Here is a 72,089-nt window from a genome sequence, read left to right on the forward strand (position 1 = left end):
AGAGCATGTTAAAATGCATTTGGAGATGTCTCGTTGTATTTACTTCCATAGTTAAATCCTTTTTCATGTTTTTAGTGTCTCTTTTGATATGGCTGCTTAGATTAGTTTTTGGTTGATTAAAAGTAATAGTTTCTTGTGTTTTTATGTGTTATACGACCATAGGTTTTAATCTAACACTTGTCCATTTCACAGAGCATCAGGGATCATGGAGAAACTCAGTGTGTTACACCTACTAGAACTCAGACTGATGATCAGAAGAAAGAACAACAAGAAAATCATCAAGCATTGGAGGCTATTATCAGTTCCTTGTCTGATGATGAATATTTAGATGTTCATGGTCTTGAAACTGCATATGAATTATGGAAAAAACTTGAAGAGATTTATAGCAGTGATGAACATGTTAAACTTGTTAAATAGGAGAGCCTAAGAGGAAATGATACCAAATTTTTGCACATTCTAAATTTGGTGACCTAATGAAGCCTTTCATTCATTCATTTTGAAAAGGTCAAATCATGAACGAGAAATTAGAAATGCACTCTTTCTATCTAACTTGTTTGCTTCATGTGCAGATATAGGAAAGTAAGACAACATGTGGGTTAAAATGTGGCTCCCATGAGGGTTGAGCTCAACATGTTGTAGATCACAGAGATATTTATGCTCCATTCTAGATGAAATAGCATGGCCTATTAAAACCTTCAAGCAAATTCATATTGGCAAATGTATCGTTGAATCCGCTGCGTAGCTGATGTAAGGCCAAAAGAAACTCAGAGCAAATGCAATCGACCTATGTAAATTTTTTACTTGGGTGCCAAAGAGGGTTTTAAAAGGCCAGAGAGCTTCCACGTGGTTTCAATCACCAGGCAAGAAGACCATTTATCCCACATTGGCCGCACACAGGGAGTTTATCGCATTTAAATATAATAACATATAGAACTATAGTGTCAAAGCTTATGGTCTTTTGGCAGGAAGAGGCTCTCCACTGAGTGGACCATGCATGCGTACGCATCTCAAGGCTTCCTAATTTTGTGACCGGCTGGCGGGAAGAGGTTAAAGAGCGAGCAAGTAAGGAAGATTGGACGCAGATCATGGTGATCTAATGACTATCTCTATGTCGCGATGAATAGATGCTCACCGGATATCATTGTGACTTGGCGACTGATGATGTGGTGGAGGAGAGAGTATAAGACCAAAGATAGGTGGCAGTCTAGTGGCTAGTGACATGGCACAAATGGGTGACTTATAGAACAGAACTTGGCCGTGATGAATATCTAAAAGGTTTCACCGAAGGCTCAATTCCCTTGACAAAGAATAATATTGATGAAACTACAAGTTCGATGAGACTTGTAAATGGCTCGCCGAGGGACTAGTTTGGCCGAAAGTATCATATCCAAAAGAACAAGATGCATGGCAGGCCCAATAGATAGGTGGTTCCCAAGCGGATCTTAGGAGCCAATCAGAGGGTGACACATGTTGACATGCAGCACAAGAGAGAAAATTAGTCGAGGTTAAAGGTTGAGTAGTCGCTATACCGCTATAGAAAGAAGCTCTCAGTATCTCTACGACTTGGCAACAAAGAATGTATGGAAAAGGTGAGCGGCTAAGAGGTTAAAGATCAAGCAGCTTGAGGGCGGATCAACCATCATCGCTATAATGCATGATGAAGATGCTCACTGGTTATCTCACACAACATGGCGACTAATGATGTGGTAGTTGAGGTGGTTGTCCAAGTGGGATAAGAACGAATGAGGATGCACCATGGGATAAAAAGTAGATGAAGAACCAAGGCAGACTAAGGACAGGTGGTGGGTCTAAGTGGCGGGCCTTCTAATAGGGTGAGTGCCCAGGTGAGATAAGGATTGTGCAAGTCCGAAAGATTTGACGGCTGTTGCTAAGGCGCAAGGAAAAGTTGCATGCCCAGTTATTGCTGTGACTTAGAGACAAGGTGGGTGCTGGTCCAGTGGCAGTTAAGATGGCAATCCAGATGGTAGACAAGGTCAATCCATGAGTGAACCAGAGGTTGACACATGGCATAGACGAATAGAGAAACTCAGAAGAGATAAATACCGAATAGGTTCCTGAAGATCTAGCAGTGGTTGCTACACCGCAATCAAAAGATGCATAGTGTTTATTCATCGCAACTGGGCGACCAAGTAGTAGGGCCTGCTTAGGAAGAGATTCAGAGGAAGAAATAAAGGCCGAGCAGATCACAGTTGATTGATGACAATCAGAGAAGTTAACATGGTAGTTACCAAGTCACGGTGGGAAATTGCTTGCTAGGATTTCCATCGCGACCCAGTGACTAAGGATGGAACTTTCATCAGCCATCAGAATAAGTGTTTCAGTGCTAACCTGATGACCCGATGAAGAAAGAAATGCTAGTTATAGTCAGAAGCTGTAGTCGTCGCATGTAAGGTAGCATCCAGCGATCCATGAAAAATAAGAAGAAGTCATCAAGTAGTTTGCGATCCATGCGAATGAGAAGAAAAGCCATCAGGTAGTTTGAGGTCTGGTTACCCAGCTCAGAGAAAGTCTGCATGAGTCTTTCTCATGATCTTGAGGTGATAAGGATTGATTTTGAGCACCATATGGGTCAACTTTTATTTGACTAAGAGTTTGAACTAAATTGCATGAGTTCTTTTGCATGTTTTGAAGCCTTTTTTGGTGGCTTTTTATTTCTACGAGAGGTTTAGTTTTCAGAAGAGATATTTTCAGTGGGAGTTCATCTTCACTCATTTTGGAGTTATCTTTCCTCTACCTTTTGGAAGGTTTTTGTATAAAGTGAATTTTTTTTTTATCTTTCTTCACTAGTTCTTGATCATTCTCTTGTTGATTTTAGCAGAGAATACACTCTTGTAGCTCATATGCAGTTTTATGATAGAATTCTGAATAAAAATTATCAGCTTATGCCTTATGTCTTTGCAGTTCATTTTCTTATTCATGATTGAGAGCTAGTTTATTGTAGTATTATTTAAATAACCTTTAAATTTTCTGTCTCATTTATAAGTCACAGGTTGTGTATTGTGATAAATTGGCTCATTTGGTTGATTGTGAAAGTTCTCTTTTCTTTCAATTTCTTGAAGTTTAAATCCTTTGCATGAAATGTTTATGTGTTATGAACCAAAAGTCTATTTGTGCAGATTCTTATTTTTAGGAGTGTATCTCTGTCATTTTGAGATATCTTATTGATGCTTCACCTTGGTTTAGCATTTGCAAGTCATTCTATTTTCATTTTTAGTTTTCCTATCCCTTTTCTCAGTAAAGAATTTAAATTTATTCACATGGAACCAACCCTTCATCTAGAGGTTAATTCTCACTATAGGCAACCCACAGGCCTAAGAATTATCCCATGTGTCACCAAGTTGCTTGAGCTTTCAACATGTGCATTACGGGTGCAATTTGAGTGACAAAAGTTTTTGGCATGCCTAGTGGGACCCTGAACTAATCCTCAATTCAGGAGCAGACTTATTTCCTATTGTTGTTTTGGGTATTGAACAACAGTTTTCAGCCTTTCAAAGGTTTTTCAACACAAATACCAAGCAGCTTTGTGATCCTGTTTTCAAGATCTAATATTATCAGCACTAAAAAATGTACCAGTAGTACCAACACTAATTCAGATGGCTTAAAATACACCAAGGAATCAGCCATTCGTGTCATTTGATCAGGGTACTCCCTTGATTTTGACACAATATGATGATATACCTTCGATCGCATGGAAGAATTTAACTTATTTCACTGGTAAAGACCAAACAGTGGTGATAGATCACATCTAAGACATTGCATCACTATGTACAGTTCACCATATCAAACAAGAGAATGTCACCATCAGATTGCTTGCCATGTCATTTAAGGGGAAGGCACTGCAATGGTTCAGAGAGCTACCTGTAGCTTCTATCGAAACCTGGGATCAATTAGGAGTTGCCTTGAATGAATGCTTTGAGGATAGGTCAAACATTCTATAATTAATAAAACAACTATCTACAATAAAGAGAGCACAACATGAGATCATGTCTGATTTCAATGATAGATTCCAAAGAACATAGAATAGGATTCCAGTATCGGTAATACCCACTAATGACCATGCTTTCTTATATTATTTGAGATCTCTTAATATCAATATATCTCTAATGATTTAATCTATGGGAGGTTTTACCTTTCCAGATGCTTTTAATATAGCTATTAGAGTGGAGAATAGTTTAATTCTAGCTGGAAAGCTAGCTCCTAGAGCACTTATGCCAATTCTTCTAGAGATATAGCCAAATATGCTATTACTAGTCCCAATTATAGCTACTATTTCAAACTTAGAGTATCAAGAAACACCTCAGGATTTTGCTTTATCAACCCCTTCTCAAGAAATCCAAGAGTTAAAAGATATGTTACAAACTTATAGAGGGCAGTTAGTCCTTTGCCAACCTAAGATGCATATTCACTATAGTTACCCCAAAGAAATCCAAGGTCAAAGCCATCAAGGGCATCACAGTTGCACATTTTTTAAATATTCAGTGTAGGATTCATATGAGAAAAAAGGTCCACAAGTTGAGGAAAATATTCCTATTTGTGTATACATTAATTGGCAAGAAGATGATGAAGATCTACTACAAGGAGAAAATATAAAGGTTTTTGGACAGTGGGCTGATAGTGTCGAAGAGGATGAGCTAGCTTATCAGATTCATCTTTGCGAGTGGGAGATGGAGGATGGAAGAAGCCAATATGAAGAGCATCTTGTGAGGGTGATGGTAGCAAAGGATCAGAAAATGAAGACTTTGTTGGTTCAATTTCAGAAAGACCAGATTTTGTCAATGCCTAGTTTTAGCCAAGCACCTCCAGCCATGGTATCTTTGCATATGACAGAAAAGGTGACACATACAGATAATATTCAATATGAAAAGGTAGATCTATTGTTTGACGTAGAAATGATTAGCAATATAGAACAACAAACCCAAGAGAAAGGAATGGTTCATGTTGATCTATTTGCTGAGCTTCCTTTATTTGTTGATGATGATCAAGATATGCGTGAGCTAACCTCTACAACAGAGGATAAAACTAGAATAATTCATCAAGGACAGCGAGGTGTTACACAGAAGCCTATACTATGAAGAGGTTGTCCTATTAGGTACTTATCCAAAGAAAAGGACAGTAGAACATTGCAAACTATGCTTGCATTTAAACATGAAGGTTCAAAGACCAAAGATCCTCATGATGAACTTATAAAAGGGGTTTGAATCCCAATCATTTCTTCATTTACAGATGAAAGTGAGAAAGACCAACTGAAGGAGGTAGGAACTCTATTTTTCATCCTTTGTCTAAGGCATATATTTAGCCTAATTTTTCTTATAGCTGCCCAAACTCATGCATAACATGGCATATTGTCAAGAAAGGGTAGTTACTTTTCAGAACCAGTTAATGGTTTCGTTTGATCGAATGCTATTCCTGGTTAGCTTAGGGTAGATATATTTTTTTATTTTTTAGTTGTTTTTAATAAGTACGTTTTTCGCACATGTTTCCGTTCAGCTTTAGTCTAGTTTGTTACAAATAAGCAGTTGTTACATAGCTTGCAGGCTTTTTGTGAGCCTTGTTTGTTCTCTTTTTGTTTTGTTGTTGTTCCTTATCTTTAGTTGAGTTACAAGAGGTGAAGAGGCATGACTCTATACCCAATGGATGCAACAAAGGCTACTACTCTATAGTGTTTTGCAGGCAAACACTCTGCAGAGGTCGCCAAAAGTGTTACCAAATTTTTGCACATGCTAAATTTGGTGACCTAATGAAACCTTGCATTCATTCATTTTGGAAAGGTCAAATCATGAACGAGAAATCAGAAATGCACTCTTTCTGTCTAACTTGTTTGCTTCATGTGTAGATACAAGATGTAAGACAGTATGTGGGTTAAAATATGGCTCTCACGAGGGTTGAGCTCAGCATCTTGTAGATCACAGAGATATTTATTCTCCATTGCAGATGAAATAGCATGGCTTATTAAAACCTTCAACCATATTCATGTTGGCAAGTGTATCGCCGAATCCCCTGCGTAGCTGATGTAAGGCCAAAAGAAACTCAGAGCAAATGCAATTGGCTTGTGTAAAGTTTTTACTTGGGTGCCAAAGAGGTTTTTAAAAGGCCAGAGAACTTCCAAGCGGTTTCAGTCGCCAGGTAGGAAGACCATTTATCCCACATTGGTCGCACAGAGGGAGGTTATCGCATTTAAATATAAGAACACATATAACTATAGTGTCAAAGCTTATGGGATTTTGGCAAGAAGAGACTCATCACCCAGTGAACCCCGCATGCGCGCGCATCTCAAGGCATCCTAATTTTGTGATCGACTGGTGGGAAGAGGTTAAAGAGAGAGAAAGTAAGGAAGATCAGACATAGATCACGGTGATCCAATGACTGTCTCTATGTCACGATGGTTAGATGCTCACCGGATATCATCACGACTTGGCGATTGATGATGTGGCAAAGTAGAGAGTATAAGACCAAAGATAGGTGGTGGTCCAATGGTTGGTGACATGGCATAGATGGGTGACTTATCGAGCAGACCTTGGGAACAATGAATCTTTAAAAGGTTTCACCGAAGGCTCAGTTCCCTCGACAAAGAATAATATCGATGAAACTATAGGTTCGATGAGACTTGCAAACGGCTCGCCGAGGGACTAGTTTGGTCGAAAGAATGATATCCGACAGAACAAGATGCATGGCGGGCCCGACAGACAAGTGGTGCCCAGATGGATCTTTGAAGCCAATCAGAGGGTGACACATGTTTACACACGGAACAAGAGAGAAAATCAGCCAGGGTTAAAGGTCGAGCAATTGAAGAAAGATCAATGGTGATGCGAGAGATCTGATGGCGGTCGCTATACTACTATAGAAAGAATCTCATCGATTATCTCCATGACTTGGTGACAAAGAACATGCATAAAAGGTGAGCGGCTAAGAGGTTAAAGATCGAGTAATTTGAGGGTAGATCAATCGTCGTCGCTATACCATATGATGAAGATGGTCACTAGTTATCTCACGTGACATGATGACTAATGACATGGCAGTTGAGGTGGTCATCCAGGTGGGATAAGAATGAATGAGGATGCGCCATGGTATAAAAATTAGATGAAGAACCAAGGCAAACCAAGGATAGGTGTCAGGTCCAAGTGGCAGGCCCACTAGTAGGGTGAGTGCCCAGGTGAGATAAGGATCATGCAAGTCTGAAAGATCCGACAGCTGTCACTAAGGCGCAAGGAAAAGTTGCTTGCCCAGTTATCACTGTGACTTAGCGATAAGGTCAGTCCAGGTCCAGTGGCGGTTAAGATAGCAGTCTAGATGGTAGACAAGGTGGACCCACGAGCAAACTATAGCTTGACACATGGCATAGACGAAGAGAGAAACTCAGAAGAGATAAATACTAAACAGGTTCCCGAAGATCTAGCGGTGGTCGCTATACCGCGATTGGAAGCTGCGCGGTGTTTATTCACCACGACTGGGGGACCAAGTAGTAGGGCTCGCTAAGGAAGTAATTTAGAGAAAGAAATAAAGGTCGCGCAGATCACAGTTGATCGATGACAATCAGAGAAGTTAAGATGGTAGTTGCCAAGTCGTGGTGGGAAATTGCTTGCTATAATTTCCATCGCGACCCAGCAACTGAGGATGAAACTTTCATCGGCCATCAGAATAAGTGTTTTAGTGCTAACCCGAAGACCCAATGAAGAAAGCAATGCTAGTTATAGTCAGAAGTTGTAGTGGTGGCATGCAAGGTAGCGTCCAGCGATCCATGTAAAATAAGAAAAAGTCATCAGGTAGTTTGCGATCCATGCGAAATGAGAAGAAAAGCCATCAAGTAGTTTAAGGTCCGGCTACCCAGCTTAGAGCAAGTTTGCATGAGTCTTTCTCATGATCTTAAGGTGATAAGGATTGATTTTGAGTGCCATATGGGTCAACTTTTAGTTGAATAAGAGGTTGAATTGAATTGCATGAGTTCTTTTTGCACATTTTGAAGCCTTTTTTGGTGGATTTTTATTTCTACGAGAGGATCAATTTTCAGAAGAGATATTTTCAGTGAGAGTTCATCTTCACTCATTCTGGAGTTATCTTTCCTCTACCTTTTGGAAGGTTTTTGTATAAAGCGAATTTTTTTTATCTTTCTTCACTAGTTATTGATCATTCTCTTGCTGGTTTTAATAGAGAATACACTCTTGTAGCTCATATGTAGTTTTATGATAGAATTCTGAATAAAAATTATCAGCTTATGCCTTATGTCTTTGCAGTTCATTTTCTTATTCATGATTGAGAGCTAGTTTATTGTGTTATTGTTTAAATAACCTTTAAATTTTCTATCTCACTTATAAGTCACAGGTTGTGCATTGTGATAAATTGGCTCATTTGGTTGATTTTGAAAGTTCTCTTTCCTTTCAATTTCTTGAAGCTTAAATCCTTTGCATGAAATATTTGTGTTATGAACTGGAAGTCTATTTGTGCAGATTGATGTTTTTAAGAGTGTATCTCTAACATTTTAAGATATCTTATTGATGTTTCACCTTGGTTTAGTATTTGCAAGTCATTCGATTTTCATTTTTTAGTTTTCCTATCCCTTTTCTGAGTAAAGAATTTAAAGTTATTCATAAGGAACCAACCCTTCATCTAGAGGTTAATTCTCACTATAGGCAACCCACAGGCCTAAGAATTATCCCATGTGTCACGAAGTTGCTTGAGATTTCAGCTTGTGCATTATGGGTACAATTTGAGTGACAACAGGAAAGTTTGATGACATGAGAATGTCTGAAGGTGAGAATATCTAGCAGTATGGTCAAAGGATAAAAGAGATAGTTGGTGAAATAAAAAGTGCATGAGGGAATGTGGAAGATGCCATAGTGATCCGTAAGGTATTGAAAACCCTACTACCGGTCTATGCTATTCGAGTTGCAGCTATTCAGGAGCTGAAGTCCATTGACAAAACTAAGGTAACTCTTGACTCTATCATTGGCAAACTTACTGCTTTTGAATTAAACGATTATGATGGTACTGTACAGAAATCAGAATCTGTATTCAGAGCTTTTGTCTCTAACACATCCATGAGAAAAAGTAGAGATACTTGTCATGGTTATGAATCTAGATCTAATAGAGATGCTGATGATGAAGACAACTTAGTGGAGCTTGAAGCATTGTTGGAAAAATGACTGCCTAGAGGCACTGGTAAATATAGAGGTAAACTACCTTTAAAATGTTTTGCATGCAACAAGATTGGTCATATAGTAGCTAATTGTCCTAATGGTGAAAATGAATACAAGAGAGATAAATTAAAGAAGTATAAGGATGAAGGCAAGAGAGATTGTCTTATAGTAGTTGACATTGGTATCACTGATGAAGAATCTGATGATTATGCTAGTGAAGATATTGTATTTATATCTATTAAGGAACAAATATCAGATCAGAAGGCACTAGTTTCCAGGATGGATAACTCTGATGATTGGATCATAGATAGTGGTTATTCACATTCTATGACTGGTGATCAGAGGAAATTTCTCTCCTTGAAGGAATTTGATGGTGGTGTTGTTAGATTTGGCAATGACTCACCATGTATGGTTAAAGGTAAGGGAGTTATTTCTCTTAATTGGAAGATAAGTGATGATGGTGTCTATTGGGTTGAAGGTCTAAAGAACAATCTTCTGAGTGTGGCATAACTTAATGATAGAGGATACCCACTAGAGCTTAGAAATGGTATGCGCAAAATCTTTGACAACAAAGGTGAATTGATTGCAACCGGGAAACAAACCAGAGATAATATGTTTCATCTTAATCCTAAAGTTATCAATTGTTTGATTGCCAAGATAGATGATAGCTAGCTTTGGCATAGGATATTTTGTCATATAAACTTTGATAACATTGTCAAAGTGAGCAATTCCAAGATAGTAAGAGGTCTGCCTCAGCTAGACAAACCGGTTAATTCTCTTTGCAAAGAATGTCAATTAGGAAAGATGACTTCTTCAACTTTCAAGAGAAAGTCCTTCTTAGCAGAGAACTTGTTAGATTTGGTTCATACAAATCTAGAGAAAGTCCTTCTCAGTAGAGAACTTGTTAGATTTGGTTCATACAGATCTATGTGGACCAATAAGAACAAGAAGAATTCAAGGTGATGAATATTTCATGATCTTCATTGATGATTGTTCAAGAATGATGTGGGTCACATTCTTGAAGGATAAGAATGAAGCTTTTTGTAAGTTCAAGGAATTCAGGGCCTTAGCTAAGAAAGAGAGTGGCAAAAAGATAAAATGTCTCAGAACGGATCAAGGCGGTGAATTTACTTCTAAGCAATTCACTAAGTATTATGATGAGAATGGTTTCAAATGACAGCTTTCTACACCAAGGGCACCACAATAGAATGGTATCGTAGAGAGGAACAACCGGTCAATGGTTGAAGATGCAAGGACAATGTTGATACAAGGAGGTGTACTGAAAACATTTTGGAAAGAAGCTGTAAGTACAATTGTCTACAAAATGAACCAAGTTCTAGTGAAAAGAGGTAAGGACAAGACCCCTTATGAATATTGGTATGGAAGATCACCTGATGTTAGCTATTTTAAGATATTTGGTAGTAAATGTTTTATTAAAAGAGGTGATTACATTAGCAAGTTTGAAGCTAAGAGTGATGAAGGCATATTTCTTGGCTATTCCACCAAGAGCAAGGCCTATAAAGGCTTCAAGAATCAGACACAGAGAATTGTTGAGAGTGTTGATGTTCGAGTAGATGAATGTCCTGAAGTCTCAGAAGGAACTAGTTTAGAGAAAAAGGATGAAGATCCTTGCATTTTGCTTTTGGAACCTAAAAATGTTAAATCAGAAACTAGTAAAACAAATTCCGATCCACCTGTTCAACCAGAACAAATAAATTTAGAAGAAGATGATAATGAAGAAGCTGAACCTGAAGAGAATGATCATGATATTCTTAGGTATGTGAGACTAAACCACAGTCCTGAACAGATTATTGGGGATAAGGATGTTGGAAGAAGAATAAGAGAGAACTCTTGCATGATCTCCACCATTGAACCTAGAAGTGCTAAGGAGGCATTTGGTGATGATTATTGGGTTAAAGCTCTGGAGGAGGAATTGGATCAAATTGAGAAGAACAACACTTGGACCTTGGTACCCCGATCAGTAAATAAGAATGTTATAGGTACTAAATGGGTATTCAGAACTAAGTTAAATGACGATGGTGTTGCAGTTCACAACAAGGCAAGATTAGTCTGCAAGGGTTATGCGCAAGAAGAAGGAGAAGATTATGGAGAAAAATTTTCACCAGCAGCAAGACTAGAATGTGTCAGAACTTTACTTGCATTTGTAGCCCATAAGAAGTTCAAGGTATACTAGATGGATGTTAAGTCTGCATTTTTGAATGAGATATTGGACGAAGAGGTATACATAGAGAAACTAGATGGTTATGCTTTGATAGTTGAGAAAGACATGGTATGTAGATTGCATAAAGATTTGTATGGATTAAAGAAGGCACCCAGAGCATGGTATGAACAGCTTCATACACATCTGATGATGATAGGCTTTGCAAGAACCATTGATGATAGTAATATTTATCTCAAGTCTGAAGGAGATGAAATACTGGTCAGTGAGGTATTTGTTGATGATATTATTTTTGGAGGTAATGATATCACGAGCAATAGTTTTGCAGATGAAATGAAAAATGAATTTGAAATGTCTTTAGTAGGGGAAATAAAAAAATTCATAGGCTTGCAGATACAATAAATGAAGAATGGTATTTTCATTACATAATCTAAGTATGTGAAAGAGGTTTTGAAGAATTTTGGCATCAGTGACTATAAACCAGTTGGAACACCAATGGTTACAAGTTGTAAGTTGTCCAAGGAAGATGAATCTAAGCATGTTGATGAAAAGGAATATAGGTCAATGATTGGCAAATTACACTATGTTGTTCACAACAGACCGAATATAGCCCATGCGGTTGGTATAGTTGCAAGATTCCAAAAGAATCCAAAGGAGACATACCTGATAGCAACCAAGAGAAATTTTAGGTATATGAAAGGTACTGTTGACTATGGATTAGGGTATCCATATGGAGGAAACTTTGATTTGAAGGCATACACAGATGTTGATTGGGCAAAAAATGTTGATGTTCGGAAAAGCACTATCGGTGGAGCATTATTTCTAGGAGGAAGGGTTGCTTCATGGAGTAGTAAGAAGCAGAGTTGTACTTCACAATCTACTACTAAAGTTGAGTATGTTGTAGCTTATATGAATTGCACACAGGTGATTTGGATGAGGCACATTTTGGAAGGTTTTAAGATGAAGATCTCAGAACCTATAAGATTTTATGTTATAATAAAAGTGACATATGTTAGGATTCCCAAAGATACTGAGGGGGGGGGGGTGAATCAGTATCTGACCGGTATAATAATTTTCTTAACTTATAACATGAAAAGCATATCAAAACTATGTACCGGTAAACCAAAAATAATGCAGCAAATAAGAATAGCAACCACAACATAAGAAACACACCATAACAGAATATTTTAAAGAGGAAACCAGATGTGGGAAAAACCTCGGTGGGATTTGTGACGCATAATATTCACTTACTGGCCAATAAGAGAATATTACAACTTACAATAGGGGCCTGCACATGCAAGAAGGCCAAGTGCCTAGAGCTCACTTCTCAATTACAAAGAAGTCACACTGACTTACAAAAATGGATTATACAAATCCAATGTCTTGTACAGCTTCAGATTAGCATATACTATGCCAGATTCGGTACCGGTCTAAGGTCTGTTACATACATAAACCCTTATCCAATAATTCACATATTAGGTCTGCTATCATCTTTTCATACTTCACCTATTAAATGATCTACAATGATCTCATACATATATGAGTCATATTACAATTCGCCAAGTCGACTTTACAAAATATTTTACAATTAATTACAAAATATATATACACAAAATTCCTATCGGCCAGGGTGTCGGTAATCTTCCTTTTCGATGTCGGTGATCTGTATGTCGGTGTAGAGTCTGTTGGAGCCGATGCCTATGTCTGCCTGCCAGTATCACATGATTGTAAGGTTTCCATCAATGACAATACTTTCAATCACCTACAATTTCTCATTGGAGTGTGCATTTGCCAACAATCTCCCCCTTTGGCATTGATGGCAATACTCATGAGAAAAATCCAAAAATGTATAACCAAAAATGTTTTGCCAAAATTGTCTTACCAAAACTGTATGCTCAAAAAAACTGTTGTTTCAAAACTGAGTGCTCCCCTTGAGCAGATGATGTCATTTCTTCTGATCATTTTTCTCATTTCCATTACTCCCCCTTTGACGTCAGTGACAAAGGTTGTCATTCAATGTCAATGGAGTGTGTTTCCTGCCTAGATTCTTGTAATCGGTGGGTTACAATCTAGAAAATATCCGTCAAAACCAAATTTAAACTGTTGTTGAATGTTTTGCTATCTTGTAATGCCTCTTGTGTTCTTTGAACTATATCGGTGAGTATGTGCATTTTCTCTTCCGGTGTCTTAAGTCCAGGAACCAGAGCCTCAAAAATTTCTTTTCTCAAAGAAATAAGGTAATCTAGTTTAGGACCAAGTTTACATTTTAAACTCTTTGCCTTATCCTTTATTCTCTCTTTATCCTTTTCGAACTTCTCTATTTTCTCTTCAAGATTTGGAATTTTCTTTTCTATCTCCAAAAATGAATCTGATGTGCCTATCAGATTGTTAGCAATATTGTTAATCTCATCTTGTGTTTTGTTGAATTCCTTGTCTAGGTCTTTTGTCAGAATATTTGTTTTACAAGTATCTCTATACAATTTCTTGAAATCCAAAATTGTCTCTCTGTTCCGGTAATAAGGTGTCCATTTTCTCCTTGTTCTTCTTCACTATTTCCTCAAAGAATTTCTCTTTCTCCTTAATCATTCTCTCTTTGAATGTGTCTTCATTGATTTGATCAATTGTCAAAATGTTTCCAGTGATGAATTTAGACAATGTGTCTAGTTGTCCTAAAGAATCTTTATTGTCTACAATGCACTTTGGTGCTATCAATCTAAGAATAGGGATTGTGTCATCAATAGCCTTATAGTCTTGTGCATTACACTATGTGATTTTCTTTATTGAATTCAGTAGGACCTCACTCACATTTGTAGGCCAGTATTCAGTCATTGATGTACCAGATGTTTGCCCAACTGTTTTCACAATATCCATGTTGTCGGTTGTAGTAATAACCTTGCTTGTTTGGACCTCTGCTAGGTTAGTCTGTGTTTGCATTTCTTTTAGCAAAGGTTTATGCTTTTCAGTTTTTGACGGTGGCACTATCTCGGTCTGAACCTATTTCTCAACCTATTTCTGTTATGGTTTCTCCATCTGTGTCTCAGAAGGTTTTTCTGAGCTCTCAACTGTCGATTTCTCAGATGTAGTCTTTGTATGCACTTCTAGGTTCTCAGTTTGTACCTTTGCACTATCCATTGCTGGTTCTCCTGATGGTTTTTTAGTTTTATCTACCGATTCTTCTAATGGTTTACTAGTGGTGTCCTCTGCCGGTTGCTCTATCTGAGTAGGTTTTTTTGTGCTTATATTTACAGAATCATTGACTCTAATCTCAACATCTGCAGCCGGTGACTCAGTAGCCACATCTTTCTTCTTATCCTTAATGGTTTCTTTATCTACCACAATGTTCACCTCTTTTGTGTCAATATTCATAGTATACAAAACTTCAGAGTCAAGATTTGTATCCTCTAGAGGACTCTTCATACTCTCAATGGCCAGTTGATTTTTTGTAGTTTCTACCAGTGGAGTATCCAAAGGAGGTGGGGTTAAGTTATCAGTTATTTTTAGGCTTGGAGGTCCACCTACCTTACCTTTCCCCTTATCCCTATCCTTTTGATATACCCTAATGGTCTTAGGTCTTAGTAACTCTTCTTGTTTCTATTTTTCTACAAATAATATGTCCCATGCATCTGCTGTTTCTTCAGAGACTTCATTCACTCTACCTGCCATTAGTGCTACATGTCAGTGAGCGGTTGAAAACATTGTCCGGTTAGCCTCACTAATTAATTGTTCTATTTCATCAGGTGAGTTAACTAGATGCACTGCAAGTAATTTTTCAATTTTTATTTTCTCATCCAGCTCAACAATGGCTTCCCCTCTGGCTTCTAGTCTTCTATACAACTCATTGGGTATCTCATCAACAATTTCCATCAAAAATTTCTTGTAAATATCTAAGTGTAAAATTACACTATTTTCAATGCTTTCTTTGTCATCAGCACAAAGTGTGTTATACAGTTTGCTAATGTTTTTCAACTTTCCATCCTCTGTTATTTCGTTAAGGAGCTTATCTAGTGGAGCAATGTTTTGTTTTATCTTCTTCTTCTTTGGGTGTCATTTTCTTAATAGGAGGCCTAATTGCATGTTGCTTTTGTCTTGTTTTCCTGGCTGTGGGTGAGGGTGTCGGTGAGGGTTTTCTTTTCCTTTCTACCCTTTTGAATACCGCTGATATATCACTCTCAGAAGAAGTAGCAACCGGTGAAAGATGAGCTTCCAGTTGAAGTCCTTCTAGCTCACTTTCTTTTATACCAGTTTGTTTCAAAACATTTTCCTTAATTGCCTTTGCCTGACAGGTTCCTTTGGTGCTTCAAGGAGGGATTTTGCATAAGTTTATATGTTGTTATCATCTGTTTCATAGCCCATTTCTGTTACCCAAATAGTCCTAGGGAAAACTGCCTCCATCTAGATTTCATCCTTTTTAATTACAAAACATATTTCCTTCCGATATTTATCTACAATTGCCTATGACAGTCTTATTCTTGACCTCATTCGACCTTTTAGTTCTTGAAAATTTTCATTTAAGTTTTTCTCCCTGTTATCTCCCACGTTGTTTAATAGATCCAATAGTTGCTTTCCTACTGGTATATCAAAGCCAAAATCTTTCTTACCAATACCGGGTACTTGTTTATTAATATACAACATTAAACATACAAGTAAATTTCCAAATCTAAAGGTTCCTTTCTTATCTCCCTTTATTTTCTTCAGATTGTCTATTAATTCATCTTTGAGCCATTCACACACATCTATTCTATCATTGTTGTTAACCATATCATATGCACTTTTAATACATAGGATAGATACTGAGTTCAACCTATTTGCATGTGTAGCTTTGTAGCCTAAAATTGTAGACACTTAAAAATAATTATTTTTAATTATTTTTAATTCCTCACATAATTAATTAATTAATTATGTTAATTCAAATTATCCTCAATATTAATTAAATATAATTGATATTGTCACTATAGTATGTGACTGATTTATTTAATAAATCAATCCCTTTCTTTATTCTTCTAAAAATTGAATTCTCACAAATCTCCCTCTTAGCTAATTAATTTCAATTAATTAGTTAACCCACATGCTTCCTACAAACCATCTTCTTAATTCATCATTAACCTAATAAAGTCTTCTAGAAACTCCCTAAACTCACTTAACCTTATTCTTCTAATTTTTAATTCCCTCCACTCATTCTCTCTCCTAGTAAAATCCTCCTACAAATCCTAATCCCCCCTAACATTTCCTCTAATCCCCTTCTTAATGAGTTGCTAGTGACTAATCATCATGATTAGTCACAAAGTCAACCCCTTGTCCCTTCCATCCAACCACTAGCTTTAAATGCTCTTTTCCTAGGTGAATGTGAGATTTTCAAAATCTCACATTCCTCTAGGCATCCCCTCTCCCAATGAATTTTTAATTCCTTCTTATTCCTCCAATCCCTATGATTATCCCTTTTTGGAGACTTTTTAATTCCTCCTCTCCATTCTTCAAGGAATGTCACATCCCTTGCTCCTCTCAAGGCACATTGGGAAGCCTTCCCAATGCACCTTTCTCCTCTCAAGGCACATTGGAAAGCCTTCCGAATGCACCTTGCTCTTCTCAAGGTACCTTGGGAAATCTTCCCAATGCACCTTGAGGAGTGTGGAGACAAGAAATGCCTTTAAGACTTATCTCTTGGTCTCCACACCCACTCTTGGGCCTTGTGTGAGCTCACAAACAATCCTAGCCCTTCATCTTGAATCCATCCTAGCCATCCATTCTTCCTCTCCTCTTCCTATAAATTGAAGACTCCATCCCTCCATTCTTCATCTCCAAGTTTAGTAATCTTATGTTGTCCTTTTGAGCCTAGGAAATCATCTTGGCAACCTTATCATGTTCAAATCATATCTCATCCACACTTGATCATCTCATCCTTATCATCTTCCAAATCTATTCCATTTGTGCACAACATTGGAGATCCATCCATGTCAATCAAGCATGAGGAGCACATCAAGTGGAGCATCACCAAGGGGTGCCTTCACTTCATAAAGCTCAATCTGAGGGAGAGGTATAAGGTTTTGTGAGGTATATGCATCTTATTCATGTTTTCATGTGTTTTGGAGTTATGTCTTTGATTTCATTTGATTATATGTTTGACTTGCATGTTTCTAACTAAATCCACTTCACAAGTCTTTTCCCCTCTTCAAAAATCATACTAACAAATCTAACATTGATGTCCTTCACATCATTTACCCTTAGAGACCTTTTGTCAAATGTTGTGTTGGTTAGATCTATTACTATGTCATTTGAGACCCTTTTAGTTCTGTCAGGTCTGCTACCGGTGGAAGGTAACCCTGTTACTACTTTTACTGCTTCTTTGGTGATCTTATGGATTGAATCCAACCAAAAGAATTCACCATGGACTCTTCTTAGCACAATTCTTATAATATCCCCAGGAAAATCAGGAATGTTAAGAATATCCACAAAACCTAAGGTTTCTACTACCTTGTGTTCCAGCTTGATATTTCTAGATTCATCATAAATCATAGTCTTATACATTTTTTTGATCTCATCATCACCTAATTCCTCCATATGACAATGTATGTATATTCTAGGGTCTTTAGCATAGACTAATCCCTTGGGTATTTTAGAGAATGCACCTAGGGTATCTTCTTTCTTCGCAATTTTGGGAACCAGTTTGAATACGGGTCTAGGTTGCTTAATAACCTTAATCACAGTAGGGTTTGCAATAAATTCAGAAGCAGAGGAGGATGCCATGAATATAAATACCTCAATCTTCCTTAGGGATGAGTGTTTGTATGAACTGCTTCACTTCTTCGCTAAGGATGCCTTCGCTTGGAAATTTCCGCGCTCTCAAAGATTTGAATGATCGGTGAATGAAAAAGGAGCCAAAACACTTGTTTTATAATGTTATTTTCTCCAACTACCACATTTAATGCTTGCTAGTTAAGTCACAACTTAACTCATCTACTAGTATAGAAGTAATTTCAACTTCTCACCATCAACCGAGGGTATATTAGCATGTTTTTCAATTTGTTGCTAAACCCCCAAAGGATTTTCCTTCAGTTAGATGAAGAGTGTCCTGTCAGTGGAGTGATACTTTGTTCTTCCAGTGGAGGAGTATTCCCATCAAAATTCTGATCTGACTTTCTGATCCATTGTTTTGAGAAATCTTGTTTTACCCCTTCAACCTTTTCTTTACCTTTCAAACTAGGACCTTTGTTATTTGTCGGTGAAGTCTTGCTTCTACAAAATTTTGCAATATGTCCAATTTTGTTACAAGCATAACAAGTCACATTGTTTGTTCTGAATAGCTTTCCCATATCCTATGTCGGTATGTGTTCTGTATTGATTAGATAGGTGTCCAAATCTTCCACAAACATAACATCTTACATTCATTCTGCAGTTTTCTGAATTATGACCAATTTTGTTGCATTTAGAACATTGACCGGTGGGTGTATTAGTGTTCTGATAATTTCTAGATCTACACTTATTTTCTCTATGACCATACTTGTTACAATTAAAGCATTTCCCATTAAATTTTTAATCATTAGTTTGTCTTACCGGTTTACTATGATCATGATTGTTTGCAGTACTGGATCTTTCACCAATTTCAAAGCCAAGGCCATTTGTATCACCATTAGGTTTCTGATTCTTCAGCATGTCAACAAGTTCTTCTGAACTTTTCTTGAATTTCTCCTTGTGTTGATTTCCAGCAATTAGTTCATTCTCCAAGATTCCTTTCTATCTCATGAGTTTAGTTCTGTCATTTTGTGTATGCATCAGATCTGTCTTCAACATATCATTTTTATGAATGAGTCTTGTGTTTTCATTTCCAGCATCATTCAGTCTTCTAACTAAGTCTTCTTCATTCTTCTTTCTATCTTCAATTTCTTTACAGAACTTCATAGTCATATCCTGCATCTCATTCTTCATTATACAGTTATCTTGTTTCAGTTGGTTCACCAGATCATTAAGAGTTTCCTTTTCATCTTCATCTTTCTGTATCTTTTCACAAAGTTCTCTTCTCTTGAAGTCCTTGAATGATATCCTGAGCAGCCTTTAGATCATCTTCAAGTTTGATATTTTTTACCTTTTCTGCATCATAGTCTGAAAGAGTTGTTTCCAATTGCTTTCTTAAATTTTCCATCTCTACCGGTGAAAGGATCGTCCTCAAGCTATTAGGCTTTTGAAAATAGAGGACCAAGCTCTGATACCAATTGTTAGGATTCCCAAAGATACTGAGAGGGGGGGTGAATCAGTATCTAACCGGTATAATAATTTTCTTAACTTATAACATGAAAAGCATATCAAAACTGTGTACTGATAAACCAAAAATAATGCAGCAAATAAGAATAGCAACCACAACATAAGAAATGCACCATAACACAATATTTTAACGAGGAAACCCGTTGTGGGAAAAACCTTGATGGCATTTGTGACCCACAATATTCACTTACTAGCCAATAAGAGAATATTACTGCTTACAATAGGGGCCTGCACATGCAGGAAGGCCAAGTGCCTAGAGCTCACTGCTCAATTATAAAGAAGTCACACTGACTTACAAAAATGGATTATACAAATCCAATGTCTTGTACAGCTTCAGATTAGCATCTATTATGCCAGATTTAGTACCGGTTTAAGCTCTGCTACATACATAAACCCTTATCCATTAATTTGCATATTAGGTCTCCTATCATGTTTTCATACTTCACCTATTAAATGATCTACAATGATCTCATACATATATGAGTCATATTACAATCTGCCAAGTCAGCTTTACAAAAGATTTTATAATTAATTACAAAATATATATACACAAAATTCCTGTCGGCCAGGGTGCCGGTAATCTTCCTTTTCAGTGCCGATGATCTGTATGCCGGTGTAGATTTTGTCGGAGCTGGTGCCTGTGTCTGCCTGCCGATATCACATGATTATAGGGTTACCATCAATGACAATACCTTCAATCACCTACAATTTCTCATTGGAGTGTGCATTTTCCAATACCATAAATATTTCTAAGAATCATGTTTTGCATGCACGAACCAAGCACATTGAATTGAAGTATCACTTTTTGAGGGAAAATGTTCAAAGTAAAGATGTTATCTTAGAGCATGTTTCTACCAAGGAACAACTTGCAGATATTTTTACCAAACTTTTGCCTAAGACCACTTTTGAGTATCTTAAAGTCAGTTGGAGGTTGTCCCTCTTCATGAAGTTAGTTGAGCATGATGTTGATTGCATCAATCCCTAAATCACTTGCAAAATATTAGAAGGATTGATGAAGAAGTGGACGTATTCCACAGGGGGAGCATCAAGTTATAGTATGTTGTTGATGCACATTGAAAATTTGCAATTACATGTTTTACTTTCATTTTTGGCATTGTTGTCAAAGGGGGAGAAGAATTATGTGATTGGCAAAGGGAAACCAGCGACAGATTGAAGACAGACAGAGCATGGCAAATATTTGGTAATGTAAATCAGGATTCCTATTCACCATTCACAGCAGTAATCAGAGGCGTTGATATTTGTATTGCCATCAATGCCAAAGGGGGAGATTATTGGCATTTGCATGAAGATTGCATTAATGATATGTTATGTTGGCATTGATGTCAATTGAACCGGTAATGGTATTTATGATATTGCTGATATTGTTGTGATTGATATTGTCTTGTAACCCCTAGGAAGAGCTTTGAGGAAGATGTTGTAAACTGGTATGTAAGTTTGTGAGTTGAACCGATGACCGGTGTATAAGGTTAAACCCTTTCTATGTTATGTAACTAGTAAACAGTACGAGTTGTTTTTGTTAAACCCTAACCAATTAAGTTTGTTGAATGGTTATGTTGGTTTACTATCTGTTGAGCGGTAATGATGGACACGTGTGATCATTGTAAGAAGATAAGTTTAGATTGTTTTGGCATGTTTGTTTAATTGTCTAGGGAATGAGAAAAGTGGACTGCATCTAATGTAAAGCATGTGATGAGTTACAAGTCCGATGAAGTGGTGATCATGGAGCGGTTGGAATTTTCTTGAAGAATGTGTATAGATTGCTATGTGAATCCAACGGTCACACTTGAACTGATTTGTTTGTAATCTCTATGAGAGAATTAGGTTTTTATTATGTTACCAACCTAATTGATTTCTATTTAAGGTCGATGAAGTTGTTTTGTTTAGTGTTGGCAAAGTGTTGCCTGAAATCAGTTGAGTGTGTGGTTGCCTAACTAGAGAATGGATCTGCAGTTTGAGTAAATGAAGATTGAAGCTTAAAAGGATCTGATCAAGCAAATGTAGTGTTATTCAAATAGATCAAGAAAAACCTGTTATTTTCTAACAATTACAACATAATTGAAATCCCCTAACCGGGTGTTGGGCCCATATAAAAATTTCCATTCCATATGTGTCCTTCTTTGAAGTAATGCCCGTCTAATCCATTGGTCAAGTCATTTGCTTAACCTTCCTTGTGTAACCCGACCATTGTTATATCGTTTAAGTTTCTTTGTGTTGAACTTGAACCTTGAACTTGAAACTTTTTGGTTCAAGGTTTAAAGTTCAATGGGCGTTGTTTTGAATGCTTTTTTCCTCCCACGCGATTTTAAGTCTTCAGTAGTCCTTGTCGGCATTTTAAATTCTTTGAACCTTGAACTTGAACCTTTTTGGTTCAAGGTTCAAAGTTCAATATTTGTCATGTTAATTTTGTGTCACGATTGTTTTGCAAGGTTTAGAGTTCGATGTATAGGCTTCTTGGAAGACATGTGACTTGGCACAAGGTGACGGCGTAGATTTTAAGATATGATTAACGGCCGTATAGAAGAGGAATCTTCTTTCTTTAATGATTTGAAATCTGTCATTTATAGCAAGTATGTGTGAGGAACCGTAGTGTCAGAAGTGAAGTGACTAAGCATTTAAGGCATGCTCTAGTACAATCATTTCAGAGTAAGGTCACACGAACGAAGACTAGTGGAGACAATTTATGGTAATAATGGGTAAGATTTTCTCAGCTTTAAAACTGAGTAGTTGTCACGTCGAGATTATTATTTTCTTAGCAAAATTTTTGAGAAGGAGTTTTTGGAGTGGGAGAAATAGACTGCGATAGGGGTTTGCAGATGACAGAGGAAGGTATGTCCAAGAACTTTCTAAATTGTTGCAGTTTGTTTTAAAAGATCTAGGTATTTTGTTAGCTGTTTGTTTCCATTTTCCCTTTCCTTCTTTGCCTTGGTTAATTAGAGAAAATAACAAGCTAAACATGAGGCCTACTTTGCCCAAATTAATGAACTCGTCTTCCCTTGTAAGCTCTTTATCGGAAGTAGGTGATACACCATTAGTCCAACTAGATTTAGATGATTTTCTAGAAAGAGTATGGAACCCGGCCATAGATCCTATGATGAGAGATATTGCACAGAGTGGATTATTAGAAGCGGTCACATTTCCCACAACTGCTTCTTGCCCTTAATTAGTTTTAGAATGTATGAATCACTATGACAAGGGTAATAGATGCATAAGGAAAAACAATGGTGAGGTTTTGTTATCCATCGATAGACAGACAGTAATGGCAGCCATGGGTATCCCACACCGAGAACCCTATGAAGATTGGATGATTGGAAAATCCTATGGAATTTTCTCTAAGAAAAAGCAATATTACAGAATTGTTATTGCATAGAATTGGCTTCTAAGATTCCAAAAAGGAGGCTCAAGGCTGCCGAGACCTCTAACCCATGAGAATTTAATTCCTTCAATCAGAGACTTGGTAATATTGTTGAGCAAAGTAAAGGGTAATTCCCACTCCTTCTATTGGGAGGACTGGATGTATTTCTTCATCCAGGTCACTCTAGATAAAAATCGGTTCATTGATTGGGGAACTATTATCGCAGAAAGGTTACATGAAGGTTTGAGTAATTACCCTGGGATGTCAAACTTTCATATGTCTTCGTACCTATTATATATGCTTGCTTGTGTGAGAGAATGGTTTGGATTGTCCCATGCAAAATGGGTTCAAGGCATAAAAAATTATGAGTATCATCCCAATTTGACTTTAAAAGGGCAAGTTGATGATTATCTCCACTGGAATGATATTTTTGATGGGAGGTTGACCTTAGAATTACAAGGTAACTTTCATAGGAGGATGTCCACAAAATCCGTTGAACTTGTTAACATCTATGGCAGTTTCTTTACACAGTTTAGTCACTTCACTTACCTAAGGGTTGGAGGATTTAAAGGTGAACCCTTTAGGCTACCCAGGTATGTTTCAGACTCTTGTATTTTGATCAAAGTTTCCAAGCAGCTTGCCTATGTCGCAAAGGATTATGGTGAGGACTCTGACACAAGTGGGATTTCCCCCATTGACTTAGTCCATTACAGTTGTAGGTCTGTCTCTGATGCACTGATCTTGAGCTAGAATTTAAGATATTTCATTTGAAGACCTTTGTGAAAAGGGATAATTTTGATAGTAAAGGTTTCATCGCTCAATATGTGAAGAAGATGGTGCCTGATCAACATGTGTTTCAGTTGGAGGATTATTGGGAGAGTTGCTCGGATGAATTTGAAGTAAGGAAAAGGAGTTGGTCCAGGTTAACCTTGAAACAAATTCATGACATGAAATTGCCAATGGACACTTCAGGTGTCACCATTGATGATGAAGATGTACTTGATTCTAAGTTTATGAAGCAGGTAGATAATGAACCTCTTCCAGAGGTAGATTGGAGTAAAAAGATGGAGGATAGTATTTAGACACGCACCTTCAACATAATTCACAGGACACAAAATTGGATTAGGAGTTGCCAATTTCATCTGACAAGAGCGGCCAGTTAAAGAAGCAAAAGTGGGAAGAGAAATACCGCAAGAAAAACTTCTATTTAACTAACATTCCCATTTCTGTTGCAAGAAAAAGGTAGGCAAAGATTAAAGAAGAGAAACTTGACACCAAGGTTGAACTTTCTATTGGTGGTCGGGTTACCAGGTCAAAATCCAAGAATAGTTTTTAGCTGTCAGCTCCCCATCTCATTCTTGATTTGGACACAGAAGAAGCACTGTGTGATATGGCATCCCCTGTTTCTGATAAAGACAAGGTTTCAACTGGCATAGATACTACTTTCCAGGATTTAGGGATGGTTGATATCCAGTCTCATGTAGATAGTGCCACACTGCCACCCTCAGCAGGATCTCCACCCATGCCATCTAAGGAACTGACTCTGGCACCCAAGTGGTTAAGTGATTCAATTACTAGAAAAAGGAACGTGGTCCCTATTTCGGTATCAATGGAGGATGCTGTGAGTAAATGTCTGGGAAAGTCCACGAAGCCCAAAAGGCTAAAAATGGAGGCTATGATTGGTTTCTACGAAAGCATGAAGCATTGGACTGCAGACATTGCCAAACCCACATCTGACAAAGATCTTGTTACTACTTCAGAAGCAGACTATGCTATTGAACGAGTTGATTTGGGGGTCGAAACTAGAGTCGTAGATGTGAAACATCTAGAGACTTCAACCAAATGAATTATCTCTCGTACTTGGAAAGAAAAAAGAGACAAGGCTGAGTTAAAGCAATATTTAATGCAAATGGCTCAGTATATTCATGCTCTGTAGAACAGCCCATTACCGTTGTCTCAAAGTTCAGGGCCATTTAGCCCAAAATCACCTAGTAATCAGAAATTATTTGGTGAGGCTCAACAAAATAGGATGATTATGCAGTTAAGGTAGTTTTCTATTAACTCTTATGAGTTAATTTTACTTTGGTTAAAAAACTATTGGTCTGGTGACCTATTTATATGTTTTGCAATGACTTTATAAGGGTTCACTAAGTTTTTGAAAAGACTATCTTTAAAATTGGCTAAAAACTTTGTGTATGTAGAAGGTGGATGATCATCAATGAATGAAAATCTCATTAACAATTATCTTTGATTTCAAATCTGTGTGTTTGATATTTTGGAATTTGATTTGTGTGAAAATCTGTTTCAAAGAAGAAGTCATTATACTTTCTTTGTGTGTAGAAAATTGTTAGCAAATTTCATCTTTAAAGGCTTTTCATTTTGTTTTAGTATACGTGTGAAGTCTGTCGGCTTTATGTAAAGAGTTATATATGAATTAGTGCTTGCATTCATTTCGTATTGATTGGTGAATGCAATTACCTTTAAGTGCTTTCTGGTGAAAAGCATTCTATTGATTGTGTGTAATTTGGAGCTGATTTAATATTTATTAAAGGGAGCTGTACCTTAATTCAGAGGTTAATCAATATAATGATTTTCCAACTGATTGGTAGGAAATTTGTCTTTCTTTCCTCAAACCATAATGTACAAAGATTAAATAAATAAAGGGAGACAAATCTATTTACCAACAGATTTTTGGCGACTCTGCTGGGGATGGATAAGAACAATTGATTTTAAAACAAGGTCATCATTACAGTTATGCTTTGTTCTTCATAAAATTTATTGCCTCATGAAGGGTTTTTGCCTATTTTGCAACCGAATTTAAATTGGGTACAAGAGGAGGAAAGTAACATTACCTCTGAGATGGATACTCTAACCTGGAGGCATAGAAGAAGTCGAGCATAATATGACAGAATAAGTGCTCTTCTTAGCGAAATAGAAAGATAGTAAATCATCCTGTGTTAGTCTTTGAAAGGGTAGTTGTTCCTAGGGTTTTCTTTATTCACATCCCTGATAATCAATTACAGAATCCTAGACATTTGTTACCCTAATTGTTCCACACTAGACTCCAAGCCATATACCAGATCCCAAAGAAGGGGGGGGGTTCTGATCTCGTCTTTAAAGAATTGCAGAATTTAAATTTCCAACCTACCCTCTTGTCTCAATGAAGGGAAAGAAGTAGACCTCCATCCCCATTACCATCATCACCTCCGTCTCCAGTTTGCCAAGATTTAGTCCTGCACAGTGTTGCCTTACCAATTTCATTTAACCCAACCCCTCTTAATATCATACTCCCAATGGCAGCAAATAACCCGTGGGGGGTAGCTATAGGCCCATTGAATTTAGGTTTGAACCTTAATCCCTTGCCAAAAGCTGCTAGGGATCATTTGCCCAAATTTGGCGGGGATGAGATGATCACTGTAGATGAGCACCTGAATGCTTTTACTGTAGCCTGTGGAGTAATAGCAGTTCAACATGAAGATGTGGCTATTAGGATGTTTATCCAGACATTGATAGGAGTGGCAGCTGATTGATTTTATCACTTGCCGAATAGTGTGACAACGACCTGGCAGGATTTGAAGACAAGATTTGAAGCTAGATTTAAGGTAACTGAAGATGAACGCTCCCTCCTAGCTCAGTTATCCCAGTTAAAAAAGGAGCTTCCTGAATCCATGAGGGACTTTGTAGCAAGATTTGATAAGATCCTACACAAGATTTAGGTTAATCAAAAACCCTCAAATGATAATCTCAAATGGTTTTTTATTAATTCTATGCCCTCTGAAATAAGTTTCCTGATTCGTAGGCAAAGGGTTGCAGATTTGAATGCCGCTAAAACTCTCACAGTTGAATTAGAGGATGATTTAATCACAACGAGCAAATGGAAAAGAGAAGTACAAACATCTAATGCCCAACCCATGACTTCCTCAAAACCTGTTATCCAATGGTTAATGAATGATGTAATTGCCCTTAAGAGACAGACTCCTAAAGCAAGTACTTCCTATTCTCAACCATACCAAGACATTCCTAGGAAATATCCTAATCAACAGGGAGGAGGTGGAGGAAGACAATTACAACTACCCCCTATACAACAAAGACTTGCTATTGAAGCACCACCCCTGAAGGAAAAATCTTGTGTGCTTCATTTAAATGATGAACATGATGGTTCTTCATGTCCAAAGATGGTTTGTTTTTCTCAAATGATTAGTAAAGGAGAAACAATCTTAGAAGCTGATGAAGGAGGTTCCCAAAGTATGCCTAGCGACTTTGAAATTCATTATATGGAATATGTCTCCGACTCAAAAAGGGGAGGAAACATTTTGGTCTCTTTGGAGGATTCCTCATACACAATTCTTACAAGAACTCAACAAAATTTGAAATCTCAACATGTTGTAACACCCGTTCACAACACTATGAAAGGAAAGGAAATTTTGACCCATCATAGAGGTATATCAAAAGTTGTTCAAGAGGTCGCTTCTTCAAGTTCTGATTCTTTTACTAACCCTTTTGATATCATTGAATTTTGCAAGACATCTTGTGTTCAAATTACTTTGGCTGAGTATTTGAAATTAAACCCAAAGGAGCTAGATAGATTGGTTGAATTTGTCAAAGGAAATGATTCCCATACCTTAGCAAGTGAAACCCAAACACCCATGAGTGGTTATTCTCAAGCACACAAAAAATGTCAGTCCTACTTTAGTAATCCCTGAAGTCTCATCAGAGACTATTCCTCTACAAGCCGATTTGGCTGAACCCAATTTTGAAAATAAACCAGAATCTTTCAATGTGTCCTTATATATTAATGGGCATAAGTTGAGCAATTGTATAATAGATTCAGGAGCATCTGACAATGTCATGCCCTCAGCCGTAGCAAAAGCTTTAGGTTTAACCGTAACAAAGACCTTTGGCAAATTTTACTCCATGGACTCCAAGCAGGTTCCTTAGGGAAAATTAAGGATGCACAGGTCGCTTTAGTAGCATACCTTGCCAAGAGAATCAAGTTGACAATCCTAGTGGCTGACATCCCTACTAGTTATGGCATGTTGTTGAGCTGCACTTTCTGTAAAGACATGGGAGGGGAAATTAGGATGGATTGGTCTCAAGAAATGATCATAGTTGGAAAATAGAGAGTTATTTTGCACCTTGAAACAAAAGCTAAATACACAGTCTTTCCCTCAGATGATCTGAAAGCTCAGATTTTGTATCAAGATTATGGCTTTGGTAATTACATGATATCGACTGATCCTCAAGATGAGAGTATGGTAATGGATTCAGGTATGTCTGACGAACTCTGGTTTATGGAATTTGATGGGAGTTGTTCATCTTCTAGATCAAGGGTTGGGGTCGTATTGATACCTCCCCAGGGCAAGGTCATTCCTTATTCTTTTAAATTGGAATTCCAAAACATGAATAATATGGCTGAATATGAGGATTTGTTATTAGGTCTGGCTGAAGCGAGGAGATTGCAAATCAAAATGTTGAGGGTAAGAGGTGATGCTAAACTTATTGTTAAACAAGTGAGAGGTTTATTTGCTGTAAAAAATGAGAGGCTAAGACATTATAGGAATCGTGTTTGGGATGAGATCGAAGCCTTTGATTCTTTTTCAATTGAAGCCATTCCTAGGGAGTTTAACTCGAAGGTTGATTCTTTGGCGGTATCTGCAGCCTTATTGGTACCACACCCGGATTTCATAACTGACACTTACAGGGTTGAACTAGTTTATAGACCCAGTGTGCTTGATAATTTTGAATCGTGGCAGGTGTTTGAAAATGATAAATAGATTCATAACTTTCTACAATGTGTTGATATTTTTACATCCTTATTTTATGAGGGATCAGAGGTGAGTTGTAAAGAGTTTTCTCCCAATACACTAAAGGAACTACATGATGGAATGTTGTAGTTAAAAGGAAATAAAATCCCAAAGGGTTTAGTTTCTCTTGAATGCCTCTTTAATAGGAAAGATGAATATGTTAAGCAAAGGGATAAAGAACCCCCTGTAATTCAAAACTCTGGTGAGTATGAGCAAATTAAAATTGGTATCAATGAGGATCCTAAATTTGTTAATTTGGGAAAATGTTGTTCTAAAGTGGAGAAAAGGAAGTTCGTCAATTTGTTGGTTGAGTTTAAAGATGTTTTTGCATGGAGTTACAATGATTTGAAGAATTTCAGGGATGGTAAGTTCCAACATCAAATTCCTTTGAAACCAGGTGTCAATCCTTTTCGACAGAAGTTAAGGAATTTTAATCCAAAGGTAGCAGAAGCAATTTTTCATGAGATTGACAAGATGTTGAAGGCCTGAATTATTTATCCTCTACATCATTCCACCTGGATTGCAAACATAGTTCATGTTCGGAAGAAAAATGGTGAGATACAAATCTGTGTTGATTTCAGAAACGTAAACCAAGCAAGTTTGAAAGATAATTACCCTCCTGCTTGCAATGGATCATATTTTACAAACTGTTTCAGGGTCGGAGATCATGTCTATGTTGGACGGCTTCTTTGGGTATAATCAAATTAGTTTCATGGAGCAGGATCAACACAAGACAATCTTTATAACTCCCTAGGGTACCTTTGCGTATAACAGAATGCCTTTCGGGTTGATTAATGCAGGGGTAATGTTTCCAAGGGTGATGGATCTTTCCTTCGGGCATTTGAGGGATATGATTATTGTGGTGTATTTAGATGATTTGACTATTTTCTCCAAGAAAAGGAAGCATCATGTGCGGGATTTGAGAAAAGTTCTGGTGAGATGTAGGGAGAATGGGGTATCATTAAATCCTAAAAAGTCTATTTTTGGTGTCATGGAAGGAAAACTTCTAGGACATATCGTTTCATAGGAGGGGGTAAAGGTTGATCTACAGAGGGTAAAAGAGATACAACAACTCAGTCTCCCCTCAAACAGAAATGGAGTAAGGTCCTTCTTTGGATAGGTGAACTTCCTAAGGCGATTTATTCCTGATTTTGTTGAAACTACTAAATACATTGTAAATATGATGAGTGAAAAAGTAGCCTTTAGGTGGAATGAAGCAGTCAGGAAGGCTTTTGAAGAGATTAAAAGGGCCATCATGCATGCACCTACCCTAGTTAATCCAGACTTTAATAAAGACTTTATTATTTATTGTTATGCATCAGAGCATACCATGTCTGGGATTTTGGTACAGAAGGGTGAGGATAATGAAGAGGTGCCAATTTCCTTCATGGGTATTCCCCTGAAGAGGCATGAGTTAAAATACTCATAGATAGAGAAGTAGGCCTATGCGGTGGTAAAAGTTGTGAAGCAATTCAGGTATTACATACTTCATTCACATGCAACTATTTTTGTTCCCAATTCTGCAGTAAAAGTTGTTTTAACTCAACAAGATATTGGCATCAACAATAGAGCATCTTGGGTCTCCAAGAGTCAAGAATTCAATTTGGACATCAAGCCCACTAAACTGGTTAGAGGACAAGGCCTTTATTAATTGATAGCAGAGAATGAGTTTAAAGAAGAGGACAATCTACCTTTAACCTTGTTCGTCGGCCATCAGGATTCTTGGTTCACCAATGTTGCGTATTATCTTATGTATGGAGACTATCCAGATCATCTTTCTCCTAGGGAAAAAATAAATCTAAGGTTGAAAGCTGTGAAGTACGTCATCTCTAATAATATATTGTACAAGAAAGGCTTAGATGGCAATTTCCTTCGATGCGTGGATAGACCGCACCAAGAATCTCTATTGAAATCTTTTCATAATGAAGCATGCGGAGGTCATTTCTCTTCTACAGTTACTGCATACAAAATCCTGAGGAATTGTTACTATTGGTCGGGGATGTTCAGGGATGCATACACCTAGGTGGCAAAGTGTGAGAAGTGTAAGTTGTTTATAGGTAAACCCCATTTGGCCACCTTGCCCTTGAGACCCATGGTAATCGAAGAACCTTTTAAACAGTGGGGGTTAGATTTCATTGGTCCTTTGAACCCCATTTCTAGTGCGAGGCATACTCACATATTAACAGCAACAGATTATTTCACTAAGTGGGTGGAAGCTATCCCTGTAAAAAAACCACTTCAGAGATTGTGTGTACGTTCGTTAAGGATAATATTCTTGTCAAGTTTGGAGTCCCTCAGAAAATAGTCATAGATAATGCATCAAATTTCTCCTCATTTGAGTTAAGCTTATTTTTCTATGATCATGGAATTTCCGTGGCACATGCCTCTGATTATTATCCGAAGGGTAATGGTCAAGCAGAATCAAGTAACATGAATTTGATCAACATCATGAGAAAGTTGCTTAGTGAGAATTTTAGGGATTGGCATAAGAAGTTACATGAAACACTATGGGCAGATCAAACCTCACCAAAATGGGCCATAGGGATGTCACCATTTGAGCTGGTATATGGTATTTGCACACAACTCTCTCTTCCTTTAGAGTTAGCAGCTTCTAGACGATAGACAGTGATAGAAGATGCATTTTTTCAGAGGTCTCTTGAAAAAAGAATTACTTACCTAACCAAGATTGAAGAAGAAAGGGAAAAGTTGGTTGACAGGATTACAGAACATCAGATGAGGGTTAAAAATATTTTTGATCAGAAAGCAAGGCCCAAAAAGTTCATGAAAGGTGATCTGGTGTTATTATGGGATAAAAGGAGAGAGCCAAAAGGTGCTCATGGCAAATTTGAGACGCTATGGAAGGGACCTTATGTGATTCACGAGGTAAAGGGCCCTAATTCCTTTAAACTTGCTTACCAAGATGGCTTTGAGCTACCCCTATCCTATAATGGGCAGGACTTAAAACTGTATCAATTATAAACAGGCATCCCCTGTCAGTTTGTACATATATTTCCATTGTGTTAGTTTATGTGTGTTGGTTTTTGTTGTGAGTCGAACCTTGGTTTAAATCATTTTGCAAAACCAGAGATTTTGAGGTTCATTGCTTGGTACTTTAAAGTTCCAGTCCCCATGTAGAGCCACTGTTGGGCCCATATAAAAATTTCCATTCCATATGTGTCCTTGTTTGAAGTAATGCCCATCTAATACATTGGTCAAGTCATTTGCTTAAGCTTCCTCATGTAACCCGGCCATTGTTATATCGTATAAGTTTCACTGCATTGAACTTGAACCTTTTTGATTCAAGGTTCAAAGTTCAACGAGTGTTGTTTTAAATGTTTTTTTTCCTTGTATGTGGTTTTAAGTCTTCACTAGTCCTTGTCGGTGTTTTACCTTCTTTAAACCTTGAACTTGAACCTTTTTGGTTCAAGGTTCAAAGTTCAAGATTTGTCATGTTAATTTTGTGTCGCGATTGTTTCGCAAAGTTTAGAGTTTGATGTATAGGCTTCTTGCAAGACATGTGACTTGGCGCGAGGTGATAACGCAGATTTTAAGATATGATTAACAATCGCAGAGGAGAGGAATATTATTTCTTTAATGATTTGAAATTGGTCATTTATAGAAAGTATATGTGAGGATCCGTAGTGTCAGAGGTGAAGTGACTAAGCATTTAAGGAATGCTCCAGTACAATCATTTCAGAGTAAGGTCATATGAATGAAGAGTAACGGAGACAGTTTATGGTAATAATGGGTAAGATTTTCTCGGCTTTAAAACTGAGTAGTTGTCACATTGAGATTATTATTTTCTTAGCAAAAGTTTTGAGGAGGAGTTTTTGGAGCGGGAAAAATAGACTACGATAGGGGTTTGCATGTAACAGAGGAAGGTATGTCCAACAACTTTCTAAATTGTTGCAGTTTGTTTTAAAAGATCTGTGTATTTTGTTAGTTGTTTGTTTCCATTTTCCCTTTCCTTCTTTGCCTGGGTTAATTGGAGAAAATCAGGAGCTAAACATGCAGCCTACTTTGCCCAAATTAATGAACTCGTCTTCCCTTGTAAGCTCTTTACCGGAACCAGCTGATACAGCATTAGTCCAACTGGATTTAGATGATTTTCTAGAAAGAGCACGAAACCCAGCCGTAGATCCTATGATGAGAGATATTGCACAAAGCGGATTATTAGAAATGGCCGCATTTCCCACAACTTCTTCTTGCCCTGAATTAGTTTTAGAATGTATGAATCACTATGACAAGGGTAATAAATGCATAAGGAAAAACAATGGTGAGGTTTTGTTATCCATTGATAGACAGACAGTAATGGCAGCCATGGGTATCCCACACCGGGAACCCTATGAGGATTGGACGATTGGAAAATCCTATGGAATTTTCTCTAAGAAAAAGTAGTATTACAGAACTGTTATTGCACGGAATTGGCTTCTAAGATTCCAAAAAGGAGGCTCAAGGCTACCGAGACCTCTAACCCATGAGCATTTAATTCCCACAATCCGAGACTTGGTAATATTGTTGAGCAGAGTAAAGGGTAATTCCCACTTCTTCTATTGGGAGGACTGGATGTATTTCTTCATCCAGGTCACTCTAGATAAAAATCGGTTCATTGACTGGGGAACTGTTATCGAAGAAATGTTACACAAAGGTTTGAGTAATTACCCTGGGATGTCAAACTTTCATATGTCTTCGTACCTGTTATATATGCTTGCTTGTGTGAGAGAATGGTCTGGATTGTTCCATGCAAAATGGGTTCAAGGCATAAAACTTTATTAGTATCATCCCAATTTGACTTTAAAAAGGCATGTTGATGATTATCTCCGTTGGAATGATATTTTTGGTAGGAGGTTGACCTTTGAATTACAAGGTAACTTGCATAGGAGGATGTCTGCAGAAGCCATTGAACTTGTTAACATCTATGGCAGTCTCTTTACACAGTTTAGTCACTTCACTTACCTAAGGGTTGGAGGATTTAAAGGTGAACCCTTTAGGCTACCAAGGTATGTTTCAGACTCTTGTATTTTGATCAAAGTTTCCAAGCAGCTTGCCTATGTCGCAAAGGATTATGGTGAGGACTCCAATACAAGTGGGATTTTCCCCATTGACTTAGGCCATTACAGATGTAGGTCTATCTCTAATGCGCTGAATCTTGAGGTAGAATTTAAGAGATTTCATTTGAAGACCTTTGTGAAAAGGGATAATTTTGATAGTAAAGGTTTCATCGCTCAATATGTGAAGAAGATGGTGCCTGATCAGCATGTGTCTCAGTTGGAGGATTATTGGGAGGATTATTGCCTGAATTTGAAGTAAGGAAAAGGAGTTGGTCCAGGTTAACCTTGAAACAAATTCATGACATGAAATTGCCAATGGACACTTCAAGTGTCACCACTGATGATGAAGATGTACTTGATTCTGATTTTATGAAGCGGGTAAATAATGAACCTCTTCTAGAGGTGGATTGGAGTAAAAAGATGGAGGATAGTATTTAGACATGCACCTTCAACATAATTTGGAGGACATAAAATTGGCTTAGGAGTTGCCAATTTCATCCAACAAGAGCAACTAGTTCAAGAAGCAAAAGTGGGAAGAGGAATACTGCAAGAAAAACTTCTATTTTAACTAACATTCCTGTTTTTGTTGCAGGAAAAAGGCAGGCAAAGATTAAAGAATGATACTACTTTCAACTGGCGTAGATACTACTTTCCAGGATTTAGGGACACTTGATATCTAGTCTCATGCAGATAGTGCCACACTGCCACCCTCAGCAGGATCTCCAACCATGCCATCTAAGGAACTGACTCTGGCACCCAAGTGGTTAAGTGATTCAATTACTAGGAAAAGGAATATGGTCCCTATTTCGGTATCAATGGAGGATGCTGTGAGTAAATGTCTGGGAAAGTCCACGAAGCCCAAAAGGCTAAAAATGGAGGCTATGATTGGTTTCTATGAAAGCATGAAGCATTGGACTGTAGACATTGCCAAACCCACGTCCGACAAAGATCTTGTTACTACTTCAGAAGCAAACTATGCTATTGAACGAGTTGATTTGGGGGTCGGAACCAGAGTTGTAGATGTGAAACATCTGGAGACTTCAACCAAATGAATTATCTCTCGTACTTGGAAAGACGAAAGAGACAAGGCTGAGTGAAAGCAATATTTAATGCAAATGGCTCAGTATATTCATGTTCTGTAGAATAGCCCATTACCGTTGTCTCAAAGTTCAAGGCCATTTAGCCCAAAATCACCTAGTAATCATAAATTCTTTGATGAGGTTCAACGAAATAGGATGATTGTTGAGGTTTTCTCACAATGGCTCACCTCGATCATGCATTAAGGGACCAATTACATAACGGATTTATTCCAGATTTTCAAAGATGCTAATGAAGTCACCAAAGAATTGGATTCCAAGTTAATCTCATGGTAGAAAAAGAAGACTAAATGGGCAGCGATTTCAAAACAGATGCGCAATATTCAATGTTATGGCCTGATAAATTTCCTTTTTCAAAGGCAAGTGCCAAGGTCAAATGAAGACGTAATGTTTATTTCCAAAGAGAGCATTGAGTGGCGCAACCAGATTATTGAATAGGACCATAGTGAATCAGCTAGTCTGCATGGCGAATTAATAACCTTAAGGGCGACCATGCAAAAGGATCTATGCTGTGTGGATGTCCAATTGCTTAAAGAAAATAGTGAAACTTTGGAAGATACTACAGAGATGATTAACCACTTTAGCAGGCACATTAAACAAATCAAGGTGGAGAAATCCTTAGCTATGGGAGATTTTACGAGGATCTCCAAAGTAGAATCGATGCTCACAGTTTGTCTTGATCACCTGGACTCACACAGGGACAAAGTGTAGATGGTGAAGAGAAAGAAGGAGCTCTAGAAGTAGAGATTAATTCACACCAGTTTGCCACATGTAACTATAATTCAGAAATTTTTGAAGGTGCATTGAGAGTGGAGTACGGCAAAGGCGGTGATGGTGTTGATGTTGATTTTTCTTATGAGTATTGATCTTGAGAGTGATATTGTATTGATACGTTTACTTTGTGAGTTTGAGTTTGAATTTGGGAAGTTTGTATCAGTTTTTTAGTTTACTGATTCACCCCCCCTCTCAGTAATCTATTGTATACTTATTATTCCATCATACCATCAATGCCCTATTATACTATGATATGGCATAATAAAGTCAAACTATGACCTCTCAAATGTGTCAAATAAAGAAAATGAACTATATGCTATTGAGCATAGATAATGTTAACTAGCATATGTGTAATCATTTCTATTAAATATTATTAAAGAGATGCTAGTGTATGAGTTATGATAAAGTTTATGTCTCAATTTCAATAATTTTTTTCCTTTTTTTCTTTCACTTTATAATGATTATCAACCTGTTTGACCAAGTGCTCTTCCTCTATGTTAAAATTCCTAACATTGTAACTTCATTCACCCTAATGGTTTGAACTCAACATTAACACATATTCTTATACACGGAAGTGGTGGGCTACCAAGGTCAAGGTCATCCATAGCTCTAAATGTAAATCTCAAGGGTTCTCATTCATGATGACCCTACTTAGATATTCCATTTGGTAAATCAAAGACTTCGTAGTTTATACACCAATATTAGAGGGATTTAATTCTCTCATCTTGTATAATATCTCTAATTTCTTAATGAGACTTTCAAAACATGAATATTCATTAAGAATTAGCCATTGACATAGTCAAATTATTATATATTTGATAACTATTTTCCTATTATTCCATGACATGACATAATAGGACCAATTATGGACCTATTATGGCATGTCATGGCATAATAGGACATATTATACCATCATGTCATATTAAGGCATGTCATGGCATAATAGGAATATAGTATGTCATATTATGCCATGGCATGGCAGAATAGGACACATTATGCCATGATGGCAAATTATGTTCCTATTATGTGATGCCATGGTATGATAGGACCAACTATGGACCTATTATGCGATGTCATGGCATAATAGGACACATTATGTCATGATGGTATAATATGTCCTATTATGCCATGACATTGCATAATAGGTCCATAGTTGGTCCTGTCATACCATGACATGGCATAATAGGACCTATTATGCCATCATGGCATAATAGGTCCTATTATGCCATGAAATGGCACAATAGGACTGTTTATGCCATGTCATGGCATAAAGGTCCTATTATGGTCCTATTATGCCATGTCATGGTATGATAGGACCAATTATGGACCTATTATGCCATTATAAAAAATGTTGCATGTTGCACCATGTTGTCTCAAAAATGTAATCCTAACATCAAAAACCATACTATAACTATCAAGATATTTCCATTAAGATATGTTAGTTTTCTCACCAATCACATCACCATCTACATGCAAGATAGTCAATCAATTCATGAAATACATAGTGAAAACTATTGAGATGTCAATAGAGTTTATTTGTAGTAAGATTTGATCCACTATAGTAAATTTCAAATGGACTTTGAATCTTTCAATTTTGAATTTGTGAGACTTGTGTTTAATGTTTCTAGGAATTATTTTTTTAAGGTATTAGACCTTTCAACTAGTACCAAAATTGTTCTTAATCCTCATTAGGCAATACAAAATTTACCACTATTAGTTATTGGTACCTTTCTACTGCCTTGGATCATTTTTAGGTGACCATGTGGCCTTTTGGGCTATTCTAGTGGGTTATGAGAAATCAAAAAAAAAGGCGAGATGTTTTAAATTTCATGGATTAGACAAAATCCATAATTAAAACCACAATTCGAGGTACTAGACATTGGGGTAACTAAAAATTAATTTTAGAAGAGGTAAATCCACATGTATAACCTTAAGTAATTAACATTACTCTTGAAATTTTAGATATCAAAGTTTAGGCTTGATTCATACCTAGTACCATTTTGAAGGAAATTCTAATTCTCAAACTTTGATGGGAAATATTTAGCAAGTTATCAGGTGAAAATATTTAGAAGGAATCAAGGAAAGATAAATAAGGTGGGAGGATGGATGAAAGTTTGACTTTAAAAAAATAATGAAATAATCAATAGATCTAGAGAATTAAGCATAACTTGAATAAGTGTTAGGTGAAGAGAAGTTTGAGAACTCAAAAAAGAAGCAAGCATGACAATTTTTAGAAGGTGGGTTATTGAAATGACAAGGATGACAAGGATGATACGGAACAAGTAGCTATGTTAAGGGACTATTATGGCATAATAGGTCCTATTATGCCATTACATGCCATAATAGGTCCTATTATGCCATGAAATGGCACAATAGGACTGTTTATGCTGGATGTCATGGCATAAAGGTCCTATTATGGTCCTATTATGTCATGTCATGGTATGATAGGACCAATTATGGACCTATTATGCCATGACATTGCATAATAGGTCCATACATCACGACTCTAAAAAGGGAGTTTCCTTAAGGGTACAAAAATTTAACTTACTAGTAATTATTTAAAATGAAACATAAAGTATGCACAAATAACTTGGTTTTCATTCATGCCTTCAACTTGTGGTAGAGCTGAAATAAAATTAATAGATTAGATTTTATAATTAGGATGCATGATTTAAAATGCTATATAAAATATACATCATGACTTTTAAAAGGGAGGTGGATTAAGGGTTCAAATTATAACTTACTTATATATATTCATTCTGTTATACCATCTACATCCTCTCTCTTTTGCAAAGCATCTATAATTGTCTCGTGCTCTTCTATAGAGAGAGTCCATAATTTTTTATTAGCGGGTCTACCATGATATCTATCCAATTTTATATTAGTTTCCACTACCAAATGTGAGTAATGTATAATCTTCTTCTCTAATTCATAATCTTCAAATGTGGGCAATCCATTCTTTCTTGTTATATATTGTGTAGCCAGGTGCCAACAACAACCACAGATCATGTTGGATAGTCATAACCATCATCATATTCTCAAGGAGTGGTTAGCTTATGTTTTGGATCTACACATCAAGCCAACCAATACTCTATCCCCTCTTCATTGTCCTTTGGTGCAACAACAACATAGACATGTCTTGTGCACAAAACAATTTTATTTTAATATTTAATGATATATAAAAACAAAAATATACACTCTAAGATTTCATATATGTACTATTTAATAAATCAGAACAAATTTTAAAAATAATTTTACCTTGTTGTATAAGATATTAAATGTGATCATAGTCATTTGATGCAAACATCTGGATCCATATCTTCATCAGTTCTTTCATGTGGATCATTTGCATCTATGGGTGTCAATGATCTTTGTTGCCATTCTTCAACCCATTCTTTATTCTTACAAAATTCCCAATCTCTAGAAACACAAAATTGACTAAAGCAAGCAAGCTCCCTTGTGAATATAGTCCATGTGTTTGAATTAGAACTCTTAAATGAATGTCATTTAGCTGATGCAATGATGGTATTACAATCATGCCAAATAGGAATACTATCATCCTCTACCAACAATAAGAAATGTCGAATTGCAAAGTTCTCAGTTGATCCTTTTGACAACTTTGAATAACACCAATCTACAACGACGAGAGCATCTCTGAATTTCACTGCATACTCAAATTTTAATTGTTCTCTAGCAAGAGCTCTTTTTACATAGGCACCAACTCCATCGTGGTCCCCCTTACCATGTCCCGCTTCAAAAAAACTCCATAAATGTTAGACATTGGTTTTCTTGTGAACTATACATAGCCAATAAAACATTATTGCATTTTTGAATTGTCCAGTGTAGTTATCTAACCATATAATATGTTGTTTCATGTCAATTTCTCTTTCCTTAAGCTTATCATGAAATACCTCGAAGCAATGCCGAACAAACTCTGACGAGTGTAATCGATTATCACTAACATAGAAATGATACTCCCTCAAAATTTTCTTGTTATCTTCTATACTATCATGGTCATGTCCATACATAATGTGCACAAATATGGCTAGTTGCACTAAGTTGTAGTATTGTCATTGAGTTTCCTCTTGTAGTTTTTGAGTATAATTTTCTGCAAAATCCATAACTGATACTATTGTTCCAATTGGAAATGTGTTCTTGCATATGTGAAACTATCCATCAAGCCATCAGGCTTGTTGGTAATGTTTCGCATATTTTCGAACAATATGACTTTTAAACTCACTAATAAATGCAATCACACTATTATGTTCTATAATCGATTCTAAACGTTTCCCCATCTTTCCATCCTTTAGAGGGTATTCTATATTTTTAAATCTCCTAACATGAACCAAATTTTGTCCAAACTCAGATGAAACATGTTCGTGCAAACATTCACCTATCAAAGAATAGTTCCCACATAAATTGCAAAGGCCATAAATGCATGAACTGGAAAGAAATAATTGCTCATTAAGTGGTTTAAATAATAAACTTGTAATAAAATCTTTTATAGTTTCAGGTGGAACATAAACACTAAAATCTTGTACAAGATCATTACCATGCAACATACAATGTATATATCGAAAAACATCATAATAGTAATGAAACTGAACATGAGTTTTACAACAAGATATTCTTTGTTTATTGATTTTAACATACCAGGGTTTGCATTTTTCAAATGATGTTTGACTAATTCATAAATTCATTAACACAGATTCATTAGTAAATTTTTTAAAGAATTCAGCTTGAGTCATGTCAAGATGTTTTGGATGAGGATCACAATTTTTTTGTCCCACCTTTAACTTTAAAACATCTCTAGCATTTGATGAAACTCTAGTGTTATCATGCCAAAATTTTGTGATTAATAGTTTAGTTTCATCATTTAATTCTGTGTCTGACCTTTGAAGTCTACCACTAAAACTCCAACAATGGTTTAGTGGATCAATTTCAATTGTGTCTCTTCTTTTGGCCACTCCGAACAAGGTTCTACAATGTAAGTTTAAATAGCCACTTATATCACTTAACAATTTTTTACTAACAATTGTTTTGTCAACTATAGCAATTGTTATAACTCTACGTGATGCATTCTTCCCTTTAGATCAACTTGTTTTTCTGATATAATCGATGGCGCTGGCAACAGTAGATACAACTTTCTTATAAGATTCATCTTTTCTTTTTGGTTTTGCATAAATAACCATTTTTTCATGACTTTCACATTTTTAACATTTTTATTATTTGTAGCATTAATTGATAGCACTTAACATTATTTTACTAACAATTGTTTTGTCAACTATAGCAGTTGTTATAACTCTACGTGCCACATTCTTATCTTTAGATCGATTTGTTTTTTTGATAGAATTGATGGCACTTGCAACAGTAGATACAACTTGCTTATATGATTCATCTTTTCTTTTTGGTTTTGCATAAATACCTATTTTTTCATGACTTTACGCATTTTTATTAATTGTAGCATTAATTGACATTGGAATCCTAACTTTTTATTATGGAAAAAATGTTTATATAATCTGTTCACATGTGTTCTGATTTGTCTCCAAGAAACTAACCCATTAAGATTATCTAGCACATTGCTATTAATAATAAACAAATTACATTCATTTTCTTTCAGAGAGGGTGGTGTAATATTTTTTATTTTTATTTCTTTTCATATTAGTGTATTAAATTTATATCCAACTTCATTTAAATCAGCAATTTGATTGGCATCATAGTCTTGGGGATTTAAAAACATACCAGGATTCGCATCCACAAGAAAATTTGCATCAACAGTCATACCCGTGTTTGGTTCTACATTGCTTGTGTCCATTGTGATATCTTCAATGGTCTCATATACAATGGGCACTGAACTAGATGCTTCAGTGCTCTTCAATTGTCATTGTTGTGATCTTCGATCTCTTTGGTGTTTTTCCTCCTTCTCTCTTTGTGCTTGAATTTAGTCCACTGTCCTTATTTTCCTTTGTTTCTTTTGACATTTCTTTGACCCCATCTTTACAAACTCCTCTTCAAAAAATAATATTTCTTTTTATCGAGTTCTTCTTAAATTTGTGTAAAAAAGATTTAAAAAAGTAGTGTCAAATGCTATAAAAAATGTTTGTCAGTACGAATTCCAATGATAATCTGGTAAATTAATGCAATCTGTCCTTTTTTTGGACAATAATGACAATTTTAGGAATGGGCCCCCATTTCAAAATGGGGGCTGATTATTTATATAATGGGCCCCCATTTTAAAAACAGGGAACCGTTCCGAAAACCAACGGTTAAAAAAGGAACGAGCCCTCATTTTCAAAATAGGGGCCCATTCTCTGGAAGTTGATTCCACAACCTGCCACTTGCCTCGGGATTAGGTCTGGGATAGGCCTGGGATGACCACACCTGAGGCATGAACCTGCAAATTCAAATCTCCATGAACGAAAGCACAAATATGAACTTCTAAAATAGTTTACTTGCCTCTAATTAGAGAATTTTTATATGAAATTAAAACCCATTTTAGATTATACTGTCTAGATTCTAAATATGTAATTTTAAAAAAAATTTGATTATTTTAACTATTTTTCATTTAATTTATATACTAAATCGAGTCCATAAACTTGAAATATTAACTAATTTTGTTAATTTAATAACTTTTTTATTTTAATGAATTTTGAAAAAATAATTATATGTCATCAATCTACACAAAATTATTTTCTATTTAAAAAAATCAAAAAATGTTAAGTTTATGTTAAATTATGTGGGTCGTACATGTCAAATTTTTAAAAATATAATTACGGTCATTAAAAAATTAATTAAAAAAAATACAGAAAAATATGCTCATCAATATTCAATGTGTTACAAACCATTTCCCAAAATGGTCTGAGAAAATAATTTTAATTGTGTCAAAAAGTGTGGGTCGTACACATGCATAGTATGGTCCTAAAACAAACATTTTTAAAATATAGTTTTTAAAACTCCATTCAAAAATTTAATTTTTATTATGTGGGTATTAAAATAAATTAGATATTTGGAAAGTAGACTCAGAGAGCTATCTTTTATATTACTGACTTTTTCCAAGATTCAATCTCCAAGTGTTTCAAAATTTAAGCTCAAATGAGATAAAACCTGAAAAATCAAGGAAAACACTTCCACTTTTTGGCCAAAAAGTGGATTCAGCTTCTTGCACTGACCCAAGAGTGTATACTACAGTACTCACAACTTCTCTTCAAAATACATGCAGGACATTTCCTTCAATCATCATGGTTCTAGCATCTTCTTGAACTGTTCTATTCTTCCTTTCTACAACACCATTTTGTTGTGGAGTTTTAGAAGATAATTGTCTCTTAACTCCATGCTCTTCACAGTATGAATTTAATTCACCGAAAGTGAATTATCCACCTCTATCAGATCTCAAACACTTCATCTCCAATCTAGTCTCAATTTCAACTCCAACCTTGAAAATATTAAACTTTTCCAATCCTTCAAACTTCTCCTTTAAGAAGGTAACCCACATCATCCTTGAATACTCATCAATTAGCAACATGAAATACCTATCACCCTATAAACTTGTCACTCTAGAAGGACCACATAGATCTGTATGCATGAGATCCAACAATCCATTAGAATTATACTGTTTTCTCTTATAAGTAACTCTTGTCCGCTTCCCTAATTGACATTCCTTACATATTGGATTAAAAGACTTTATTAACTTCGATAGATCTCTCACTACCTTAGTAGAACTTATCTTAACCATGCAATCAAAATTTACATGACACATCTTTTTATGCCATAAGCAACTTTCATCAATTTGGGCAATCAGACAACTTTTACCACCAACATTCAAGTGAAAAATATTACCTTTAGTCTTTGTCCCTAACACAATCTCAATTCCGGAGCTACTCAAGATATCACAAATTTCCCATTCTTGAATTTCAATTTATATCCCTTATCAAACATCTGACCAACACAAAATATTATGCTTTAAACCTTCAACATACAACACATCATTAGTATTATGCTTACCATCAAGAGAAATAGAACCTCTACCATGGATTACACAAGCTTTGTTATCACCAAATCTTACTATACCACCATCATACCTTTCAAAGTTCACAAATTTACTCTTATCACCTATCATATGATGAGAGCAACCACTATCAATTACCCATTCGTCTTTCTCCTCAACTTTAGCAGCTAAATATTTCTCTTCATTAGTACATCTTGTAGAATCTATAGTTACAAGATCATCTTCCTTGATAGCAATGGACACAAATTCATCTCTTGAATTACCCTTATCTGACTCATCATTTGTCACACCTTCATCAGCAGCATAATAACACTTCTTCTGATATTTGGGCTTATATGGCTTAAATGGCTTCTAAATATTTCTCTCTCTTTTCAAACACCTTGAGGAAAAATATCCTATCTTGTTACATGAAAAACATTTAAGAGGTAATTTTCCTTCATACTTACCCACACCTTTAGGCAATCTTCTCGCAGTAAGTGCTTCAAGCCCCTCAATCTCTCGTTCTTTGTCTTCCATCTCTTTCTCATATCTAGATACTCTTATATAAATTTCTCCCGGATCATATCACTGCTTCCCAGAATTAGTAGCTTTGAATGCAAATTCAGTCTTAGGAAGAGGGTCTCCAAACTCACTTAGCTCAAAATTAGTAAGCTTACCAACGAAAATATCTCTTGTCACATTTGTCATAGTCTGGATCTCATCAATAGCAGTAGCTTTATGTTTGTAAGGAGGCAAGGATCTCAACAATTCAGCAACAATCTCAGACTCATCTAAAACTCCACTAGCACATTTAATTCCGCACACAAGCTCATTCACTTTTTGCATAAAAGAAGTAATATTCTCATCTTCACCCATCCTCAGGTTCTCATATTTTATTTTTAAGCTCTACAACTTAGCGACTCACATGACTATCAACTTCATGCAAGGTCTCCAATTTTACCCAGATCTCATGAGCGGCCTCAAGATCCATCACATTAGTCATCTCAGAATTTGACAAGGCACTCAACAATGCTTCATTGGCTCTAATATTGTATTTTTCTTCCTTTAGCTCATCCAGAGTAGTAGGACCATTCTGAGGAACATTATAGAAATTCTTAGTAACCTTCCAGTACTCTTCTCCAATGCATCTCAAATGAAATTCCATCCAGCTCTTTCAAAGAGTGTAGTTCATTCCATCAAATCTCAGACTATCCTTCTTAAAATCAAAGGTTGTCATCCCGGATCTCCTCAAGCGGTCAAGCTTCTTCCTTCTTATAGAGGATCTATACTAACTATTGGCAGTAATGCAGCAAACTGAGAGGGGGGCAGGTGAATCATTTTGCACCAAAAATTACTACAACTTAGACCACACAATAGATCTGATAATTAACAGTTAAAGCATGAAATGACACCACATTGATAACACACATAACATCAAGATTTTTAATGTAGAAAACCCGATTAAGGGAAAAACCACAGTGGGAACCTACCCACAATGAGATAATACCCTATTAAGAGTAAATGTGAATATTAAAATGGGAATGCGTATGCATTCAGGCACACTACTCAAAATAAGAAACCCAAAAAGGCTACAACCTTAAGGGAAGTCTCACAACCTTACAAGAAGTCTCACTGACTTACAAAAACATTTGAACTACAATCTAGATCATATGAACTATGAAAATAGCATATCCATATGCTTGAGTACAGTTCTCGTTAAGCACACAGTCTTCTCTGCAACACTTCTCTTCTCCTTTACACTTTCGAAAGATCAAATCACTTCTTCGCACATCCAACTTGATTCTTCACAAGCACATACACAAATCAAACACTCATAGAAATACATCTTACATGACTATTACATATATTTATACAAACCCTCAACACATATTTCAAGGTCGGCTAAACCCTCAATGTAAATTACAAAATAATATCCTCACATACTACAACAATACATGCGGACCAAAAAAATGTTAGCTAAGACATAGTCTAGACCAAAATCAATACCGCAAATATGCAACACCTCCAAAAATTACACCTCGACCATCTGCAACATGCTACAATCATCAAGAATGTCACATAACATGAAGAACATCATCAGACAAGGAAAATCTTCAATAACATGAACAATAATCAATTTGGACTACGAATATGCATAGAACATGATCTAGAGATATTCACAAGCAACATAAATTGCATCACAACAACTGTAACAAGTCAAATTACCAAAATCATCATCATTTCTCTACTAGAGCATAAGAACATCAACATAAGTAGCTGTTAAACTGAAATATTTTCTTGCAAACCTCCAAATCATGAACCACTCAAATTGAGGATACACATTAATGTCCAGAACATAGCCCACATATCCACAACCAAAGATATAGCAATTCTAGAGAAATACGAATCACATACCAAGCTACTGAATAACACAAACAACTACATAACATCCTCAATACCAGATCTCATAACTCAATCAAATCATCATGCAGACCTCTACAAATGGGAGTGAACCATCTACAGACAATATACTAGAAAACCTTTAAATTGCATCAGTTCATTTCCAATACACAAGCTAAACCAACTCATCCAATCAAACTGCAACATTGGAATACACATAAAACTATCCAACAATCTCCATATATGTTGATATCATTGAGAACACATCAATGACAACATATCAGCCAATATACAAAAATCACCACAGACAAATTAGGGCTATAATGCTTATATATAGGAGCATGGGTTAAGGATATAGAGAGCAGAGCATATAGCAAAGCAAAGGAGAAGTGTAGAGAAGCATAGTGATGATAGAGAAATTTCATAGGTTCAAGCAAGTTAAGTGGCATGATAGGATAGAGGAGTATTGAGAGTCAATAAGTGAACCTTTACTTTCTTAATGTTGTGCATTTATTGCATCATAAATAGGTTCCAAAGGTTAGGTAGAAAAAAATGCAATAGTATAGTTTATGGATAGAAATGTGTATATGTTAGGTACATCTGCCCAGACAAGATGACTCATGGATTATCATTTGGATGGGGGAGAGCCTTGGAGATGATTATGATTGAGGGCACATGGTTAACCTAGGGACCTTGTTCACTTGCACATCTATACCATGACCTCCATCAATTTGTGTACCTAGGTGGTTATGGGTTATTAATATGTGTGACTCTTCTAGAGATCTGGGCATATTAGCAGATCATAATCACAAGGCTAGTGTGGTGCAGGTTTCATCGCATTGGACAACCTTATGTCCATATGTATGTTGCCAAGAGACACTAATAAATTCATCCAGTATTCTCATTGATGGAAACCAAAGTCAGACATCCCATCCATACTATGTGATTTGATCCTACCGGAGGTTAGATTGCAGATTTGTCCTACTCTACCAAGCTAGAATAGAGTATCTGGCAGAGTTCGGTATTTTTGGGTAGCATTTCATTTAAAGTTAATATATTGTGTTCTAGATATAGTTGAAGGTTGTTGCATGTTTGGATAGCCTTATCCCATGATTTTAGCCTCTGGTATTGATTTGATTGTAAGTTAGAAGATCCAGTATATCGTTTCTCAGTCTAACAATGCAATACTACAATCTTGTGTGGATAATTCATGTAGATTATTTTGATCAATTTTGGTGATTATTTTTATGGTCTAGGTGTTTATTCTAAAATTTGTGGTAGCATGTGCACAATTATTTTGGCTTGCATTAGTATTTTCATTTGGATTCAGCCAATAGTGTGTACACGTTTCATTATTTGTAAAGTGTTCTTGAAGTCGACATGTAACTAACCTAAATTATTGTTGTGGATATATAAGGTTGATTGTTATGATCATTTTGGATATTGGTGGTTATGTTATAAATGTTCATGATTGATTATGCATAGTTGCACATGTGCAAGTTGAATATTTATGCTCTGAAATATTGCAGAATTGTGGAACAAAGAAGAATGAGATAAGTGCGGAAAGTTCAATTATTGTGCTTAACCAAAACAATACCCAGGCATTTGTAGATGTTGTTCAATAGTTCAATTCCTCTTGTGATCATTTGTAACTCATTTGTAAGGTAGTGAGCCTTCCTAGGGTTGTAGCCCTTCTTTGTACTGAGCAATGAGCTCTAGGTAGTTTGCCTAAATGCATGTGCATTCCATTGTAAACATTATATTTGAATATACTCATTGTGTGGGTCTCATTCCCACCGTGGTTTTTTCCTTGAACGGGTTTTCCACGTATAAAATATGTGCGCTATAGTGTTGTGGTTAATTATTTTATGTTTTGCATCTTTCTGTTCGTTCAATGTATTAATTGGGTTAATGAATAGATTAGTAAAGTTAAAAATTGCAAAACACTAATTCATCCCCCCCCACCTATCAGTGTTCCTTGATTCCAACAATTGGTATCAGAGCCTAGTTCCTCAAAAGAAGTCTAACATCTTGAGGAGGATCTAGGAAGTGAATAAATAGATTTTGGTGGTCTTAAACATCAACTTATTGGTACACTTGAGGATCTTGATCAAACCAAAGTTGTCATCCAACAAATGAAAGCAAAGTGGAATACTCTTGTTGGAAGGATGGGATATTTCCTTTGCCATTATTTTTGATGAGTTGAGGAAGAGACATGATAGATTTGGACTCCATGAATCTGAAACAAAGAGATGAGGTACTTTTAGGGGCACTATTCAATGATCATCTTGATCAGCTAGTTATTTGGTCCCTTCATAGGGTCATAAAAAGGCAGTGCCTGAGGTATGAAGTTGATCAATTATTTGGAGGTTTGTTAGTCAAGAGAGTGCCTGACACTTCCATCATAGAGGGAAGAGGCCTCAATTTAAATGTGGTGAAATTTGTTCATAAGGTGTCTCTGAAGACAAAAGAAGAGGTCACAATTTTGAGAGAAAAGGTAACTACTTTGGAAGAATAGTTAAGAGCATCACATGCATACACACCTTCAGGCAGGATTGAGCATACATCTAATGAAGTTATGGGATTAAGGAATGATCTAGCTTAGGCTAGATTGGAGATAGTGAGTTTGAGTAATGAAAGGGATGTGCTAAATCTGGATGCTTTGAAGATGGAGAGAAGAATAAAGATAGACATGGAAAAATCATTGTTGGAGTCAAAGATCAATGAAATTTTGGACTATGTTGATGCAGTATGGGATGAGCACAGAGAATTATTAAAACTTTATCATGAGCATTTGAAATGGTAGTATTTTGTGGCTTTATAATTATCTCACATGAACAAAATGATTGCAGTACTGGAGATTTCATTGGTTAAGCCTCTCCCAAGTTTCCTACATGCCTTTATATGGAGGGCTTTAAGGTCAAGTTGGAAGTGACAAAAAAACTCTTAATTATTCATAAAATGTATACATAGATAATTAACAATGAACTCAGATGCTTCCATTGCCTAGTCACCAACCACATGCCTACTCTATTTGACAGAGAGAGAAGTAGAACAGAGGGAGAGAATATTTTAAGGGCCAAGACAAAATGGATAGCTTACATTAGAACAATCAAAATTCAGATGTTGCCTAATGTTGTTTCATATGATCCACTCCTCAATAAGAAGCTAGGGTCATATATGGATGCACTGTCAAGACTTGATAGTGGTATGACCCAAATGGAAGTAGCCAGATCAGAAATTAAAAACAAGGAATAGCAAAAACACCTCAAGGATCTTCAAGATCTCAAGAAACATGGGGTTGGATATTTCTAATCCTTTCCTCCCCTTTTCTATGTTTTTCTGATTCTGAAATTTTAAATTTTTAAATTCATAGTTTCCCTCCTTTACTGTTGTCTTCTTTTTATTTTCTTTCCTCTCAATTATGAAATATTTGATGATGTATTTCTTAATTAAGTCACTAATCTTTTCTTCTGTCTCAAATATTTCTATCTTATCTTGCATATTTATTGCATATCTTTGGGAAGAGCTTAAAAGTTGCTCTCTATCACTAGGTATTAAACAGGTCTACAGGGTTATCACACATTTCAAATTGATAAGCGATCTTGCATGAAGGTCCATTTATAGCATCTACCACCTACGGAGGAAGATAAAGGCATGTTTGTCTCTAGCAAAAGGCTAATTTTTTTTGTCTTTTTCCTATCAGTCGGTCACCTACATTTTAAAATTGTAAAAGGCTTGAAGCTTGTTGTTGTTGGCTTGATGATGATTGCAATGAATGACTTCATATGTTTTCATTCATGGAACATGTACACACACATATATGTTCACATTATCCACTGTTATTACTTCTAAAGTTACTTGTATTGCAACCGGTATTGGAAGTTTAGGTTATGATGGTCTAGAGAGTGTTAAACTGGTACATGTAGACAATCGGTATATGCAAGAAATGACTTGACACCAACCTGAAGATTCAGCAGAGACCACCAAAGAAGCAATGGAGGATAATTGGTTTACATGTTGATAGTCATTAACTCTAATCGTTATTGGCATTCCAACCGATATTCATTGATTGTGTGATGAGTTATCACCGGTCATGATGAATTACCCTAACCAACAAATTTTGGCAGTAATTTGTGTTGAGTTATGTTTGATTGTCCAAATACATTGCACCTAGGAAATTGTGATATAATTTCTAGGCCGACATGAAATCTAAATGTGTATATAATGACATTATGATGAACTATTTCAAAAATAATATGAGATAATTTAATGTGAAGATAGAAGTGTTAAGTTATTGAAGGAATTGCAAAATATGTTGGTGATGCAGTTTTGAGTGCACAGAAGAGGATCTATTCAAGCAAGTTGTGCTACTTGTAGATCACACCACCTGTTATTTTCTAATCACTACAACAGTCAAATCCCCTAACCGGGTAAGCTCTAACAAGATTCATTGTACAAATCCTTTAATAAGGTGATCCATTAGTTTAGATTCAGAAATCCTCTACCGAGGTTACTCCTAACAGTGTACTACCTTTAACAGGGTATAGCTCCTAACAGAGCTTTGGAATCTTTAACATGATTCACTCCTAGCAGAGAACTTTTGTAGACCTCAACTGATTAGTTACCTATTATTGCAGATAGTTAACTTGTGAGTCCCATCTCATCGTGGTTTTTCCCATTTGGGTTTTCTGCATATAAACGCTTGTGTTATGGTGGATGTTTTACTTATTGTGGATGCTTTAATATCATTTTGGATTGCATGCATAGTGTTCAGTAAACTTGTTAAGTATATCTATCGGTTAGTGTTTAAAGTAGTATTGTTTTTGGTGTCACAGATTCACCCCTGCTCCCTCTCAGTTGTTTATAAGTCTATCAATTGGTATTAGAACCTAACTTCTTTAAGGCTTAATCGCTTGGAAGGAAACCCTAAAGCCACTGTGGGGGATATGAGCTACTTTGAGATAGTTAGAGTGCTTGAAGATACTAAGGATGAGGTTGACACACTAAGGGCCATATTTAAATCTTCACAAATCAAAAGGAGAGAGTTGACTGAACAACTATTGTAAATATCTGATAATAGTTCTTCAGATGAAGCTACCAATGATGCATTAGCTGAAGAAGTTGAAAAACTGAATGGTGAAAATCAAAATTTGAGAAGAGAGTTAGAAGCCCTAACAATCCGCATGAGTCAAGAGCTGGAAGCTAGGAGGGCAGCTGGAGATCTTGTCAAAGAAAGAGATCATGAGATTTCCAAGATCAAACAAGAAAATACAACTTTGCATGAGCATTGGCATGCAGAAAAAGAACAAAAAGAGGCTTTGTAGCTAGATCTTGAAATGGCATCATCCCTAAGAGAGACTCTTACAAAACACAATGAAGATCTTAACAGAGAACTCACTAAGGCTGATGGAAATCTAGAAAAGTTAAACAAAATTTCTACCATGTCGAATGAGAAGATCCAATCACAGAGGATGAAAGGTGATACATCTGGAATAGGCTTTAACACATCTGAGAAAGGAGAGTCTTTTGGTACAAAGAGCAACATTCACAAGGACAAAACTACTCCCAAGGCTAACAAGCCTACTGGTAAGAAATTTTTTAAAACTATTTACCATGTGTGTCATAAACCTGGACATACTGCAAATGTGTGTAGAAACAAACCCAATAAGAATACAAGCTACAGTGCAAATACTAGGTATGCATCTAAGAGATTTCAAGGTCATTGTTTCACATGCAACATTTATGGACATAGATCAGTTGAATGCAGATATGGAGAAAATAATCTAGTACCTCACATGAATCCAAGACCTCATGGTAACTAGAGGAGAACCTATGACATCTGGGGTAACATGAACTGGCAAAAACCATATATCAACCAGTTCAGTCCATTTGAGATGGAAAAGGTAACCAATGTCATTTGCACCATTTGTAAAAATTATGGTCATGTGGCTATGAATTGTAGAAGGAGAACTGGAAGAGGCAATGCAGGACCTTGGAGATCATCTATAATGGCCTATTATCATTGTCATAAACTAGGACACATGGCGAAGTTCTGTAGAACCAGAAAGAGAAAACTAGTTAATCGTTCTGTAGATCAGAAAGGTAAGCAGAAGGTAGATGTTGAGGAAACCAAAGAAGAGATGAATGAATTTGGAAAAAGAAGAGTGATGATATACCTACAAAAGTACCTTATCCTTCACCCAGTGTGGAGAATCCTACACCGATGAATTGAGCCTTTCAATAGGCCTAAGGGAAGCATAGCAGTAAATCTACTTCTGGACCCCTTGAAAGATGAGTGGTAAGAGAGTTTGCATTTTGAGTTATTATGTGTGAAATCTTGATATCTTTTGTCAATCAGTTTTTTGAAAGTTTATCAACCGGTTTTACACCTATTAATATTAAATGTATCGTCAAGCGGTGTATTAGGGTTTGTAACCCTAGTGGTCGAACAATTAATGCAGTAGGTAAAAAGGATAAAAGCAAGTTTTAATATGTTATTTTTACCCTAAATGCATTCGAAAGATAATTCTTAAGCACTTGTAGAGAAAAGAGAGTTTTGCTAGTTGGTCTTAGATGAATTTGTGTTGTGAACTACGTGATTGAAGGTGGTTCGAAGATTAGTGAAATTTGAACTAGTGTGCATTTGAGTTATCAACCGGTAACAGAGGCAACACGTGAGAATTAAGGTATTTCTTTATAAATCCCTTTTTGAATCAAGTTTATCTAAATGGATTCGTCATCTAAGAAAGTGGAGAGACTAATGATCACATCAGAACCTATGGAAGTTGTGGAATCAAAATGAATTGTGTCTTACAATGCTTTATCTCAAGTTCCTGACAGTATCATTGTAAAAGGTGATTTGTCTAGCTATATTGATTGTAAAATCGAAGATTTAGGATCACTATCAATCTATTCTCAATTGAAATCCCTTTATGATAAGAGTGGAAAGATCCAACCCGAGTATATTAGGGTTTATGAGAAGGGTTTTCACAATGGAGCTTATTTTCTTGAGGATTTTGAAAAGGAACACATCAGAATCATTCTAAGTCGTGTTCATGGTGAAAACATATATCTGGAAAGGACACACACTATAACAAAGGAAGCTATCTATGTTGTGACTAGTTTTTGGTCAACCAGTGAAGTTCTAAAGAGACTTTAACCACTTCAACATTGTCTACCTCTGATGGGCGTGTGTTTTATGTTAATAACATTAAGGACCCAACGGTTAAACTAGATACTATGGTAATAGGCTACAAGATATTATATTCTAGTAGATTAAACAATGTGCCATCTGTAGCAGTGCATACAGCCTATAAAATGATTGTTGAGAATGCAGATTATGATCTATGTGAGGCCATAAGGAGTCAATTAATGTCGAATCTACAGTCAATTAAGAAGGACAACAATCAGAAGTTCAAATTTGGTCAGTTATTGATTGGTTTATTCTTTTACTTTTAGAATTTCCTACCGGGAATCGATGATATTGAATGGTCTAAAGACCTATCGGTAACTGCTTAGATCAAGAACAACATTAACACTATCAAGAACACTTTGTTTGCAGCAATGAACAAGTATTTCAATGAATTTCAGAAGAAAATGAGTATGAGGGTGAGGCTACCTGAGGATCTGGTGAAAAACTTTGCTAAGAATATCATTTTCACAATCACCACTGATTTCTATCTGATGGAAGCTATTGAACCAAGAGAAGATGAAATGGAAGACATGAGCTATGAAGTCAATTATGACTTATTGATTTGTTATGCCAATAACCTGTTGGCATCTCGAGTGGACAAGAAGAAGAAAAGACTGGATATTGTTGAGGAGCAAACTACAAAACCTGAAACTAGTAGTGCTCCCACCAGTAGTGGTAAAGGGAAAAAGAAAAAGGTTGAGAAAGCACCTCTAGTGTCAACAAGTACAAGAGTGACATGAAGTGTCCAAGTTAAAAAGGAACTGGCACCTAAGTTATACATAAAGAAGCAGATTGAAACAAAGAAAAGAGGCCAACAACTGATTCTTCAAGCCGAATCTGATAGGAGAAGCCAAAGAGGGTAAAGGCAATTGGAAAGAAGGCCAAACCAGTTGAAACCACCTCTCAATAGAGTATTCCCATTAAGCCTTTGTCTTACAATCCTATGACTGATTTTGAGAGAACGGTAAAGACATTAGGAAGGAATAGATTTGATATTGTTAAAGAATGTTTTGATTCATTCAATGAATATCAGAAGGAACAAATTGTTCAATAGTTAATCAGATACTTATGTCAACACAATCGATTACCTGAGGATCTTAAGAAGGATATTTATGATTCTTTATATTATATTCTTATGAATAAGTGGGAAAAGGTTATGAAGAAAAATCAAGAAACTATTGATAGTACCTTTAGTCAATACTTTCCTGATTTGTCTAAAGATGAATTAGAAGCATTGCTTGATAATTATAAATGACAATTTCATTTCAAGACAAGAAGAATGATGTTAATGAATGAAAAGGTACAATCTATTGAAGTAGGAACTCATCAGATAGACATAAATGTTCAACTGATACATGAGCATTCAAAGTCTCATTATGATGATCAAATAGAGACTAGAGGGAAACCAAAGTCAGTTGAAGAAGAAATTGTTTCACCAGAGATTGATAAGAATAAGGGTGACACTACTTCCCAACTGGTTATCTTTGTTGATGACATATAGGATACCATTGACCTATATCAGAATATTATTGAACTAGATAAGTAGCCACCTGTTATTACTGATTCACAGGTTAATGCAGTGGATATACCAGCAACTCGAACAAGTGTGGATATTCCACCCCCACTAGTAAAAGATATACCAGTGAAATCGTAACTCCCTCCAGTTTCATAGGCTACTCAGGAGAAACATGCCAAAATTGTTGCTGAGAAGGCCTTTGAATAGGAAAAGGAGAAAGATCAAGAAGAATAGAAAATTGAGAAGGAGAAATTTGTTGAACCAGAAAAGGCAATAGTCAGGCAACATAATGATGATGATGATGAATCCTTTGGCATCAAAGGGCCTATAGATGTTGACAATATGAGTGCATCAAAATTATTGGAGTTTGCAACTATGATGCAATCCAAAGCACATAAGAAGAGGCTTAAGGAACAGAGGAAGGAAGCAAAAACCATCCAAACTGCTATGGAAATTTTGTCAAGTCTTCTACCAGAGAATGCTATAGGGAATTTGTCAACTCCTATTGACAAGCTTGAATAGTTGCTTTCTAATGCTTTTGACCAACTCAAGTCCCTTGAGGAATGTAATGTCCCCTACTAGATTTGGGCCTATTCTAACCATAATCAATCCATCTCAACCTACTTATGACATAAGCTAAGTTGATTAGGAGAAAAAACTATGAATCAAGTCAATAATATTCCATAGTTCCAATTAATTAATCAATTATTAATTAGTAAATAGTTCATCTATTATACTAGATAATCAATCTATCATTCATAATTCTAGGTATCATTCCCCAACCTCTTAAATACTGGCAATCTTAACAGAAAAACATACTTTTCTTTCTATTATTAACTTATGAATTCTTCCTAATTTATATTCCAATATTAGTTTGTCGGATCAAACAATATTCTTTTATATTTATATATGTACTTGTATATATTGTATATTATATTTTTACATTATATATCTATATATATACATATATACTCAGATATTAACATTATACATATTACTATAGAGCAGTTCTCACAAGTACTATAATAATCTTAATTATTATTTTCTTATTAATGTTTGTATTATTATTAAATTCTTATTATTAGTGTTATTATTAAATCTTGTATGTGAGCCAGCAGCTTCAAACACAACCAAACATTAAGTACATTCCATGAATATCAATAAGAACAAAGATGTTACTGCCTGTAACATAATAACAGTTATGATCTGATCTAATCCATCGTGTGACCTCCTTTTATGAGTATAGACTATACAATAATCCCCCATCTATAAGATGGTTGCCGATAACACCCCCTTAAAGTGGCCGATGTCTCCTTCCTTTTATATATCACGAGGAGATGCGAGAGTAAATGGGTGCACCCCTTTATTATAGTTAACACTTGTTGGTGTAAATAAATATTCATTTTGGATATTATTACACTTACATAAGTTAACTTAGGATAATGCATCTCATCGTAATTTGGAATTGAGACACTTAGGGAGGTGTGCACTTAGGGATAGAGCTTGTAGGAGAAATTCCACCTTTTGTGGTCTTATTTTGTTGTTACACTCCACATTCAGTGGGTCATCCACCTCTTGTGGAATATTATATTATTCCTCCTACCTACCCTTAGTATTTCTTACCTACCCTTGTTTCTCATTGAGCCACGTCATGTTTGTGTGCTCATACATCCATATGGCCTTGCCTATATAAGCAGGCCTCTATTCATTGTATTGGTTAATCCAGTTGATCATTTTTATATTGATGAGAATTCAGTTTGTTCTTATCATTCTATTGTCTCTTTTATGCTTTTCATTGTGCCCTTGATCTTGGCAAAATCCAACATGGTATCAGAGCTATTGGGGCTTCGTTGATCAGTTTTTTGAGACATTGTGGAAGGCTTCTACTTTCGGATTTGGGGATCTTCATTTTTGGGGGGCATCGTACAGCGATTTGGACATCACCGTTGAATCCGGGAGGCCATTTCCATAAATTTCAACTATAAAGTTGACCTATTTTGGTGAGAAATTTTTTTTTCCCAATTTTGCCTATTTTCGTACGGATTTCGGATTTTTTTCAAAAATTTTTTTTATTTTTTTCAAAAAAAAAAAAAAAGAAATTTGGAAAAATTTCAAAAAAAAAAAGAGGTCTTTTGAGGGGTCTGCAGACCCCCCGTACTTGGTCGTACCCGCAGTGCAGGTTCTGCAGCTTTTGCAGGTTTCGCCACAGACTGCCCGTACCTTCCACCGTGTTCCCCCACGCATCGGACGGCGCGCCGCCGCCATGAAGATCCTCCCGCCGCCGCCTGCGCCGCGAACTCCCGCTGACGGCACCTACAGGTTCCAGGCCCACTGCCTCCGGCAGCTCGCGGCCGCCACCGCCCCCCGGCTCTGGCATCCTTCCACCCCGGCGACGCGTAGAAAGCCGCCGGCAAGACCCCGGCACCACCCAGACCTCCAACAGAGCCACGCTGACATCCAATCAGCACTCTCCCACCACGTGGCTCCTAAACAGCTCTTCTATATGCCACATCGACTGCTTCGCCACGTCAGATCCGTACAGTGCCATGTCATCCGTACGGTCTGCGCAGTCACTTGCACAGTCAGTCGTCCGTACAGTACGGACGCCCAGTCAACAAGGAGGCGAAGTTTTTGCGACGGTCATACGGCCATCAAATTTAACATAGTGACTTGCTGACGTTAGCGCTACATCAGTATTTTTTGAAATTTTTTTGACCCCTCTCCATTGAGCTTTTCAGTTTTGCAGTCCAACTTTGAAAGGCCATATCTTGCTCATTTTTGCTCCTTTTTTGGTGCAATTTTTTTTGAAATGGTCTAAAATTTCATGATCTTCACAGTGGTGTGGTTATTTTCTGATTTTGATGCACAGGATTTTCGGAATTTTCAGATTCTCTCAGCTGTACTTGTCTAATCCTCAATTCTACAACTTCAAAGGCCTCGTTTGAGCTCATACGACCTCCTTTTCAGGTGCTGTTTTTTTTGAAAGTGCTTATTTTTTTGTCTACTTTCAGAATCTATGATCAGATTTTAGAGATTTTGAGTGAAAATTGTACTTTCTGATAGTGGTCTTATTTGGCCTATTAGGTACTTGTAAATTGCTTGGATCTTAGTTAGATCTCTTGCATTAATAGTTTGAGACTCTTTTGGCCTTATTGAGGCAATTGTAAAATTGTAAATCAGAAGTCCACTTTGCCATTTTTTGCAAGTGGCCCATTGTATACTCACTACTTATAAAGTGCCAAAATCATCACATTTGGGGGGGGTTCTTTGATTGAGTGAATTTGGGGGGGTGTCTTGTGTGATTGTGCCTCTCTTTGTGCTCTTTCCATTCTTGTTGCAATGAGTCCTAATAAGTTTCCACCATTAACTCCACATAATTATGCATCATGGAAAATTAAAGTATGGAGTAAACTAATGGAAAAGGGTCTCACACACTACATAGATGGAACAATAACAGCACCACCTGATCCTAAGGCTGATCCAAATGCTCAATTAGAATGGCTCACAAAGAATTGCATGGCTCTTGGAACCTTACGCAAGTATGTATCAGATGACTTCATTTTCCACATTGAGAAGTGTAAAACAATTAAAGAGGCTTGGGATATGTCTCAAAAATTGTATGGACAAGTTGATGAAATCAGAGGCTATCAGATTGATAATGAACTCACCAACTTAGATCCCAAGAATTTTGATACAATCCAAGATTATGTAACCAAAGCAAATGAGCTAAGAGCAAAGCTAAAGGATTGTGGAATTGACAAGAAGGATGCTCAATTGATATTCAACTTGTTGGACAAGCTTGCACCAGAATATGCAGCATTTGTATCTAGCTTCCAAACTCATCGTTTGACAGTGGGGAGTTCTTATGTTATGCTTTCATTTGATGCTTTCACAGAAATGTTGATATTGGAACAATCTAAGTTGTTGAACATGGGGTTTCTCAAGTCTTCAAAGTCCAATGCTTTGGTAGCAAATCAAGGAAATCAAGGAAGTCAAGGCAAAGATTCCAACAAGAAGAAGAAGCAATCTAAGTCTCAACCACTCCAACAAAAGGGACAATCATCCTCTCCATCACAAGGCAATTTTCAATCCTCTTCCAAGAAGGGGACACCACCTAAGAAGGATAAACCAACTTGTGCATATTGCAAAAAGTATGGTCATGATGAGCATCGATGCCACGCAAAGCAAGTTGATGAGTTAACCAATCTTCTCAAGAAAAACAACATCAACTTGCCATCCGCCTACACAAAGAAGGATTCAACTCCTTCCTCTTCCTCACAGTCTAAGGGAAAAGGGCAAGCATTTTTGGCTACAACAGGTTCTTCACAGCAATGGATACTTGACTCAGGTGCCTCATATCACATGGGTTCTACAAAGGAGCAGTTTTCTTCATTGGAGCCATCTAAGGTACCTCACATTTACATAGGTGATGACACACAAGTAGAGGTTGAAGGGAAAGGTTCAGTTGACATGGATGATGGAACATTTGAGAATGTTCTCTATGTTCCTAACTTGTCTACCAACCTTCTCTCCATCTACCAAATCACTCACTATGGAAATGGAAAAAAAGTTGAGTTTACACCAGATTCAGTTGTGGTAAAGGAACTTGATGATGATGCCTTGGTAGCAGTGGGACAAGTCAATGACAACTCAAGGCTTTATTCATTCTCCCACTTTGTGCCAAGTTCACCTTCTAGGGCCTTGCTTACTCATTCAAATTCAGAAAGTAAGCTATGGCATGAGCGGTTTGGTCACCTCAACTATCGCTATCTTCAGCAGCTAAGCACTAAAGACATGGTCACAGGTCTTCCTCGAATCAGTTTTTCAGAGGATGTATGTTCAGGTTGTTCCATGGGCAAGCATCCCAAAGAGAAGTTTGATAAAGAGAAAACTTGGAGAGCTTTGGAAGTTCTTCAACTTGTTCACAGTGATGTAGCAGGTCCATTTCCAGCACCTTCATTCAGTAAGGCCCGCTATGTTCTTACCTTCATTGACGACTACTCCCGCTTCACTTGGGTCTACTTTCTCATTCATAAGAGTGAAGTATTTGACAGATTTCAGGACTTCAAGACTCGTGTGGAGAAGCAATCAGGGAAAGTGGTCAACATTCTTCGCACAGATAATGGAAGGGAATATGTGAACAAGAGACTTGAGGATTTTTGTACCTTTGAGGGGATTGATCTTCAGCATTCTATTGCATACACTCCATAGCAGAACGAGGTTGCAGAACGCAAGAATAGAACTCTCAAAGAAATGGCTAGCTGTATGATTCATGCACGTTCTCTTGATCCCACCTTTTGGGCAGAGGCTATCAGTTGTGCCACACACATCCAGAATTGGGTTCCTCACAAAGCCTTACAAGGTATTACTCCTTTTGAAGCTTGGGCTGGTAGGAAACCGATTGTGAGACATTTCAGAGTCTTTGGGTGTCCAGCATGGGCTCGCATACCTCCACAGAAACGCAAGGCATTGGAATCTCAGAGTCGACCTTGCATATTTGTTGGATATCCTGAGGGTGTTAAGGCATACAGATTGATGGATCCAGAGACACATGAGGTGTTCATTGAGAGGAGTGTTCACTTTGAGGAAAGCTCTCCTAGCTTAGCCTCTCTACCTCCTCCACCTTCCTCCATTGTGGATAGTGATGTTAGTGATTCAGATGATGAGACTCCCTCAACTCTGACTCGCAGGGTTCCACCTCTACAGGGTCCACTTGCAGTTGAGGAGCCTCGTTCTCCACCTCCACCTAGACCTCGGTGGGCTCGACAGACACTTGAGTCCACGGGTTCTCTTGTTGGGGATCCTTCGGATACATGGAGAACTCGATCACAACATCAGGATCTTCCACATACATTTATTGCTACCGCTTTCGATCCACAGACATTTAGGGAAGCATCAAGGGTTCCTGAGTAGGACCAAGCTATGGAGGAAGAGTATAGTTCCTTGATGAGGAACAACACATGGGATCTAGTCCATCTCCCTAAGGGGAGAAAGATGGTTCGATGTAAGTGGATCTATTGGACCAAGTTTGCAGCGGATGGTAGTGTGGATAAGTATAAGGCTCGGCTTGTTGCAAAAGGTTTCTCACAGGTTGCAGGTGTTGACTATACTGAGACCTTTGCCCCTGTAGCCAAGATGAACTCCATTCGTTTAACACTTGCTATTGTTGCAGCTCATGGTTGGGCTGTACATCAGATGGATGTGAAGAGTGCCTTTCTTCATGGTGACCTTGATGAGGAGATTTATATGGAGTAGCCATAGGGTTTCATCCAAGATACTTCCTTGGTTTACAGACTAAGGAAATCTCTCTATGGCCTTAAGCAGGCCCCCAGGGCTTGGTATGCCAAGATGGATTCCTTTCTTTTCTCCGCAGGTTTCACCAGGTGTCATTCCGATCCGAATGTCTACATTTTGCGACAGGATGACTCTCACTTGATCCTTGTGCTCTATGTGATGACTTGATCATTACAAGGAGTACTTCATCCATCATTAGCAGGGTCAAATCTGCTTTGCATGACAGATTTGCTATGACTAACTTGGGTCTTTTGCACTACTTTCTCGGGATAGAGATTTCACAGTCACCTTCAGGGATCACACTATCGCAGCCCAAGTATGCTCTTGATCTACTTGCATGCTTCCATATGGCTGATTGTAAGCCTGCCACGACTCCCTTTCTTTCAGGAGTCAAGCTTGAGGCTCAGTGTTCTTCTCCACTAGTTGATGCCACTTTGTATCGTCAGCTTGTGGGTAGTCTCATCTACTTGACTCATACATGCCTTGATATTTCATTTGCAGTTGGCATGGTTTCTCGCTTCATGCAGGAACCACATGAGCTTCATTGGAAAGCCACCAAACGCATTCTACATTACATCTAGGGTACACCTCACTATGGGATTCACTATGCAGCAGGCACCGAACTTCGCTTGGTTGGTTACACAGACTCCGATTGGGCTGGTGATCTAGTTGATCGTAAGTCTACTTCTGGTTACAGTTTTCACCTTCGTTCAGGCCCCATTTGTTGGCAGAGCAAGAAGCAACATGCTATTGCTCTCTCTTCGACTGAGGCTGAGTATCGAGGCGCTGATCCTCATAGAGTTTGGATTCACTACTCCACGGCCGACAGTCCTATATTGTGACAATCAGAGTGCCATTGCCATCTCGAAGAACCCGGTCCAGCACCAGCGGACCAAACACATCGAGATTCATATGCACTACATCCGAGAGCTCATCTAGGAGTAGGTCATTGATTTGCAGTATTGTCCTACAGCAGAGCAGGTTGCTGACATATTCACCAAACCTTTCACCGAGAGTAAGTTCTAGTAGTTGTGAGCTCTCTTACGGGTGCGGGATGTGTCATTAGGGGGGGTCAGCTGACTTCTCCTTCCTCTCTTATGGGGGGGACTTTTTCCTCTTTGAGGTTTTGTCCTTCTTTGAGATTCTTTTGTACATTCATCTCTCTTTTGGGGGGGAGTTTTTTCCCACTGGGTTTTCTCCCTTTCTCCGTTTGTGAGAGATTGCATTGCATAGTTTTGCTTGCATTTGCATTTTGTACATGGGTACCTATCATGGCCTAGTAGCCGGGACCCATCTTGCATTGTTGACTTGAGTCTTCATTCCCCTAAGTTGCACTTAAGGGGGGGTGTTGGTGTAAATAAATATTCATTTTGGATATAATTACACTTACTTAAGTTAACTTAGGATAATGCATCTCATCGTAATTTGGAATTGAGACACTTAGGGAGGTGTGCACTTAGGGATAGAGCTTGTAGGAGAAATTCCACCTTTTGTGGTCTTATTTTGTTGTTACACTCCACATTCGGTGGGTCATCCACCTCTTGTGGAATATTATATTATTCCTCCTACCTACCCTTAGTATTTCTTACCTACCTTTGTTTCTCATTGAGCCACATGTCATGTTTGTGTGCTCATACATCCATATGGCCTTGCCTATATAAGCAGGCCTCTATTCATTGTATTGGTTAATCCAGTTGATCATTTTTATATTGATGAGAATTCAATTTGTTCTTATCATTCTATTGTCTCTTTTATGCTTTTCATTGTGCCCTTGATCTTGGCAAAATCCAACAACACTGAAGTACTTCTAAACAAGCCATACTTATTTCTTTTGGCAACGGTTTTAACTTACAATACTTAAATCTCTAATTAATTAGTAGTTTATATTAACCTTTTGGCAGAACGATATTGTTTTTGTATGTATATCGCATGTTAATCATTTAAGTAATCGTTGTTCTGAGCTTCATCATTCCCTCTATTTATGGCTGACGATATATCTTAATCGCTGACTTGAATCAATTACTGGCCAAACTGTTGCTATTATCCTCACTAATGAATTATCAGGCAATTTGATAGTGATGTGGCTACCTCTTAAAGAAACTTGATCGTACCTTTTTGCTAGGCAACTATTGCATCATCAATCATTGTTAATTTAGATCACTACTTAGTTTTCATTAATCACTATGTAAACCTTCAATAGCTGCTTAGGATATGCTTGTTTCAATATTCTTCATTTGATTTTGGATATATATATATATATATTTATATTTTAATTTATTATTAAATTATGTTTCAAAGTGGGGGCATCACAAGGAAGCAGCTTGGACTAAAGCTGAGAAAACCTATAGGAAGAAAAAAGGAGAACAAATAATGAAGGATATTGATACAGGGAAGATTGCTTTATCCCTGAACATAGATCTTTTGAGAAAATCTATTAAGTCGGGAGGCAAAATTCTAGCCTACACATCTAATGTTTTATTTTTCTATGTTGATATAGTTAAAAAGCGAATAGAAACAAAACTAGAATTGGCAAAGATATGTAATGCCTACATATCTTTATAGGACTCTGTCTTAGCTTTTGGAAAATCTGTGGATGATTTGCAAAACCGGTTAGATGTTTATGATTTTGAATAAGCAAAGAGACTCTGAACATTAAAGGATTTAAAGAACTTATTGAGACCTAAAGTGGACATATTACAATGAATATACAAGGATGCAAAAGCGGTTTTGGCGACTGCAGAGATGAGTACAATTGATGCAATGGAAGAATTTTTTGGACAGATTATGACAACCATTGAGATTTCCTAAAACTTTACTGGAAACATGGGAAAATGATTTTTTTCAAATGAAAATTACTTTCAGTGACATTTTCTTGAAAATTGAAGTGAACACTCCTTAATACAGATTTTTAATTTTTGTATATGTAAACATTTGATACAAATTTTTCTATATATATGTATGTATTTTACTTTTCAATTTGGCATTGTTGTCAAAGGGGGAGTAGAAATATGTTTGTACAAATTTTTTTGTAAGCACACTTAGTTGTAAAGTTGTAAAATTTTCTAAGTGTTTCCATCAATGCCAAAGGGGGAGATTGTTGCTTGATAATTATTGTAATGAATGACTTCATATGTTGTCATTAATCTGTTAGCATTTCACAAAGGGAGAGTGTTGGTATTCCAGTAAGATTGTTGGTATAACTGATAAAGGATGATTACTGTCTTAATAATATTATTTTGTCATTGATGTCAAGCAATTGATTTTCTGATTCAGTATGATGTTACCATATCTTAATGAGTATGTTTTGATAAGTATAAAGATGTCGGTAAGTGACACAGAAAGAATGAAAATGAAGGGGACTAATAAGTTATTCAATGGGCAACTATTACCGAGTTAGACAATGATGAGATTATGTTGTTTTGATTATTTTGATATCCTATATATGAGTATTCTAAGAATGAGAAAAAATTTCATTCAATAGATGAGTTAAGGTTTGATATTGTTCTATGTTACCGAGCATGAAGCTAGTCGGTAAACACTAAGGTTATCGATATCGGTTAAAGATGGCAAAATATCTACCGAGTAAAGGTTCAATATTTACCGAGTAACAACCAAGTAATAACAAAATGCATTGGATGGATAAAAGAATTATTAAATGAAGGATGCCAATGAGCTAGAGATGTATAGTTGATTGGTATGTCATGCAAGAAGTTTGTTGAGGATCTACGATAATGAAAATATAGGAGTTAGATCTATAGCGCAGATTGAACGGTCATAACCTAGCACAAGTACCAAGGAAGGAATACAAGTTCCAAGGTGAGATAAACATTTTCAGATCGAAGGATACAATGAACCTAGTCAAGTTTGAAGATCTTATGGCTAAGATTGATCATGGGAAATGTGATCAAGGAGATTAAGCAATTAGGAATTATTTATAAATAAGAAATTGTTGATGAACAATACATGTGGGCAAACAGAAGAACAATGATACTATAGTAGTGATCACCGAGCATAGAAGATTGAATATCTGATTAAAGAACAGATTGAGAAGCCCAGCAAGGAGCAAGATAAGTCTTATAACTAGATTATTTTGTGCACACAGAGTCTGCTTTAGCATTTCAGATGTGAAGTTGCAGATATATTTTATACTATTATTTATTTTGTAAGTGATAGGAAATCTCTTAACCGAGTGGACCTAACAGTCTTATTTGTAAATCCTCTAGCAAGGTAACATTCTGAATGAGTGTTTGAAATCATTTGATAAGGTCACTTCTAACAAAGTGCAAGATTCTAACAAGTCTGAGGGAAATCCCTTAACTGGGTCACATCTAGCAATGTGTTTATGTAATCTATAACAGGATTGGCTTTTAACCGAGCATACTCTAGAAGGGTATAATTTTTAGTGGGTTCAAAATCCCATAGTGGTTTTTCCCTATTTGGGTTTCCACATTAAATCTGGTATTAAATGTGTTATGATGTTTTAAGTGTATCTATTTATGAGTTTGAATGGTTTACAGTCATAGTTGCATATCAGTAAAGGCTACCGAGGTTGAATCTAAAGTTTAAATTGGATTGTGAGTTTATATGATTCACCCCGCCCCCCCTCTCATCTTACTAACAATTGGTATCAGAGCTTTGGACACTAGAAGAAAAGTTTAAAGGTACTTGAGGCAAGATCCAAAGATGTATAAAAGGGATGCACCAAAGCTGAACAAGTCTAGTTTCTCCACATGGTAGAAAAGAATGAAGCTACACTTATCAAGAATTGGACAATATGCAACATATTATCTAGAGAATGATTACATTGCACCTAGCACCTACCCAATGACAATGGAAGAGACAAAGGAAAAGAAAGAACATATTTAAGCAATGATTGAAATAACATCAGCATTAACTGACTCAGAGTTTAATGATCTAGAAGGCTGCAATGATGCCAAAGCAATGTGGAACAAGCTTATATCTGTGTATGGTGGTGATGAACATGTTCAGAGAGAAAAAGTAGATAGTCTAAGAGGTCAACTTGAATCCATGAGAATGAATGAAGGTGAGAACATAACCCAATACAGTACAAGGTTAAAGGAAACTGTCAATCAAATCAAAGGAGCAAGAGGAACTATTGAAGAAAAGGATGTAACAAGTAAGTTGCTTAGAATACTTCTACCTGCTTATGCCATTCGATTCTCTGCAATCAATGAATTAAGGTTTGTACCAAACATGCCAATCTCTTTGGATGCTACTATTGGAAAGCTACATGCATTTGAGTTAAGTAATTTTGATAACAGTGGGTCTTCGGTAAATAAAGTTGAATCTACATTCAGTTCTTTTCATCTTGGTGAATCTGATGATTACAATGATTGAATGTATAAGTATATTGAAGGAAATCATAGTGAAGCAAGTGAGAGATTTCACAAAAACATGGAAGAGGTACACAAACTATATGAGGAAATCAGAAAGCAAGAAGAGTTTGAAGCATTATTAGCCAGAAGGTTACCAAGAGGCAAAGGTAAGTATAAAGAAAAGTTACCTTTAAAATGTTTTAACTGTGATACAATAGGACATATGGCTTCTAACTATCCTGACAAAGAATCTAGTGAAAAGAGAGAATACCGAGATGACAAATAGAAAGACAACCAAAACAAAGGACACCGAGACTTCAGAAGGAGAGATAGAAAGATATGCCTAGTAGCTGATGAGGAATCCAATGATGACAAATGTGATGGGACTGAGATAGAGGAAGCTGTATATGTGGCTATCAAAGATGGACCAGATGAAGAAAGGTATGAGGAAAAATCCTTAATATCTCACATAAATAAAAATGATTCTTGGATCATAGATAGAGGATGCTCACATCACATGATAGGTGATAAACACAAGTTTGTTAAATTAGAAGACTATGATGGAGGTTATGTAAGATTTGGTAATGATGCACCATGTCCAATGAAAGGTAAAGGTTCTATCACACTTCTTGACAATGCTAAATGTGATGATGTATATTGGGTTGAAGGTTTGAAATACAATTTGTTGAGTGTAGCACAGCTAAACAATATAGGATACCGAATAGAATTTTAAAAAGGAAGTGTCAAAGTTCATGACAAACATGGAAAGCTGGCTGCTACCGGGACATAAACAAAAGGTAATACATTTCATCTTGACTCAACTTAGAACAATTGTCTATCTACTAAAATAGAAGATACCTAGTTATGGCATAAAAGGTTTTGTCATGTAAATTTTGATAACCTGATCAAAATAAGTAAGAAGCACCGAGTAAGAGGTCTACCGAGCTTGGAAAAACCTAAAAATGCAATATACCGAGGATGCCAGATGGGTAAGATGAGAAAGTCAAGATTTACAAGTAAGTCCTAAACTTCTAAAGGAATTTTAGATCTTGTGCACACCGTTCTTTGTGGTCCTATGAAAGTTCAAAGTTATTATGGAGATAAATACTTCATATTATTTATGGATGATTACTCAAGGATGATGTCAGTTATGTTTTTAAAAGAGAAATCAGAAGCCTTTCAAATGTTCAAATGGTATAAGGCTAGAGTTGAAAAAGAAATAGGAAGACAGTTGAAATGTCTAAGATCTGACAGAGGAGGAGAATTAATTTCTGATGAATTTAACCTATTTTACAATGATCAAGGTATAAAGAGACAAGTGTCTGCACGAAGAACACCTCAGCAAAATGGGATAGCTGAAAGAAGAAATAGATTAGTTGTAGATTGTCCCAGATCCCTGATGATAGAAAAGAGGGTACCTCAAACATTTTGGAGAGAAGCAATCAGCACTACAGTTTACACCTTCAATCGAGTACAACTGAAGAAAGGAACTTTGAAGACATTGTATGAAATCTGGTATGATAAGAAACCTAATGTAAGTTACTTTAAAATATTTGGAAGTAGATGTTATGTTCACAAAGATGACAAAAATGGAAAGTTTGATCAGAAAAGTGAGGAAGGAACATTTCTTGGTTATTCTTCTAGAAGTAAAGCATATAAATGTCTGATCCAATCATCTAACAAAATAGTGGAAAGTGTAAATGTGAAAATTGATGAATTTGCAGAAAGAAATGATGAAGGAAATTCCAAAGAACCAGAAGATTATGAAGAGTTTGTATATGTTCAACCGAGAAATTTGATGAAGAAAATGAAGAAAATACCCAGTTACTGAGTGATGAAGAAGATCATATAGAGCCTACCGAGCCTATATTAGCCAAGTATGTCAGAAGAAATCATGCATCAAGTCAAATTATAGGAGATAAGGATGATCCAGTAATGACAAGGAACAAACTGAGACAAAACACATGTCTGATATCTGAATTTGAACCAAGAATAGTAAAAGAGGCATTTAGTAATGCAGATTGGGTAAATGCTATGACAGAAGAGATTGAACAAATGAAGAAGAATGAAACATGGACACTGGTCCCAAGACCAAAAGAGAAAAATGTAATCGGTACAAAGTGGATTTTCAGAAACAAGCTAAATGAAAAAGGAGAGGTCATTCGGAATAAAGCAAGACTAGTTTGCAAAGGTTATGCTCAAGAAGAAGGAATAGATTATGGTGAGACTTTTGCACTTGTGGCAAGACTTGAAGGAGTGAGAACATTATTGGCATATGCTTCTTACAAAAAATTCAAGATATATCAAATGGATGTTAAATCTGCATTTTTAAATGGTATACTAGAAGAAGAAGTTTATATTGAACAACCTGAAGGATTTATTGAAGACAAGAATAAACATCAGGTATGTAAGTTGAACAAAGTTTTATATAGTCTAAAGCAAGCACCTAGAGCATGGAATGAAAGACTGCACTCTTACTTAATCAAGATTGGATTTATAAGGACAAGTGAAAACAACAACATGTATATGAAGAATGATGAGGACAATGGAATACTACTTTCAGCCATATTTGTTGATGATATTATTTTTTATGGAAATGACTCTTTATGAAAGAAATTTGGAAATGAAATGTGGAAAGAATTTGAGATGTCATTCATCGGTGAAATAAAGTATTTTATAGGTTTACAGATACTGCAAATGAAAAATGAGATTTTCATTACTCAATCCAAGTATATAAAGGAAATCTTGAAGGAATTTGGAATGGAGGATTCTAAACCTGTAAGTACTCCTATGACTACCAACTGTAAACTATCAAAGAGTGATGAATCTACATCCGTTGATGAGACACTTTACCGATCTATGATTGGAAAGTTGCAATATGTGGTTCATAGCAGGCCGGATATAGCACATGCAGTAGGTATAGTTGCAAGATTTTCTACAGATCCCAAAGAAACCCATATGACAGCAATCAAGAGAATTTTCAGATACTTAAGAGGCACTGAAGATTATGGTTTAGTGTATAAAAAGAGGAATGATTTTAACTTAAAAGTCTACACTGATGCTGATTGGGCAGGAAACATTGATGATAGGAAAAGCACAAGCGGTGGAGCTTTCTTTATGGGAGAAAGACTAGTAAGTTGGCTTAGCAAGAAACAAGGATGCATTTCACAGTCAACAGTTGAAGCTGAATATGTCACTGCAGCATTGAATTGTACCAATATAGCATGGATCAAACAACTATTGGAAAATATGAATGAGAAAGTTACCGAGCCAGTAACTATATTCTGTGATAATACTAGTGCCATTAACATTTCAAAGAATCTGGTAATGTATTCTAAGACAAAGCATATCTCTATAAAGTATCATTATCTCAGAGAAGAAGTTCAAGAGAAGAAAGTTGTGTTGGAATATATTAGTTCAAAGGAACAAATAGCAGACATTTTCACAAAGCCACTGCCAAAGGACACTTTTGAGTATCTCAGAAGTAAGTTAGGGGTCCTACCCCTATCTAGTACTCACTGATAGAGTTCGGTGAAAGAATCAATTCTATGAATCTACAGGATAACTATTTATGAGTTGATGTTGATTTACACACTTTAGGAGGTTACCTAAAGTTGTGCAGGAAATAGTGATTGAAGACAAGTTGCTCTGACCGAGACTGAGATGATACATTTGTGTTTTCAGCAAGAAAATTACTTCACAGCGGAAGAAATCATGAATTAGTTTTACTTTTTGGCTTTGTTGTCAAAGGGGGAGAAGACTAATTAGTGAAGACTACTAGGTGAAGATGGGAAAAGACTAATGACTGGGGGAGAATTCAAGGATAATAGGAGAAGATTAACAGTAATCCACATCTGAATCAATTAAAATAAAATCAAGTTGGTATTGCCATTAAAAGTTGGTTTTGCCATTAATGCCAAAGGGGGAGATTGTTAGCATTTCACAAAGGGAGAGTGTTGGCATTCCAGTAAGATTGTTGGTATAACTAACAAAGGATGATTACTGTCTTAATAATATTATTTTGTCATTGATGTCAAGCAATTGATTTTCTGATTCAGTATGATGTTGCCATATCTTAATGAGTATGTTTTGATAAGTATAAAGATGTCGGTAAGTGACACAGAAAGAATGAAAATGAAGGGGAGTAATAAGTTATTCAATGGGCAACTATTACCGAGCTAGACAATGATGAGATTTTGTTGTTTTGATTATTTTGATATCCTATATATGAGTATTCTAAGAATAAGAAAAGATTTCATTCAATAGATGAGTTAAGGTTTGATATTGTTCTATGTTACCGAGCATGAAGCTAGTCGGTAAACACTAAGGTTATCGATATCGGTTAAAGAATGCAAAATATCTACCGAGTAAAGGTTTAGTATTTACCAAGTAACAACCGAGTAATAACAAAATGCATTGGATGGATAAAAGCATTATTAAATGAAGGATGCCAATGAGCTGGAGATGTACAGTTGATTGGTATGTTGTGCAAGAACTTTGTTGAGGATCTATGACAACAAAAATACCAGAGTTAGATCTACAGCGCAGATTGAACGGTCATAACCTAGAACAATTACCAAGGAAGGAATACAAGTTCCAAGGCAACATAAAATGTTTTCAGATCAAAGGATACAATGAACCTAGTCAAGTTTGAAGATCTAATGGCTAAGATTGATCATGGGAAATGTGATCAAGGAGATTAAGCGGTTAGGAATTGTTTATAAATAAGAAATTGTTGATGAACAATGCATGTGGGAAAATAGAAGAATAATGATACTATAGTAGTGATCACCGAGCACAGAAGATTGAATATCTGATTAAAGAACAGATTGAGAAGCCCAACAAGGAGCAAGATAAGTCTTATAACAAGATTATTTTGAGCACATAGAGTCTGCTTTAGCATTTCAGATGTGAAGTTGCAGATATATTTTACAATGTTATTTATTTTGTAAGTGACAGGAATTCTCTTAACCGAGTGGACCTAACAGTCTTATTTGTAAATCCTCTAGCAAGGTAACATTTTGAATGAGTGTTTGAAATCCTTTGACAAGGTCACTTCTAACAAAGTGCAAGATTATAACAAGTCTGAGGGAAATCCCTTAACCGGGTCACATCTAGCAATGTGTTTATGTAATCTGTAATGGGATTGGCTTTTAACCGAGCATACTCTAGAAGGGTATAATTTTTAGTGGGTTCAAAATCCCACAGTGGTTTTTCCCTATTCGGGTTTCCTCGTTAAATCTGGTGTTAAATGTGTTATGATGTTTTAAGTGTATCTGTTTATGAGTTTGAATGGTTTACAGTCATAGTTGCATATCAGTAAAGGCTAGCGAGGTTGAATCTAAAGTTTAAATTGGATTGTGAGTTTATCTGATTCACCCCCCCCTCTCATCTTACTAACATGATGGAACATGTACACACACACATATGTTCACATTGTCCACCGGTATTGCTTCTAACGTTACTTGTATTGCAACCAGTATTGGAAGTTTAGTTTATGATGGTCTAGAGAGTGTCAAACCGGTACATGTAGACAACCGATACATGCAGGAAATGACTTGACACCAACCTAAAGATTCAGTGGAGACCACCAAAGAAGCAATGGAGGAAAATCGGTTTACATGTTGACAATGGTTAACTCTAACCGGTATTGGTGTTCCAACCAGTATTCATTGATTGTG

This window comes from Cryptomeria japonica, chromosome 7 (genome assembly GCF_030272615.1).
Source record: "Cryptomeria japonica chromosome 7, Sugi_1.0, whole genome shotgun sequence".
Taxonomy (NCBI): Eukaryota; Viridiplantae; Streptophyta; class Pinopsida; order Cupressales; family Cupressaceae; genus Cryptomeria; species Cryptomeria japonica.